Here is a 63,239-nt window from a genome sequence, read left to right as displayed (position 1 = left end):
TGGATGATCCTGTAGTTGACTTTGCTGGGAGTTAGTCAACGACTTAGCTGGAACTCAGGCTCTACTACTCTAGTTTATCACTTCAGCCTTTTTTTTTTCAAAACAACCTCCATACTAGACATTGCAAAGTTTCGTATCTATACAGTAGGAAAAAATATAACGGTCCCATCGTTTCGCTTATACGGCATATTCGCAAACGAAAAGTAGTTTGTGAATAAAACTTTTATATATGTGTTCTTAGCGATCTGAAAGCAAAGGCTGAAAAATAAACTTCGATGAAAAAAACCTCAAAAATCAACTTCAAATTTAAGGTTAAAAATTAAAATTGTGGCTGATAAGTATAAGCATAAGCGAAAAGATGAGATCCTAAGATTATATCCTGTGAGGCTATAATCTAAGAAAATAAAAAAGAAAAACACACCACCCCCCATGCTGGCAACTTATACACACAAATTATTAATACCAGCTAGCCACCGTTGTGCACGATCTGTTGTTGTCAACCCTTCAAAGGGGGGACAAACGCATCGCCCTACTCTTCTCTAAACAAAATATCATCTTCAAGCTTCTGAACATCCCCAAGAAAAAGGTAGTTATGGGAGAGAGTCAGAAAGAAGAGAATCAACTCATCCCTCGCATAACCTGAAGACATCCTAGAGTACCATCGTAGACCAAATCGATTGGAGACTAGAAAGATAGAAAATGTGATCTCCTAGACAATATATGCTTCCATGAAGGTCGTGACGTCGCCACGTCGCCCGCCCGCCCGCCCACCCGCCCACCCAAGACCTAGACAAGATTTTTACCTGGAGGATCCCACCATGAAGGGAGAGATGGATGTTTCTCAGCAATGCCCCATGGGGGAAATGAGGCACCCAAATTAAGGCATTGCGACCACCCTAACATCGTAACCCCATGTTCTCCCGCTATCCAACCTGCACCAACAATGTGCCCTGTCGCATGTAACGCCCCGATTTTCGTTCGGGTTTAAAAATCATTAAATAATGCATTTTCTAGAAATTAAATAAAAGTTAAATCAATTTAATCAAGTAAAATAATGGGAGAATTAAAATTTTCCCTTAAAAATCATTGGCCGGGAATATTTTGTAATATTCTTTGTGCCCTAATGTACTCTCCGGAATTTTCCGTGAATTTTCGGAGCTCGAGAAATAGTTTTAAAGTCACGAAGATCATTTAATCAATTAAAATAAAAAGAGAACAAATAAAATCCTCCTTCATCTCTTTGGGCCATTTTCGGCCCAAATTCCTCCCCCTCCTTCCTCTCCCGCGGCCCGCGCGCCTCCTCCCTCTCTCGGGCCGGCTCCCTTCTTCCTTGGCCCGCTCGCAAAAGTCTGTTTTGCGTCCCTCCTTCTCTCCCTTCGCCGACAGGTGGGACCGGCGGTCCCACCCGTCAGCTCCTCCTCCTACCTCTCGCCGGCCGACGCCAACCGCCATAGCCGTCCACGTCGCCGCAAAATCCGGCGCCCTCCCGCACCCGAGCTCGCATCCAACGACGTGGGCACGATCCCCTCCACGTCCTCCACCATTTCCCCCACTCTCCCCGCGAAAATCGGCGCCGGTTAACCCCTCCACCACCCCACGTCGGCGCCCCACTTCGCCGGCCGATTCCGCCACGTCCGGCCTCGATCCCGCCTCCCCTCCCCTATAAAAACAATCCCCGGCCTCCCCTCATCCATTTCCCCCATTTTCCCCAAGCCGCCGCGCCCTCTACCGAGCTCTCCACGCCGATCCCCTTCGCCGCCGCTCGCCAGCGATCTCCAGCCGCCCGCCACCGCCGCTCCCGTCGCTGCCGCGCTGTGCCGCCGCCACCTATAGCATCACAGCACCCCACCGCACCCCGGCATCCACTCCATCTCCCTCCTCCACCGCCGGAACCACCTTCCCATCGCGAGGCCGAGCCACTACCGCCACACACCGCCTTCAGCCGGCCGCTGCCGCCACGTTAGTCGTCGCCGCACCTCGCCGCTTGCGCCGTCGGCAACGCCGTGCCAAGCTCTACCCCGGCCCCTACTCCATCTCCCCTCTCCGCCTCCGGAAAATCGCCGCCTCGCGCACCACCTCTCTCGCGCTGCCGCCATCTCGCCTCCCTCCGTCGGCCGCCTCTTGCCGCCATCCCCATCTACCTCACGCCGCGCCACCGCCTCCACCGCATTCGCTGCATCCCACCGTCCCTCGGCCGTGGCTCCGCCGTGGTCGGGCGTCATCGGAACGCCGTTCTCGTCGCCTCCCGTGCCGACCGCCGCCATCCTTTCCGCCGCCGGTCGCCTCTCCGTGGTCGTCTCGCCGTCGCCGCCCTCGGTGAGCACTCCTCTCCCCTCCCTCTTTCTCCCCTTGGCCGGCCGCCTCCCGTGCTTGCGCGCGCCGTGTGCCGCCGCCGGTGGCCGCCCAGCCCGTGTGCCGCCGTCGCTTCGGTCCCGGCCGCCGCCGCCGCCCGCTTTGTGTGAGCGCTGGCCGGGCCGCGCCACCCGGCTGTCCCCAAGCCGTCCGATCGGCCTTGGCCGATCTGGGCCGTCCACGTGGTGGACGCGCGCCCGAGGTCGCGGTGGACGCGGTCCACCGTGTGCCCTCCCCCTTTGACTCGCTGACGTGTGGGGCCCGCGTGTCGGCGCCGGCCGCCCCTTGCTGACGTCAGCAAGGACCATTTCCTTTGTAAAAATAAATAATAATTGCGCAATAAATCGAGTTTAATTCTAGAAATTCATTTAAATGGCTCAAAACTTCTAAAATTCATATCTAATTCATTCGAACTCCGAATTGAGCCATTCAAATTGCAAAATTCATCTAAAATTGAGCTCTACATGTTTGTTTACTTTTTATGTACTGTTTCTTTGGTTTTTATTAGAGTTTTTCCTCGTTTTGCGTGCCAGCGTGTAGTTTCCGTCGTTTCGGAAGTCCGCGGTCGCGAGGAAAAGAGTTCGGGAGATCAAAGTGGAGAAGCAAGGCAAGTCACACATTCCCCTTGAGCATTTTGATCCTAATTTACAAATGTTTTACTGTTTGCAAACAAATATGCATGTTTTGCTAATTACATGGGGTCAGGGTTTTACCTATCTGCTCGCTTGTGCCATGTTTACTTGATATCTGTTCTTTGTCAACCTTGGGTAATGAATCGACTAGCTCATGTTACTTATGTGACCTAGCTAGAACTATATGCTTAGCCATGCTTAATTACCACTAGCTCAGTTGATGGGATAATTGCAGTATTAGACATTCTAGTATCTTGATGAGCTGCGTGCTCGAGACATCTGGCCATGCTTCATGGTCGTAATTATCCAACTAAAATGCAACTGAATGGTGGGCTGTGGGTGCATGGTTTTGCTAGTCGCACCCATGGCAATTAAGGACCGGTTCGCGGGATGCCCTGGAAGAACTTATCGTACTTACCACAAGCCAGCGTGGGCAACGGCTGGGCTTGTAGTGTAGCTTTCCTCTAGCCGACGCATCCAGGCAAGGGTGGGCGTGATGGAGTTTGGATGGGCCCTGCGACGGCCTATGCGGCTTCCGGATTCACCTAGGCACGAGAGGGGACTGCCCGCTGCCTTGCGAGGAGTGGGGGTGAAACCTGAGGTGTGGTGTGCTTGGTTAGAGGGGGTTATGCGAAGGGTCCTGTCACGGCCTCTTTCCGGTATGTCGTGGTGGCATGTCGGCGCACGGAAACGTGTCGTGGGGCTGTGTCTTGTGGGTACAGTTGTACACCTCTGATCAGAGTAAAACTATTCGAATAGCCGTGCCCGCGGTTATGGGCGGTCGACCAGATTCACCGTGATTAGTCCCACCTTAATAAATCGACCCAATGCACTGTAGTTCAGGTGGGTTGGTTGGGCCTGTTCAACGTGGTGTAGCGTTGATCAGTGGAGATTCAATATTACTTTAATTACTCAACTGTTTTACTGTTTCGCTCAATAAAATGTTTTACAACCGCCTTTATGCAAATAGCCACAAACCGTCCTTGTGTTCCCCTTGCACGTCTGCATCGTTGGTGTGGCTTGCTGAGTACGGTGGTTGTACTCAGCCTTGCTATTATTCCCCCTTTTCAGAAGTGTAGTGCTTCTGAGCTGAAGATGGAGTTAGAGGACCAAGGCTCAGACCCCAGTTGAGTTTTGCCTGTGGAGTGGAGCTGAAGCCCCGCTAGGATCGCCTTTTTCCGCTGCTGCTGCTTTTGTTTCGGTGTGAGGACTAAGTGCCTCTTCTGTAAGTATTTTACGCGTTATTTACGTTTGGAACTGTTTATTACTTGTCGTTTTGTGTACCCTGGCTGGTCCTGGACAGGGATTTAATACACAAAATAGTCTGGAAATTTGGGCTAAATTTCTGGGCGTGACATCGCACCACCATACGCCTCTTTGTCAGCCACCCCCTCCCCCCCCCCCGGGCCACCTTCAACACTTCACCTCTGCACAACGACATCTCACGACCTAGCATAGCTCGACCATCACACTAGTCAGAACTCAAAAGGGCTAGATCCCCCTCCGACCCCTCTCGCACATGGGACCACTACTCCACTCGTCATGGAGTTCCCCACGACTGGATCTGGAAGCATACCAACCCTAGTAAGGGATGGGCTCCTTAAAGAAGTCAAAGGCTGGCTAGAAAGTTCTTGTTCAATAATTGAGCATTCATCCTTTTATAACTCTATTGAAGGAAAATATTAGCATTTTCACTTCAAGTACATGCACATAGAGTTCTGTCAAATGGATCTTACTTTTGTGTTCTCCCTTAGGCCTTATTCGGTTAATCCCACCAACAAGGGGATTGAGGGGGGGCACACCTCAATACATGTGGAATTATTCCTCATCAATCTCTTTTAATCCATATCTCATGGGGATTACCGAACAAGGTCTTAGGAAGGTATACAATGTGTGACTCCATCCACCTGAAATCCACCCAAAGGAATTTTTTTTAATAACAGCTAAATGTACCGCAAATAGACAGGTGGTAGACTACCAATAGAAGATGAGTAAAGTCACTAGATTATAGTCCATCTTGGCGAATAAAGTTAGCTTCAGTTCCATCGAAACTAAACCCTTCAGGAAAAAAAATGCATGCAAATTGTGGTATGCTAGCCTACTAAGCTATGCAGATTCCATAAATTTTGGCATCCCAACACTAGGCTTATGAGTTTATTTCCAACATCAAAGCAAAGAGCATTTAGAAAAAATAGAAAATGTGGATTCTGGTTACTACAAAACATCATGAATGAACAGATAAATTGGTGTTTCTCTTCCTAAAGAATAGTACAGGACAATAATGCCACTCAAAGAAGAGACAAGTATATGAATTCTGAGTTCATAACCGAAAGGGTTTATACTGAGGATCTTGAGTTTTTGAAATTAATTTGTACATTTGCATTTACTTTGGTAAAACAACATTGTTAAAACTTCCATGAAGATCTTTCCCAGAAAATGACAGCATTCAGATCAGATGGGCAAAATGATTTATCGTGCAGCTGGACCGGTGGCCGTTGATGGCATCCTTCCAAAATTACGCTCCGTCTCAAATGCAGCGCTGTTCTGACTTACATCAATAGAGTGGTCAGTGGCATACATGTCATAACTTGAGTTAGAGTTGCTGTTATTGTCGGTATAGAAATTGTTGTTCGCATTGCTGATGGCACAACGCCCCTCCTCGAGCTCGAGGCACTCTTGCAGTTGTGCCACCACATCGGTCATAGTGGGCCGTTGTGCCGATACTTGTGTGGTACACTTGAGTGCGATGTCCGTAGCCTTCCATACACCATTTACATCATGGTCACCATGCATACGTGCATCCACCACTCCCTCAATATTACCCTGTGCTAGGCGCTGTTGCGCCCAATGAATGATACTTATGGGCTCTGGATCACGTAGGACAGCCGGCTTCCCTGTGACCAGCTCCAATAGGACAACACCAAAGCTATAGACGTCACTCTTGGTCGTTGGTTGCATTGTTGCCTGGTACCTGCACATTCAATTAGTTCCACAAGCCTTAAACTTTGTGTTTCTCACATAAAACACTAAATAACAACATCAAGAAATACATATGGATTAACATACTCTGGATCCACGTATCCAGGTGTGCCAACAAGCGTGTTCGTAGATACATGTGTGCCATTCTCAAGATTGAACGTCTTGGATAAGCCAAAATCAGCAATCTTAGCCTCTAGCTTCGCATTCAATAGAATGTTGGTAGCCTTCACATCTCTGTGAATAAGAGGCGGATTGCACCACTTGTGTAGGTACTCTAGCCCTGACCATTAACCAGGAAATTTAATTACTGATCAACCTTCTAGAGAAAATGTAAAATCAAACCTCACGAAACAGTATTACAATTTTAAAGTAGTTACCTTGAGCGGATTCCAGCGCGATTCGAAGCCTCTCTCTCCAGGTTAAGTATCTCCCGTTGTTTCTTTTACCTGCAAATAGGAAGAGAACACAGAAGGGGGAGATATCATGAGGACTATCAAATGAGCCACTAGATGAAGTTTTACAATGTACCCTGCGAATTGATCGGGAACAACAACTTAAGTACATACCTGAAATATGTTCTCGAAGGGTTCCTTCTGACATGTACTCATAGACAAGTGCCATGTATTTCCCATCCTTGCAATAACCGATCATAGATACAAGGCTCTTGTGGTGAATCCGAGTTAAAATCTGAGCCTAGACAAGCAAAACTTGACTAATTAATCATACTTTTCTTAGTAGAATCTTTATGTAGCAAGATCAAATTCAACCGAAGAAATTCTACCTCTGCGAGAAATTCCTTATCCCCTTGGTTGGAAGATTCAGACCTTAATTTGACTGCCACTTGAGTGCCATCTTCCAAGAAGCCATCGTAGACCTTCCCAAACCCTCCTTCGCCGAGCACTCGCTGAAAGTTGTTTGTTATCTTCTCTAAATCATTGTAAGTAAACCGTCGGTTCTCAAGCTGCATTGATGAGCCATGCCCATGGCTGCCATTTGTCGGCACATAGCTCGCTGTCTCATTCTGCGGCTTTACGGAAGTGTTCATTGATCCTTCATAAGCGAAGAATGGAACTACTAGCATCAGAAATGTTCAAGGACAGAGAAATAGAGTTGATAATTGCTATGTTTGTAACAAGCCTCACCTTGCTTCTTTTTTCGTCCCAGAAGGCAAAAGAGCAGTATTGTGACTGATACTATCACCAAAACCAGAACTACAGGAACAGCTACATAGATGGCAAGCTTGCTCTTGTGTTTTGCTGGCTGACATGAATTGTCGTTGGTGCAGAGGTTTGGGTTATTTCCGTATCTGTTGATGGAATGAAGATGTTTAGCCAAATCAGTCTATTTTGTCAAATTGACTGAATTTGGACATTCAAAGATTACTAAGAGAAGAGTGGGGGTGTACTTAATTACTTTATATTTAGGGTACCATCTTGAATTCTTTTGAGAAGTCCAGATGGAATTGAACCATTGAGTTGATTTCCTGTCAAATCTCTAAAGAAGCCATATGCCCATAAATTATATACATATGTCAGTTACAAATGATGCTAGGCAATAAAGTAAAATTTGACAGGAGTTGCCAAACTTACAATACTGCCAACGAAGGCAACTGTGAAAGTGCATCTGGAATCGAACCTGTCAAATTGTTGTTTGACAGATCCCTGCAAGATATGAAGCAAGTCTTTTAACGCAAAATTCCACAAACGGTCAACAAATTAACATTCTGAACCTCATAACATACAAGTTTTGAAGAGCCTTGAGATTCGCAAAAGCGGACGATATCTCACCACTTAAACCACCGGATGACAGATTTCTGCAAAAGGAATATGATCAGATGACCGCGAGTTCCATACTTCCATAATTCCATTATGCAAGTCCAATATTCAGTACTCCCTCCGTCCTAAAAAAAAACCCACTTAAACACGGATGTGACACAACATAGTACAACGAATCTGGACATGCTCATGTCCAGATTCGTTGTACTATGTAGTGTCATATCCGTGTCTAGTTGGTTTTTTTTGGACGGAGGGAGTACATGTGGACTGAATTACTTACATGTCTGTGATTCTTGCAGGTTTGGAGCTGTCATAGCTGCATGTCAACTTATCCCACGCAAGCGTCTTTGGAACGCACGGATCACCCATCCAGTTCTTCTTCACCTGATACTTTTCCTTGATCACCATCATGGCGGAAGCTGTCAAGTGCACCCATGTTTTCGATCAGTAACACGCACAAACCATCACACCGTACGTTTTACTCTTATGTATTCTACCGTCTGTCTATCTACATACCATCCTGACCATCTGTGCCAACGGTGGCGGTGGAGAAGACGGAGAACACCTCGATGGCGTTGATGATCGGTGGCAGCGTCGAGTTGGCGGTGGCGTTGATGGAGATGTTGTACTGCGGGTATCGTAGGAACGGGTTGCTGTTGAAGATGGCGTCGGCGTAGAGGTACGCCGGCGTGTAGCCCTGGCTAAACACCATGTTGCCGTTGAGGTTGATGTAGAACTGGCGCGTGGCGTTGCTGGAGCGGAGCTGCAGCTCGGAGAAGTGCATGACGGTGATGTACCCCGGCGCCGGGTCCTTGGGCTGCGTGTAGGGTACCCAGGCGAACTCGATGTTGCTCGAGGCGTTGAGCGGCGCAATCGCCGTCTGCATCACCTTCGTCGGCGCGTCGAATACGTCCTCGTCCGTGTGCTGCACCGGCCTCGTCGTCGATACCTCGACCCAATATGATGGCGAGACCCAAGGCATCCATATTCTGTCGTGTGGATCGTCGGGGTACCTGGCCATTAATCGGTTGTGTTCCGTTTGATCAATTCATTGTACCCTCTTGGATTGACTATTTATCATCTTTCTTTTTCAACTGTGTGTGCCCAATGGTAAAGATCAAAGATGTAAACCATTTCTATTATCTAGAAAAAAACTTGGATGAATCTTTTAATTACTCACCTGATGAACTCGGTAGTACTAATTGGGCCAAAGTTCCATCTGCCGAACAAGGACAGGCCCCGCTTGTCGTTCGCCTGCGGGTAGAGCTTCTTCTCGAGAGGCCTGAGGTCCAGCCCGGAGATGAACGGTGTCCCGGTGCCGGTGTTCACGAGGCAAACCTGCACGAAGTCGTCCGGCACGACGACGATGGCCTCCAGGAGCGTCGCGCCGGAGGGGTCCGAGATGTTGACCATCATCCAGAAGTTGACGCCGATGTAGACGTCGAAGATTGGCAGCTTGCTGAGGCCGTCGTAGTTGCCGTACATGAAGGTGGCGCGGATGAGGTACTTGAGGCCGGCCACGAGCGACCGGAGCGTGTAGCAGTTGCGCGCGCCGTCGGGGAAGCTGCGCACGTTGTGGTAGCGCGCCGAGAGCGCCGGCGTGATGTACTCCGCCGAGATGTTGTGGAACGAGCCGCCGTCGGTGAAGCCGTCGTCCGCCGCGTAGGATATCTTGGTCTTGTCGTCCACGTAGCTCGTCTTCCCCGGGAGGCCGCAGTCTACGCTAATGAAACCTGGAGTTCACTTTACATTTAATTAGCAACTGCGAAAGTATGATAGCTTGTGCATATTGATTTCACTGTGAAGCGCTACTTAATGCCCGATGAAAATTTGTGTTTGTACCTTTGCTATCAGGCTGGGCACGAGCTTGGAGCACGCCGGCGGTGGCGGCGGCGACGAGGCATAGTAGAATTAACCACGACCATGCCGCCATTGTTCCCGGCGTTGAACGCCCCATTGCACATGCAGGCGGTGAGCTACTAGAACTGTAATCTCTATGTGACCGTGCTCTAGCTATTTATAGCTAGCCTTTTTTTTTTCGGGCTATGTTCGTTGGTGGGTATTGGGAACCCATCTCCCACGTACTAAAAACGAAACGGTCTAACGTAGGATTAATTAAGTATTGTTTTTTTAAAAAAAATGGATCAATATGATTTTTTAAATAACTTTCGTACATAATTTTTTTTTTGAAAAAACATACCGTTTAGCAGTTTGAAAAGCGTATGTGTGTGCAGAAAATGAGATGGAGGGAGTTGGGAACCTAATTGAAACGAACGCAACCTTAGGCTGTGTTTGAGGGAGAGGTGATTGAGAAGATTGGGAAGATACGTAAAGCGATGTGAGCCATTAACGCATGATTAATTGAGTATTAACTATTTTAAATTTCAAAAATAGACTAATATAATTTTTTAAAGCAACTTTCATATAGAATTTTTTTGCAAAACATATACCGTTTAGTAGTTTGGGAAGCGTGCGCGCGGAAAACGAGTTACAATCTCTCCAATCTCATTTGAAATAACGCAGCCTTATTCCAGTGAATAACCAAGTAATCAAGCTAATAATCTTATTACTATCACTTACTCCAGCTAGTACTACTATTATAGCCTAATGATCATCACAAAGACTCCATCGTGATTAGTTTAACCACGTCAGCACATCTGTCTAGTAACATAGCTTGCCAAGCGCCGTCTTCACACATATATGTGGACTGTCACTGACGAGTGGGCCTTTTCTGACATTTTACTGGCCACCTCTTTGTAGGACCGGCATGTCAATGACCCTGCAAGTCAGCAAGGCTGCAAGCCCGGGAAGAGAGCAAAGACGAGCAGATCACATGGGCACGTAGTTGACTTGGATGGCAGCTGGTCAACTGCTTGGCTGGGGCACGACTCGAGGCCCGAGATCGGTGGCCACTGGCCACGGCCCATAGGCGCTTGACTTGTTCTCTGAACTGGGTACCCCTGATGGGCTATGGATCGCCGTGGAGATAGGGTAGCGATCAGATTCGCTCTCCACCTCCCCCCTCCCTCCCTCAACCTGGTTTTCTTTTTTGGCACCGCGTTACTTTCCTATTTTAGTAAATTTATACACCTAAAGTTTACACATCTAACGTTTAGAGACCAAAAGTTTATAAGTCAAAAGTTTATATATCCGATTCAAATTTGAATTTGAATTCAAATATTTTTTTATATATAGTATTTCTATACATCTAAAGTTTATACACCTAAAGTTTATATAGATCTAAAGTTTATAGACCTAAAGTTTATAAGTCAAAAGTTTATATACCCATTTTAAATTTGAATTTGAATTCAAATATCCGATTCAAATTTGAATTTGAATTGAAATATTTTTCATATATAGTATTTCTATGCATCTAAAGTTTATACACCTAAAAGTTTATAGATCTAAAGTTTATATACCCGATTCAAATTTGAATTTGAATTATATCTTATTCAAATTTGAATTTGAATTCAAATATTTTCTATATATAGTATTTCTATACATCTAAAATTTATAGACCCAAAGTTTATAAGTCAAAAGTTTACATACCCGATTCAAATTTGAATTTGAATTCAAATTTTTTATATATAATATTTCTATACATAAATTTTTCTAACTTTTCGCTGGGCGGGTGGGGGAGCGATCACCCGCCCATTAGCCTTTCCGCTCTGAACTGGAAAACATGCAGATAGAATCATTTGCCATGAAAGATTTAGTTCCTCTTGCTTGTCTGCCTTTTAAAACTTATTTACGTTGTACCTATAATAACATGATAGTCTTATGTACATTCTCATGAGGTTAGAGGTCAGGTTTAATATAATCATTATCTAAAAGAAAGAAAGATTATTATGCAATTGCGAGAATGCGAGGTAGGTAGAAGAGTTTGTTCTCCACTGATTCAACAAAAGCAGTACTACGAAATTGAAAGTCCCCTAGCTAGCAAGATTTCGGTGCAGAAAAGTATAAACTAGTACTCTCTTCGTAGACATACATATAGTTTTATTTAGCAATTTTACAGTTCTTGAGAAGTTTTATATCATGAGATAAAAAAATTAGTGTAAAGTTTGGTACCTCTTGATACCTACCTAGGTACCAAATTTATAATTGAAAAAGTGGTAACTCATGGTACTTTCTAAAGAACTATAAAATTACTCTATTTTTTAAAAAAATGAAAAGAAGTGTTAGAGTACTAAGAAGGAATTTAGCATCCATCATTGATAGAGAATATGTAGTCTAGTACTTGCAGTTATCTGAGTAGCACCCCAAGATCCTGAGTTCAAATCTTCGTAGGAGCGAATTCCGTTCCCAATTTAAAAAAGCTGCATACATCGGTTGGATGTAGATGCCAGCTAAAAAATACTCTTTACAAAACTAGCATGGTGGCCCACGCAGATTGTGCGACTAGTATCATTATATTTTCTCTCATGTAATAACATATATATTTTCTCAATGTATTATTAAAATATATTAAAAGGACAACATAATTTTAAATTCTGTACTAGCTTTACGAAACTACTAATGCGTGTAATATTTATATTGTATTTTATATACGTGTTAGTTATTAATTATTTTTAATATCAAATTTTAGATATCTGTAAATTATATTCCTATATGGACTCTAGACTCGTCTTTCAATTTTTTTTTAATTCCAAATTTTTGTTATCCGTAAATTGTATTTTTATATAGACTATAGGCTCTTCTTCTAATATTATTTATTTTTAATTCTGATTTTTTATTTTTTTTCTAATTGTATTTCTATGTGTACTCTAAACTCATCTTTCATATTCTTTAATTTTTAATTTCGAATCTCAGTTACTTCTAAATTGTATTCCTATATTGACTTTAGATTCTTCTTCCCATATTTTTTTAATTTTGAATTTTAGTTATTTGTAAATTGTATTTTTATACAGTCTCTAAACTCTACTTTTAATTTTATTATGTTTATTCTGAATTTTAGTTAGTTTTAAATTCCTATACGGACTCTGTGCTCTACTTCTAATATTCCTTATTTTTAATTCCGAATTTTTATTATTTCTTAGTTATATTTCTATATCGACTCTATACTCTACTTCTAATATTCCTTATTTTTAATTCTGAATTTCTATTATTTTTTTAATTGTATTTCTGTATGGACTCTATACTCTTCTTCTAATATTCTTTATTTTTTAATTCCGAATTTCAGTTATTTATAAATTGTATTTCTATATGGACTCTAGTCTCCTCTTCCAATATTCCTTTTTGTTAATTCCGAATTTCAACTATTTCTAAATTATATTTCTATATGGACTCTGTTTTTTCTTTTCTCCGATTAATATGAGAATTTCTAGGCTGTGAGAGTGAACGTGGAGGCTCTTTTTTCTATTCCTTTAATAAGTTAATAGATAAAAAAAATATTGATAGAGAAGAAAATGGTGAGAAAACCTAGTTACCTTCAGTTGCATCAAAGCTAAACCGAAAAAAGGCATGCACACAAATTGTGGTAAGCTATGCAGATTCCAAAAGTTTTGGATCCCAGCTCTAAGCAAAGCAGCATTTAGAAATATGGATTCTGGTTACCATAAAAACATGAATGAACAGGTACATTGGTGTTTCTCTTCCTGAAGAATAGTAGGCGACAATAATTCCACTCAAAGAGGAGACAAGTACATGAATTCTGAGTTCCAAACCAAAATCTTGAGTTTTTGAAATTAATTTGTACATTTGTATTTTAATTTGGTAAAACAACATTGTTTAAACCTTCCATAGAGATATCTCCCTGGAAATGGCAGCATTCAGATCAGATGGGCAAAAGAATTTATCGTGTGGCGGGACCGGGGGCTGTTGATGGCATCCTTCCAAAATTTTTCTCCATCTCAAATGCAACACTGTTCTGACTCACATCGATAGAGTGGTCAGCGGCGTATGTGTCATAACTTGAGTTAGGTTTGCTGTTATTGCTGGTGTAGAAGTTGTTGTTTGCATCATTGACGGCACAATGCTCCTCCTCAAGCTCAAGGCACTCTTGTAACTGCGCAACCACGTCAGTCATAGTGGGCCGTCGCGCTGATACCTGCGCGGTACACTTGAATGCGATGTCCGCAACCTTCCATACACCAATTACATCATGGTCGCCACACATACATGCATCCACCACTTCTTCGATATTACCCTGTGCTAGGCGTTGTTGCGCCCAATGGATAATGCTTATGGGCTCTGGATCACGTAGGACAGCCGACTTTCCTGTTACCAGTTCTAGCAGGACGACACCAAAGCTATAGACATCACTCTTGGTCGATGGTTGCATTGTTGCTTGGTACCTGCACATTCAATCAGTACCACAAACCTTAAACTTTGTGTTCCTCATAGAAAATACTAAAGAACAACATCAAGAAATACATATAAATTAGCATACTCTGGATCCACGTATCCGGGAGTACCAACAAGCGTGTTCGTAGATACATGGGTGCCATTCTCAAGATTGAATGACTTGGACAAGCCAAAATCAGCAATCTTAGCCTCTAGCCTCGCATTCAATAGAATGTTGGTAGCCTTCACATCTCTATGAATAAGAGGCGGATTGCACCACTTGTGTAGGTACTCTAGCCCTGACCATTAACCAAAGAATTTAACTACTAGCCAACCTTTTAGAGAAAATGTAAAATCAAACCTCAAGTAGCACTACTACAAATTTAAAGTAGTTACCTTGAGCGGATTCTAACGCTATTCGAAGCCTCTCCCTCCAGGTTAAATGTCTCCCGTTGTTTCTTTTACCTACAAATAGGTAGAGAACAAAGAGGGGTGAGACCATGAGGACTATAAAATGATCCACTACATGATGTTTTACAGTGTACTCCCTCTGTTTCATATTATAAGTCGTTTGACTTTTACTTTTTGATCAAGTTTATAGAAAAATTTAGCAATCTAAAATATCAAATTAGATTCTTTAAATCTAACATTGAATATATTTTGATAATAAGTTTGTATTGTATTGAAAATACTACTATATTTTTCTATAAACTTGATCAAATTTAAAGAAGTTTGTCTAAGAAAAAAAAGTCAAACAACTTAAAATATAAAATGGAAGGAGTACTCTGCAACTTGATCGGGAACAAAAACATAAATACGTACCCGCAATGTGTTCTTGAAGGGTTCCTTCTGACATATACTCATAGACAAGTGCCATGTATTTCCCATTCTTGCAATAACCGATCATGGAGACAAGGTTCTTATGGTGAATCCGAGTTAAAATTTGAGCCTAAACAAGCAAATGTTAACTAATTACTTGGACTTTTCTTAGTAGAAATCTCTATGTAGCAAGATCAAATTCAACTGACGAAATTCTACCTCTACGAGAAATTCCTTATCACCTTGATTGGAAGATTCAGACCTCAATTTGACTGCCACTTGAGTACCTTCTTCCAAGAAGCCATCGTAGACCTTCCCAAACCCTCCTCGGCCGAGCACTCGTTGAAAGTTGTTCGTTATCTTTTCCAGATCTTTATATGTAAATCGTCGGTTCTCAAGCTGCATTGATGAACCATGCCCATCGCTGTCATTTGTCGGCACATAGTTCGCCTCATTTTGCGGCTTTATAGAAGTGTTCATTGATCCTTCATAAGCGAAGAATGGAGCAACTAGCATCAGTAATGTTCAAGAACAGAGAAATAGAGCAGATAGTTGCTATGGTTGTAACCCTCACCTTGCTTCTTTTTTTGTCCTAGAAGGCAAAAGAGTAGTATTGTGACTGATACTATCACCAGAACCAGAACTACAGGAGCGACTATGTAGATGGCAAGCTTGCTCTTGTGTTTTGCTGCCTGACATGAATTGTCGTTGGTGCAGAGGTTTGGATTATTTCCATATCTGTTGATGGAATGAAGACGCCTAGTCAAATCAATCTATTTTCTCAAAATGGTTGAGTTTAGACATTCAAAGATTGCTGTGAGAAGAACGTGGTGTACTTAATTACTTTATATTTAGGGTACCATCTTGAATTCTTTTGAGAAGTCCAGATGGAATTGAACCATTGAGTTGATTTCCTGTCAGATCTCTAAAGAAGCCATATGCCCATAAGGTATATGTAGATGTTTGTTAATACAAATGATGCTAGGCAATAAAGTAAAATTTGACAGAAGTTGCGAAACTTACAATACTGTCAATGAAGGTAACTGTGAAAGTGCATCCGGAATCGAACCTGTCAAATTGTTGTTTGACAAATCCCTAGAAGATATGAAGCAAGACTTTGCAAATTTTAATGCAAAATTCTTACAAACAAGGTTAACAAATTAACATTATTCAACTCAGAACGTACAAGTATTGAAGAGCCTTGAGATCCCCAAAAGAAGATGATATCTCACCACTCAAACCACTGGAGGACAGGTTTCTGCAAAGAGAATGTGATCAGATGACCCTGTTTCATACTTCCGTTATGCAACTCCAATATTCAGTACGTGTGGACTCAATTACTTACATTTTTATTACGTGTTTGGAGTTTTCATAGCTGCATGTCAAACTTTCCCATGTAAATTCTGTCGGAATGCACGGATCACCCATCCAATTCTTCTTCACCTGATACTTTTCCTTGATCACCATCATGGCAGAAGCTGTCAAGTGCAAAGATGATTTCGATCAGTAACACGCGCCAAAACAATTAGGCCATTTCACTTGTGTGTGTGTGTGTGTGTGTGTTCTCTATCGTCTATGTACATACCGTCCTGACCATATGTGCCAATGGTGGTGGTGGAGAAAACGGAGTACACCTCCATGGCGTTGATGAACGGTCGCATCGTCGAGTTATAGGTGGCGTTGATGGAGATATTGTACTGCGGGTATCGTAGGAAGGGGTTGGTGTTGTAGATGGCGTGGGCGTAGAGATACACTGGCTTGTAGCCCTTGCTGTACATCATGTTGCCGTTGAGGTTGATGTAGAATTCTCGCACATCACGGCTGGGGGGGCTGAGCTCCAGCTCGGAGAAGTGCATGATGGCGATGTACCCCGGCGACGGGTCCTTGGGCTGTGTGTAGGCTACCCATGCGAGCTCGATGTTGTCTGTGGCAAACATTGGGACAATAGCCGTCTGCATCACCGCCGTTGGCACCTCGAACAGGTCGTCGTATGTCTGCTGCACCGGCCTCGTCGTTGATATCTCGGTCCAATTTGATGGCGAGTCCCAAGGTGTCCATACTCTGTCGCGTGGATCGTCGGGGTACCTGGACATGAATCTCTTGAAAATATAGCACCTTGAATTGACTATTCATCGATTATTTTCACCAGTGTATACCGGCCAACAGGCAAAAGCTGAAAATGTAAACCATTTTCTGTCATCCGAAACTCAAACTGAGGTCATTTATACTATACCATACTACCGTATATTAGGGTGGTCATACTAATTACTACCTCCGTCCTAGTAATCGCTTTGACTTTTTTTCTTTTAACGTTTGACCATTCGTCTTATTTAAAAAATTAGTGCAAATATAAAAACGGAGAAGTCATACTTAAAAAGTACTTTTGATAATAAAGCAAATCATAAAAAAAATTCCATAATTTTTTAATAAAACGAAAGATCAAAAGTTATAAATAAAAACTCAAAGCGACAAGTATTCTGGGACAGAGGTAGTATCCAATGATTCCATTCTATTCTATTAAAATTGACACTTGTTTTATCGGTATTATAGTACACCATCGGTATAAATATTATATGGATATTATGGGGAAAATATGCATATTTATAATTTGTTGCGCGCGCGTGTGTTTGGAGGGACGACAACCTCCACCACCACTATCGTTGCTATTTGATAATTTAACATTTATTAAAATGGGCTTCCATTATTTGACATCTTGACCTAATTTCATTTACTCAGATAGTCTTACATGTCATCCTCACAAGTATCAATTAGAGCAATTGGACAACGAAAAAAAGTATTAAATTATCAAATTTCTCACCGACGGTGCCATGCCCATGGGAGGGCTTGGCATTCGTCATGAATGTAATCGACAAGCGAACGAGGCTGGCTGCTTGATTACTCCGCTCGCCACTGGCCGATCCAGTGAATACCCCTCGCCGTCGGCCTCAACATCCAGGCACCGCTGAGGACGTAGAGAGGCGACGCGATCAGATTGAGGAGACCAGGCGCAAGAGGGCTTCCATCTCCCTCCGCCGTCACCGCCTCTCGCCTCCCCCTTATACGGCTCATGTTTAGGCGAAGCAGCCCGCGTATATCAACCCGCTATCACCCCCTCCTCATCGTCGCTTGAAGCAGGTACAGTGGCGTGGATTCTTTTTTAGTTGGATTCCTTTTCATTTCTCGGGTACTTTTTCCTCTGCTCACGACTGTCGAAAGTCCTAACGGGCGATCGATCGCTGGGCACGATCGGTCCCCCTCCCCACATCGATCACCCTCTCCTCCACGTGGTTTCTTTTTTTTACTACATTACTTTCCTATTTTAGTAAATTTATGGACCTAAAGTTTGTACACCTCAAGTTTACACATCTAAAGTTTATACACCTAAAGTTTAGAGACCCAAAGTTCATAAGTCAAAAGTTTATATATCCGATTCAAATTTGAATTTCAATTCAAATATTTTTATATATAGTATTTCTATACATCTAAAGTTCATACACCTAAAGTTTATAGATCCAAAGTTTATAAGTTAAAAATTTATATACCCGATTTAAATTTGAATTCAAATATTTTTTATATATAGTATTTCTATACATAACCTTTTCTAACTTTTATTTTTTTATTTTTTTAAAATTTATGGTGTAGTAGGAAGAGAAGAAGGGGAGGAGGAAGGGGGAGCATATAAGGGGGGATGGGGGCGATCACCCGCCCATTATCACCCTCCCACGACTGTTCTAGATGAGATTACGTATTTTGTAAAAAAAAAAAACCTCTCAAAACTATCGATTTACATTTAGGTCTGTTATCGTTTTTTCACCGTTAATATATCATCGGACGGCTGCGGATAGGTGCGAACACGTGGCATGCTTCTCCAGCCGAGAATCCGGCCGGGACTCTATCTGTGGTGCAACATGGCCCAATGAATAGACGGGTTTCGAACCCTGAAATCGATCTATAAGATACCTAAAGACACTAGCATGTCCAGCGCTTCACTCTTGTCATAGTGATGAGCAAATTCAGAACATGGAGGAATAATAACTAAAGAAAACAGGAATTAGTTGCAATTTGTGTCGTTCCATTCTTCTTCAATTCCATCTCAGGATGCATTACCGGTCCAACACCAATATACTATTCGTACTAATAGTCTTGATAAACTGATGCCTTAATTGTATTAGCGTGTAGAGAGGCTTTGATTTGTCTTGTGAAACGGGTACACCCAGGATTAAAATGCTGGGTCTGCCACTGTTGGGTTACTTGATCTGGAAAGATGTGATCGGCTGTTCTTTTGACGGCAGAAGAGAGAGAAGTAACGGAAGTAAAAACGGCATACTTTAGGTGCTACAGAATCAAAAACGTAAACTTTTGATAATCTAAAATCAATTTTCACTCGTGCGCACCAGGGAATCAAAAACGTAAACTTTCGATGATCTAAAATCAATTTTCACTCGTGCGCACCTGGGAAAAATTTTCCAGTCGGTCACCCATCCTGAAATTACTCCAGATTAACCTCAGAGTTCTTTTGAGATCGGCTTCCGAAAAAAACTATAACTTGTTGGTATGAGTATTCTATTAATTCTATTAAGCCCTGGGTCGGGATGTCACATTAAATTTCACCTAAATGGTTAAATCAACATGCACGTAAAGGACTCAAACTCGGATGGATCGTTACTCACCTGATGATTTCGGTATTACTGGTCGGCCCGAATTTCCATCTACCGAACAAGGACAGGCCTTGCGTCTCGGTTGCCTGCGGGTAGAGCTTCTTCTTGAGAGGCCTGAGGTCCAACCCGGAGATGAACGGTGTCCCGGTGCCGGTGTTCACGAGGCAAACCTGCACGAAGTCGTCCGGCACGACGACGATGGCCTCCAGGAGCGTCGAGCCGGCGGGGTCCGTGATGTTGACCATCATCCAGAAGTTGACGCCGATGTAGACGTCGAAGATTGGCAGCTTGCTGAGGCCGTCGTAGTTGCCGTACATGAAGGTGGCGCGGATGAGGTACTTGTGCCCGGCCACGAGCGACCGGAGCGTGTAGCAGTTGCGCGCGCCGTCGGGGAAGCTGCGCACGTTGTAGTAGCGCGCCGAGAGCGCCGGTGCGAAGTACTCCGCCGAGATGTTGTGGAACGAGCCGCCGTCGGTGAAGCCGTCGTCCGCCGCGTAGGAAATCTTGGTCTTGTCGTCCACGTAGCTCGTCTTCCCCGGGAGGCCACAGTCTACGCTGATGAAACCTACGGCGAGTCGGCGACAGCGACACACATTAGCTAGCGATAACTGCGAAATTATGGACAATCTATGCTAGATCTTAGTTCATTGATTGGCATGGGTTGTACTTGTAGCTTTGCTGTCAAGCTGGGCACGAGCTTGGAGTATGCCGGCGGTGGCGGCGAGGGCGAGGCACTAGAACATAATAAAGGCTGAACTCTCTTTGTGATCGTGCTCTACCTATTTATAGCCAGTCTTAATCCAGTGAGCGTAACCATGCAGGTAATCAAGTTGGAAGAAAATTGCGTAGGACTGAAGTCCTACCCTTATCTGAAGGACTTGATTCCTCTGCACGACACCTGTCCCACATGAATCTCAGAATAGCCTTTCTCCCTCATCTCTCCAGTTCCCATTTATCTATCTTCCTATCGTCGGCGAGGCGTCAAGGTCAAGCACTCAAGCCCGAGCACCAAGCGCAACGCGCTCGTGCCCTGTGGCATCAAGCTCATGAGGACAGCCGAAAATTAGAGTCAAATTTGCCTGCCGACCTGCCGCGAGAAAAATCTTTGGTTTGGAATAAGCTGGGTTATCGATTAGATCGAATCCATCTCCATGAACCGCAAAAAGTTTGCCTCAGTGAAATTGTTCAGTCAGTAGATTTTTCTTTCCTTTGCTTTTAGTCTGTATGGTGCACTGCACTGCTCTGGTGGTTGAAGTTGATTGAGCTTTCAAGGATTTCTGTTTGCCGGTGAATCTTCTAGCTTCCATGATTACAAAATTGACTATTCACAATTCTTGGTGAGTGCCTCATGTGCAAGCTTGGATGCTACTTAGTTCCTCTGACACATTGTGGATGCCACTCGATTCCGGTGACAACGGCAGCCAGCCGCGAGCTCCAAGGCTGCTGGTCGGACGTGAGCGAGAAGAGGAAATATGGGGAATTGAAGAGAAAAGAGAGTTAGCCTATTCAAAGATTTGCGCAAGAGGTGCCGGCGGCGAGGTGACCGGCAGGCGGCGGGGCGTAGGAGGCGGCGGCGAGCCGTAGAGATCCCGACGGCGAGGCGGGGCTCGCCTGCACACGGGCCGCCGGATCTGGCTCCTTTCTCGCCGGATCCGGCGCCCCCCTCCCTCCCTCCCACTAGATCTGGCCTCTCCGGCGAGGAAGGCCAGCTCCCGACGACGAGACAGGTACAGCAGAGGAGGCAGTGGCGGCGGGGTTGAGGGCGCGGTGGCACGTGGTGAAGGGGCAGGCGGCAGATGTGGCCCTCGGTGACGGCATCAGGCATGGGGAGTCCAGCCTGTGAGGCCCGCGTCTACGTCAGTGAGTGGCGCCGGAGGCAGTGAAAAGGAGAATGTGTGGAGGTACGGCGGTGCTTGAGGTGTAGGGGGAGGCTGGACGATGAGGGGTGACGGAGGGAGGCTGGCGCGGCACAGGTGGCGCCGACGGCAGCGGGAGGTCGGCGTGGCATGCGATGCGGCGGGCGGAGGCATGAGCAAGTGCATCCATGGCCGGCGGGGCACGCCCAGCGCGACGAGTGGCTGTGACCAGCGGCGGGATGTGTAGGCGTGGTGGTGACCGGCGATGGTCGTGGATTGGGCTTAGGTGCTAAAGGGATGGTGTGGTGGTCGGGCAATGGTCGTTGTACAGGATGGTTGTGTGGAGTTTTGATTGGAATCGCTGGCGAAAGCCTTGCCAGGCCATGGGCCGGCATGACGACAACGACACCATTAGGCGTCGTTCCCCTTCTTGAAGGCGTCGTTCTGGCGTTGACCTCTCCTGGCACCAAGAACCTTCCCCCGTGCAACGGTAGTCATTGGTGGACTCCTGCATTGCCTCTGAAGCTCTACAAGCCTAAGGTGTTTGACAAGGTCTTCTCTGTCTTGGTTCTGTTTCTTGCTCTACGGCAAGTGTTCATCATTCTTATTTGGTTACTGCTGGGTAGAGTCAGAGCTGCTTCGCTGTAGGGGTGCGACGAAGTTCGGCAACGATGACACACTGCAATCTCTTTATAAGATTGTTGATGCCAGCTGTATGTAGGAAGTGGTTCCTTGGTTGTTTGGGCTAATGTCCTTCATGGGTATCGTTTATGCTTGTTCTTTTGGCGTTAGGGTAGCATTGCAGTGAAGTCGAAGCTGTTGTGTCGTTTGGGCGGCAAGCTCAGTAACGAAAACATGTGTGGGCTGTTGTGTCGCCACTATGACAAGCTTGGTCGATGCCTTGTGTCGGGCTCCGTCGTTGTAATTTAGGTTATGTTAGCTGTTAGTGTGGTGTTGTAGTTGTGGTTTTCGTTCAATTTTCCCTAATTAACTGGACACTGTAAAGTTTGGTCCTGTTTACTCCTTAAATTGGGGCACCTTATTCTTAATATAAAACGTCGGCAATGGCCTGATCGTTGAAAATAAAATTGTGTAAGACATGTGTCAAGTAGAGAGACAAGTCCTTTGAACGAGGTGTAGGACTTCGGTCCTGCTCTGTAATTTTCTTCCGATCAAGGAGAGATGGATTCTAATATGTGATGTGAATGTACACTCTTTTTTTTTTCATGTAAACTAAATGGTTATAAAATAATTTTTTAAAAAAATAACAAGATAGATTATGTAATATATTACTTCACAAATTAACATACAAGTTTAAATTTGACTTCTCTAAGTAGGAAAAAAATAACTAGTCGATTTTGAAGTTGCATATTCGTAGAGTGATACATTACATATTATTAATACCTATCCTGTCAACTTTTTTTAAAAAAATTCATAACCATTTAGTTGACATGTAAAAAAGGGTGAACGTCCAACCAAGTGCTTAAAATAGTTTTCTATAATCAAGATAATTATATCACTATCACTAGCAAATAGTTACCGTCTCCATGTTTTAATATCGGGAATGCTAGGGGACGGGATACCGTCCCCCAACGGGATAGCTCCTCTCCACAACACGATTCGCGTCCCTCGCCGCTGCCGCGCCCGTCCCCCGTCGCCTCCGCGCCCGTCCGCCGCCGCCGCGCCCGTCCCCTGTCGACGCCACCGCCGCCGCCGCTCCCATCCCCCACCGCCGTCGTCGCTATTCTCCGCCGCCGCCATCGCCGCCGCGGCGTCCGTCCCCTGTCGTCGACGCCGCCGCCGCCGCCGCGCCCGTCCCCCGCTACCACCACCGTCGCCGCGCCCGTCCTCTACCGCCACCATCGCCGTCCTCGTCTACAAGGGACGGCTGCAGGGGGCGACCGCGTGTGTCGGGGTGCTCCTCCCCAACGGTATGCCCAGCTATATCTAGTAGGAATCACCTGATACCTGGTAAGTATCATCCGATACCTCGCAAGTATCACGTGAGACATGGTAGAAATCGTCTGATACCTCATGAGTATGACGTGATACGTGGTAGAAATCGTATGATAGATGACATGTATCGTATGATACCTCGTGAGTATCACGTGATATGCGGTTGAAATCATCTGATACCTGACAGGTTTCACATGATACCTCGCGAGTATCACGCGATACGTGGTAGAAAATCGCATGATACCTGATAAGTATCATATGATACTTTGCAGGTATCACCTGAAACGTGTGTAGAATCGTCTGATACCTGATAGGTATCACACCTGATACCTACTCAGGATCATCATGTTATGTAGAATCGTCTGATACCTAATAGGTATCACACCTGATACCTACTCGGGATCATCCTGTTCGAAAACGGGATTCCGTTATATAGCAGCCCCCTTTAATATATAACGTTGTTGGCTTTTAGCTTAGCGTTTAACCATTTATCTTGTTAAAAATTTACATATGTATTATTAGTTTTGTTGCGACTTAAAACCATAATCTTCACTTATTTTTATATATTTATACTAAATTTCCAATAAAAAGAATATTTTAAATGTTATGTGAAAAGTTAAACTATATTAGACTATCGATGATCACTAACGAGTAACGACTCCATTGTGATTAGTTTAGCGCCGTCAACACATCCATCCTCTGTAAGGCTGTAACACAGATTGCCACTGACGAGTGAGACTTTTCTGAACTTCCACTGGTCACTTCTTTGTAGGCCCGTCATGTCAGTGACCTTGTAACTATAGCTTGGAAGAGACAAAAAGAGATCACATGGGCAGGGAGTTGACTTTCATGGCAGCTGGTCAACTCATCTGCTGGGTGCACGACATGGAGGCCCGTAGAGTACTCTTGACTTGTTCTTGAGAACAGCATAAAAAAAGATACGTTCGTGCAGATAGAATCATTTGCCCTCTCAAATAAAAAAAGATAGGTCCGTTAGACCATGAAAGATTATTACGCACTTGCGTTACAATGTAGAAGAATCTGTTCCCCAGTGAGGCAGTGATTCAACAAAATACTTCCAAATTTACAAATTCCCCTAGTTAGCAAGATTCCGGCGCAGACTGTAGCACAAGAAGTATATAGCCTCATATTTTTTATGTATATACTTATGCTTATAAGCTATTTGGAGTTGATTTTGGGTTTTTTTTATCGTAGTTTATTTTTCAGCATTTGCTTTTACATCATTAAGAGTACGCACATAAAAATTTTATTCACAAATTATTTTTTATTGTAAATATGCCGCATTATTTGCTTTGTACTAGTAGTTTTTGGTATATACATGACTGGAGGGAGTCCATTTTAACAAGAAAGTTCTCGTTGTATTATTGATCATCATTTATCTATTTTTTTTAACTTTAGTTATTGGCAGGAAATGTTTACATTTTTCTTCAAGCGCGTGCGCTGCAGTTGCGAAATTGACACGATTCCATCTACTTGATGGATGATTTTTTTTTTTCAAATGGATCTTTCTCGCGCGATTCCTCTTAGTAGAGCATGTAACGTGCAGAGTCGTCCCTCAAAATCTAAGGACCCAACACTAAATATAAAACGATGCCTTATATTTATAAAATATACTCATAGAAAATTACATAACAGATCAGGGTTATATGCATTTTGACTTGATGCGGATAGTTTACAATGCAATGGGATGGGTTTCTACTACCACTACTTTTTACTCAATTGCACCACAGCCAATGACTCTAACCACGCCAGAAAAGTCAGTATCAATCTAATGCTTATATGTTTATAAAGGTATAGTCAGACGAGTAGGAATCATTCACGATCAACGGCAACTAGAGCTATGCCGAAGAAACTCTTTTTTTCTACTTAGCCAGATCGCCACTACATATGTGGTGAGTAAGACGATCTGGCTAATTAAGTAGAAAAAAAACCATTGCACTAATTTAGTTTTTCTTATTAAGTGAAAAATGGAATTATTATTGCTTGGAACATACGTTCACCTCGTCGTCATGAACTACACATTTTTGAGATAGCCATGATTATTACCAAACACTTACTGGATTCAAGAATAAAAATCTCATTCTAGCCAGATCAGTGAAGCAGAAAGAGAGAAAATCAAAAGGAAAAAAAGGAGTGAAGAGATCTTACACATATTAGAACGTCTCGACATAGATTGAACTCACAAATTTTGGGGGCCCAAATTTCTGGTGCCCTGTGTAGTCGCTCATCTCGCACATGGCCAAAGAAAGCCTGGTAATGTGTAAGACACTTTTCCATCTCTGAATTTCCATTGCATGCTAGCCTACTAAGCTTAATTTGCAGATTCCATATCTTTTTGTACTGAACTTATGGGTTTATTTCCAACATTGAAGCAAAGTAGCATTTAGAAAAAAAAATAGAGAAAACATGCATGGGTTCTGATTAAACCCCGTTGTAAAAACATTATGAATGAAGTTCATTGATTCTGAGTTCCAAACTGAAAAAAGTTCTACTAAAAAATCTTGAATATTTGAAATTTCTACATTTGCATTTGCTTTGGTGTAACATCATGTGAAAGTTCCATAGAGATCTCTACCATGAAATGGCATTCAATCGAAATGAGCAAAATAATTTATCGTGCAGCAGGACCGCCAGTGATTGATGGTATCCTTCCAAAATTTTGCTCCATCTCTAATGTAGAGTTGTTCTGACGCAAACCAGTGGATTGTTAAGTGGTGTAGAAGTTAGAGTTTAGATCGCCACTATTGCCATTATAAAAGCCATTGTTTATATCACTGACCTGGTGCTTATCCTCTAGCTCGAGGCACTCTTGCAACTGTGCCACCACGTCGGTCATAGTGGGGCGGTGTGCTGACGAAAGCGCCGTACACTTGAGTGCAATGTCTGCAACCTTCCATAGGCCATTCACATCGTAGTCACCATGCATGCTTGCATTCACCACACCCTCAATGTTACCCCGTGCTAAGCGTTGTTGTGCCCAATGGATGATGCTGATGGGCTCTGGATCACGCAAGATAGCTGGCTTCCCTGTTACCAACTCCAACAGGACAACACCAAAGCTATAGACATCACTCTTAGTCGTTGGTTGCATTGTTGATTGGTACCTACGCATTTGGTCAGTCCCAATAAGTCTTACAATTAGTATTTCTCTAACAAAAGAACTTTAAAAAAAGGGCTTCAAGAAAGACAACATACTCTGGATCCACATATCCAGGTGTGCCAACAAGTTTGTTCGTAGATACATGGGTGCCGTTCTCAGGATTGAAAACCTTGGACAAACCAAAATCAGCAATCTTGGCCTCTAGCCTCGTGTTCAACAAAATGTTGGTTCCCTTCACATCACGGTGAATAAGAGGAGGGTTGCACCCTTTGTGTAGGTACTCTAGCCCTGATCATTAATTCACCATGTAATTGAAATACTGATCAAGCTTCTAGAGAGAGAAAAAATGTAAAATCAAACTAAAAATAGCATTAGAAATTCTAAGTAGTTACCTTGAGCAGATTCCAGCGCAATTCGAAGCCTCTCTTTCCAGGTTAAGTATCTCCCATCATTTCCTTTTCCTGCAAATATAAGAATTGGAGATCATGAAAGGACTAAAAAAATAAGCTGGTAGATGAAGTTAGTTCGGACCTGCAATGTGTTCTTGAAGGGTTCCTTCTGACATGTACTCATACACAAGTGCCATATATTTCTCATCCTTACAATAGCCGATCATAGAGACAAGGTTCTTGTGATGAATCCGGGTTAAAATTTGAGCCTAAAGTGGTGAAACTTGTCTATTTAATGATGCCCCCATGGAGACTTTTCTTGATAGAAATTTTTACATAGCAAGAAAAAGTGCAGCTTAAAAAATTCTACCTCTACAAGAAACTCCTTATCACCTTGGTTGGAAGATTCAGTCCTCACTTTGACTGCCACTTCAGTGCCATCCTCCAAGAAGCCATCATAGACTTTTCCAAAGCCTCCTTGTCCAAGAACTCGCTGGAATTTGTTCGTTATCTTCTCCAGTTCATTATATGTAAACCAGCGGTTCTCAAGCCGCAGTGATGAATTATGCCCGGAGCCATTATTTGTTGGCCCATATCTCATTGTCTCGTTTTGTCGCTTTACAGAATTGTTCATTGATCCTTTGTACGTGAAGAATGGAACTAGCATCAGTAGTATTCAAGAAGATGAAGTAGAGCAGACAAATGATAGCAAGACCCACCTTGTTTTTTTCTTCTCAGTAGGCAATAGAGTAGTGTCGTCACTGATACTATCGCGAGGACCAGAACTATAGGAACAACAATGTAGATAGCTAGCTTGCTCTTGTTTTTTGGTGGTTGACATGAGTTGCCATTGGTGCAAAGATTTGGGTTATTTCCATATCTATATATTAATGACATAAATATGTTTATGTCCATTTTCTGAAAAATTGATCTGCACCTTTTGCTGAAGAAGACTGCTATAAGAAGAATGTGGTGTCATTACCTTAGATTTAAAAAGCCATCCTGAATTCTCTTGAGAAGTCCAGGCGGAATTGTTCCATTTAGTTGGTTTCCTGTCAAATCTCTAAAAGAAGACATACAGTAGGATATTAGTTCAAAAGGATTCTAAAGAGTACGTAGGTAAAAGAGTAAAGTACATGGTCGGTCCTTAAAGTTGGAGCGAGGTGTTACTTAGGTCCATGATCTTGAAAAATAGACATTAGGGTCCGCGATCTTGTTTAAGTGACTCATTGAGGTCCAAAGGACCTCTGACCAGGTTGACTGGCTTACGTGACCGTCCAGAGTGGCAGTATATTTGCATTTCGCCCCCCTCCCCCGCATCCGATCCAACCCTTCTTCCCCATATCTTCTTTCAGTATGATTTCTATGGTTTGCGGTTGCAGGGGCTGGCGGCGGCAGTGACGACGAGGAGGGAGACGGGTACGGCGACGAGTTGGCGAGCATGCGCAAAGAGGGAGAAGGGCGAGTAGGGCGGTGGCGGCGGCTGGCCAGTGGAGCGAGACGGCGGGCAGCTTTTAGGGTTTTGGAGGGTTCGACTTGGGGCGGTGAGGGCGAGGTGGTGTCGGAGAGGGTGAGGGGACGATGAAGGGGTTCGACGCCACCAATGGGTTCGGCTTCATCACTCCCGACAACGGCGGTGAGGACCTCTTCGTCCACCGGTCCTCCCTCAAGTTCGACAGCTATCGGAGCCTCAATGACGGTGATGTCATCGAGTTATCCATCGGATCCGGCGACGACGGCCGCACTAAGGCCGTGGACATCACCGCGCTAGGCGGCGGCGCGCACACCGGTGGATCCCGTCCCAGCTGCGGCCAGATCCCTACGGCTGCAAGCCGCCGTCTCTCGACGTCCCCTCGTTGTCTCCTGGCCCTTGATGTGTTGCTGCTTCCTGCTCCGCGTCGATCGCCACCACTCGTCATCCCCTCGTCGTCTCCCGGCTAGATGTGCGTGGACGACACGAAGTAGCAGCACGAGGGTGACCTCCGGCGAGCTCGCTCGTGTCGTCCCTGAGCTCAGCCGCTGCCGCCACCATACCCCGAGTCGTCGCCGGTCCAACCTCCGCCACCGTGGCCTCAAGCTTGTATAGAGCTCAGCTGCCGGAGCTTGACGCCCTCTGCCCTTACCGCTGCTCCCTTCTCCTTCGGCCCTCAACCGCGCGCGCCGCGCCTTCAACCGTCCGCCATCGCTGTCGTTGTCTACCACCAGCTGCGCCATCGTTGTTGTCCACCATCAGCCACCCGTCGTCGTCCTCACCACCAGTGCTGAAAGAAGATTTGGGGAAGAAGGGTTGGATCGGATGTGGAGGAGCTCACATGCAAATATGTTGCCACTCTGGATGGCCACATAAGCTAGTCAACCCGGTCAGAGATCCTTTAGACCTCAATGAGTCACTTAAACAAGACCGTGGATCCTAATGTCGATTTTTCAAGATCATGGACCTAAGTGACACCTCGCTCCAACTTTAAGGACCGACCGTGTACTTTACTCTAGGTAAAAGTTGATAAAAGAATTGCCAAACTTACAAGATTGTCAATGAAGACAACTGTGAAAGGGCATTTGGAATCGAGCCTGTCAAGTTGTTGTTTGATAGATCCCTGCAAGATATGGAGCAAGATTTTCCAAATTTTAACTCAGATTACGCAAACAAGTTAATACATCCGACATCATGAACTCATAACATACAAATATTGGAGGGCCTTGAGATTCCCAAAAGAGGACGATATCTCACCACTCAAACCAATTTTTGACAGGTTTCTGCAAAGAGAATATGATCAGCCCAATTTCATTGCACAGTTAATTAGCTCCCATTAGATTTAATTTCCTCTTGCTATTTATGCATGTGCTGATTTGGCATTCTGAGGGTGCTAATAATAATAATAAAAAAGATCAGGCTGGTGATTGATGGTGGTATCGACCACCATAGATTGTATTAAAATTTCATATCAAATAAAAAATTCTATTGGAAATAACATGGGGTCTTAATTAATTTTTACTGCCATGCATGGCCTCTTTAGTTTCATTAGTATCCTAAAACTTAATAATTTCTAAATTCACAAGCAACAAGTATATCATCTCTTTTATTAATTTAATTTTGAACTTTAAATTAATAATTAGCAAGTTATAATTGATGGGTTCTCTTTAATTATTTTAATCTAAGCCATTAACTATGCATTGTGTATACAATTAAAATTTTCATATTTACAATAGTTTAACAATAGCCATACACGTTTGCACTCTTTTTATTTGGGATGGAGGTAATAGTTTTGTTTTTTCATCACAATAGTCATGTTGTTTTTGGCTAATGGAATGAATTATTACTTACAAGCTCGTGATTCTTGCAGGGTTAGAAATGGCATAGCTGCAGGTCAAATTATCCCACGCAAGATTTCTAGGGAGGCACGGGTCACCCATCCAATTCTTTTTCACCTGGTACTTCGCCTTGATCGTCATGATTGCTGATACTGTCAATCACCAAAAAATTTCATCAATGCACATGACATGCTTGACCATCAGCTAGCTCATGTATGTGCATATTTCAGTTTTTCTCAAATTTTTTATGAATTTAGTCAAATTCTGTTAAATTGTGTCAAAATTTCAGAAAATTTCGGTCCAAAAATTTCTGAAATTTTCAAAATTTTAAAAATTTTAATTCTACCGAAATGGCTGAAATTTTAGATGAAATCGAAATTGAAAACCCTGAGCACATACCATCTTGTGAGTCGGTGCCAATGTTAGCGGTGGAGATGACAGAGTACACCTCGACGGCGTTGATGAGCGGCGGCATCGTCGAGTTGGCGGTGGCGTTAATGGTGATGTTGTACTGCGGGTGTCGCACAAAGGGTTTGGAGCTGTAGGAGGCCTCGGCGTAGAGAAACGATGGTGTGAAACCATCGTCGAACAATATGCCGTTGATGTTGATATAGAATTGCCGTGTGGCGTTGTTGGGGAGGTTCTCAAGCTCGGAGAAGTGAAAGATGGCGATGTACCCTGGCGCTGGGTCGTTGGGCTGCGGCTGTGAGTTCCAGAAGAAGTCGATGTTGTTGGAGGCGTTGATTGGCGTGACCGCTGTCTGCATCACCGCCGTCGGCGCCTCGAACAGGTCGTTGTCTATGTTCTGAACCCTGTTTGTCGTTGATATCTCGTTCCACTTGGCCGCATCAAACCAAGGAAACCATACTCTGTCGTGCGGATCATCCGGATACCTGGCCATTGAATCGATCAGTTGCATTTCCTACAGATAAGGGTAATTTTACCATCCTTAAAAAAAATATTAGAAGATATCATATTTTCTAATTTAAAAATTGGTACTTTCTCAAAAACCGTAAAATTTATCTACAGAGAATTAGAGCAAGTTTAATAGTATAGCCAACTATTAGCTCCAATTTATCTATAGCCAATCTAATAGCTCATTCATACAATAGTTACATACTACACTATTAGTACCTGGACCCACATGTCATACACACTGTGTATTGGAGTCCATGCTACAGCTGGCTATAAATCTGTAGCCCGCTTCCCTTCTCTCTCCTCATCTATTTCCTTAAAATATGTTTGCAGCTGGCTTATAGCCTGCTATTGTACCTGCTCTTAGCTAAATATCTGGCTCTTATCGGGAAAAGTGATTTCATCCTTTAAGAGATATCCCCTCATTTTGCATGTTGGTAATCAGAAAAAATATATGAAAGTATCTGTAAATACGAATCTAATATTACGCTATTTATATCACTAAACCTATATATTGTGGAAAATTTTATGATATTTGATAAAGTGCCTAAAGATACCAAGATTTTACACCAATAATTTTGATACCTCAAAATATTTAGTACCGGGAGGTACCAAATTTTACACTAAAAAATATGATACCTTTCGATAACTTCTTAAGAATAGTAAAATTACCCTATATTGTGAGACTAACTTTTAGTTAAAATTTATCGAGTTTGAATTATCACCAGTAATACTGATGATAGTATAAATAAATGATATGATAATAAATATAAACAGTCTATACGCGTAGGAAACTTTAACTTAGCTCACCTGATGGAGGTTTCGTCAGATGGGCCGAAGTTGAGCCTGGCGAGTTGGAGTAGGCCCTGAGTGGCGTTCACCTGCGGGTAGAGCTTGTTCATAAGAGGCCTGAGGTCCAACCCGGAGATGAACGGTGTCCCGGCGCCGGTGTTCACCAGGCAGACTTGCACGGAGTCGTCGGGCACGACGACGATGGCCTCCCGGTTCACCGGCTGGATCGGGTCCGTGATGTTCACCACCGTCCAGAAGTTGACGCCGATGTGGAGGTCAAACGACACGGGCAGCTTGTTGAGGCCGTCGTAGTTGCCGTACATGAAGGTGGCGCGGATGAGATACTTGAGGCCGGCCACGAGCGACCGGAGCGTGTAGCAGTTGCGCGCGCCGTCGGGGAAGCTGCGCACGTTGTAGTAGCGCGCCGTGACCGCCGGCTTGATGTACTCCGGCGAGACGTTGTAGTGCTTGCCGCCGTCGGTGAATCCGTCGTCCGAGGCGTAGGATATCTTGGTCTTGTCGTCAATGTAGCTCGTCTTCCCCGGGAGCCCGCAGTCTACGCTGATGAAACCTGCAAAAGCATGAAAAACATATGCTCTTTTAGTTCATTGAACATTGATGTCTTTTTGATTTGTGAAGCATTGCGCGCATTACTATGAGGTAGGATACTAGGATTGTACTACGTACCTTTGCTGTCAGGCTGGGCACGAGCTTGGAGTACGCCGGCGGTGGCGGTGGCGAGGCAGAGAAGAAACAACGACGACCGTGCCGCCATTGTTGCCGGTGATGAACGACGCTCCATTGCACATGCAGCCATGCATGCAGGTAGCAAAGCTGCTACTCTCTAGGGACGTGCTCCATCTATTTGTAATCCAGCATTCCAGCTAGTAAACAAGTGACCAAGCTAATAATCTCACTGTCACAAGCTAATAATAACTAGCCAATTGATCATCACAAAACTCAATCTTGATTAATTTAACCACGTCACTACGTCAGCGCATCTATCCAGATTCCAGTAACAAAGAGCGCCTCGCTTTGTGGGTCATATAGATATTCTTCCACTGACGAGTGGGGCTATTCAGAATTTACACTGGCCACCTCTTTGTGGGCCCGGCATGTCAATGACCCTGAGGGAAGAGGCGAGTGTATCACATGGGCCGGGAGTTGACTTGTAGCCCGCTGGTCAACTGCTTTGCTGGGCGAAGGACTTGGAGGCCCGAGATCGGTGGCCACGGCCCGTCGACTTGACCTTATTTTCCGCGCCGGAAACTATGAGCAACAAGATTATTATGCACTTGCCCACTACGTAAAAGAATTTGTTCTCTCTGTCAGAGAATGCATCTGAATCTGATCTGGCAGTTTTGCACAAGAGACAGGCAGCGCAAGAAGATATATTTTGCCTCTGACGGACTGCGGCTAATTAGTACTAAACATAATTAGGTACCTAAAAGTTTTAGTAGGAGTATCTACACGACTCTTTGGATTAAATGATTTGGTGTTTTCTAAATCTCCAATTAAAACTTGCATGCAGGTACTCTAGAACAACACAATTCAGTTTTAGGCTCAGCTGTAACGGCGTTAAAAGAACCAGGACAATATTCATCTCGCATACCGGAAACTGGAAACACCGGTTATGCAAGTATTCGTCAATCATGCATGAGATTTAGTAATAGGATTGCTATGTAAGTAATATCTTTTCAACCAATAGGGCTCCAAAGAAACATTTCAAGATCTTCATCCTGCTGTGCCTTTGGTGTCTCTGGCTTCACAGACACGACGTGGTGTTCCGCAATGCTCAACCATCACTGCTTTCAGCCCTGTCAAAATGCCAATAGGAAGTTAACCTCTGGGCGGTTCGCTTTGGTCCGAAAGACCGTGATATTATTCTGGCTTGGAAAAATGTAATTTCATCCTCTGTTCATGCTCTAAATTAGTTGTAATCTGGACTGTAATCCATCTTGTACTCAAGTGCTATTGCTTATTGACAGTTTGAATGAAATTCAGGTGGGGAATCTCTCCCCTCCAGTGACTTGGTAAAAAAAAATATTTTCAACCAATGGCAATTGTTTCTTGATTTGTTCTTATCTAATGTGCAGCCAAGTCTTGGCGGAGCTGGCGGCACAAGAAAGGAGCACATCCAAGGCTACGGAAGTCATTAAGGGTGTGTTTGGTTTCTCGTATGTCCCCAGCCTGGCCGTATCCCTCATCCAGGATGCCCTCAGCCTGGCTAGGGTAATGCAATTGGTTGTGTTTGGTTACTTGCATGGGTTTATCCTGGATGATATGAGATGTTGTTTGGGAGGAGCTGCGGGAGGGAAGGTGAGGCAAACGAGCACACCCGCTCAGCAACGAGCACTCCCGCCGGCTACGAGAGTTCGCAGCAGAGGGAGCACCCACGACGGTGCACAGGAGCCCCAAACCCTAGCTTCTTCTCCTGGGGAGTGAAATGAGGAGGGGATGTGGCCGTGCGGGGAGGTAACCCTCGCCTGCAACGAGGGGTTGTGTGGGTGCAGTTGCGCTGCACCGGATCAGCCTGGATGCGCAGCGATGCTCCCCCCTCGCGTTTCTGCTCAACTTGGCCCAGACGGCGATTTTGAATCCGCCTAGCCTGACTCGCGGGCCGGTCCAGCCAACCAAACAAGTTGGATTTTGCTGGCTTGATGCGATGCAGGTGCGGTGCACCCATTCAAATACGCCCTAATTGATGAAGGTGGAGGCGCGGGGAAGGAGCAACTACAAGTGGTCACTAGCGGAGGCGGCCATGTGGTCGCCGGCAGAGATGGCTGAGTAGGGATGGAGCAACCCCTCACGGGGAGGAAGCAACGGCAAGCAGCTGGAGTCTGTGGACAGCAGAAAAAGTAAATAGTAGAAAATCCTTTTATCAGGAATTTTTGTCTAACAAAACGACCTTAGAAACTCTAACTAGGAATGAGGCTACTGAGTAGCAGTAATGAGCAAAATATTAACCTCTTCCGTGTTATGCTTGCTCCTGAATTCTTGAAGTCATTTATGGCTTCTTGGAGTGCGTGATGAGTCGGCAGCAAATTATTCGCGGGCTTGATCTCTCTCCTCTCACCCCCATCGTCATCGGCTCACATCATTTTATTACACTTACTCTTATGAGTGAATACAATGGATGTGACCCTTGTTCATGTTACATGATTTCCATTGCTTGCTAGTCCACTAAGTGACATGGATTCCATTTGATATCTCATCTTACATTATCAAGCAAAGTACATTTATTGTGGGAAATCATAAAATTTGGATTCTAAATTCTTGATAACTATATTCCAAGATAAAAAAAATTATTAGGTGTATATTGACTTTTCTCTTCTTGAAGAATAGTATGGAAGAGTTATAAATATCAAAGAATAGATAAGTGTATTGATTACAAATTCCACACGGTAAAAGCTCTAGATCTTGATTGTTTGAAACTTTATGCGCTTGCATTTACTTTGGTAAATTAAAGCAACAATATTGTTTCAGTTCTGCATGTATCTATTTTAGGACTAGCAGTCTCGGATCAGATTGGCAAAGGCCTTTATCGTGCAACTGGCCCTGTAGCCATGGTTGGCACTCTTTCAAAATTATGCTCCATCGTGTTGTTTTGACTCACATCAGTGGACTGGTCCGTGTTGTACATGTTATAACTTGAGTTGGGATCATTGTTGTTGCCGGCATAGAAGTTGTTATATGTATCTTCCATGCCACATCGCCTATCCTCGAGCTCTAGGCACTCCTGCAGCTGAGCTACCACATCGGTCATAGTGGGTCGTTGTGTCGATGTCTGTGCGGTGCATTTAAGGGCAATGTCTGCGGCCTTCCACACACCATTCACATCATGGTCACCATGCATGTGTGCATCCACCACACCTTCGATGTTACCTCGTGCCAAACGTTGCCGTGCCCACTGGATGATGCTAATGGGCCCTGGTTCACGTAGAATAGACGGCTTCCCTGTGATCAACTCCAATAAGACAACACCAAAGCTATAGACGTCGCTCTTGGTGGTTGGTTGCATTGTTGCTTGGTACCTACATGTTCATCCAGTTCCACAAGCTTCACTTAACATTTGTAATAGAAAACACTGAACAACGGTTTCGAGAAATATAGATGAGATTTACATACTCTGGATCCACATATCCAGGTGTGCCAACAAGCGTGTTCGTAGATACATGGGTGTCATTAACGTGATTGAATGTCTTGGATAGGCCAAAGTCAGCAATCTTCGCCTCAAGCCTTGTGTTCAATAGGATGTTGGTCGCCTTCACATCCCTATGAATAAGTGGTGGGTTGCACGCCTTGTGTAGGTATTCTAGCCCTAACCATTATCAGTTATCCAAATAATTAAACTAGTGATGATCAACTTCTAGGGAAAAGTGTAAAAAAGCATACCTCCAAACACTTTACTAGAATTCAAGTAGTTACCTTGTGCAGATTCTAGTGCTATTCGAAGCCTCTCTCTCCAGGTTAAATATATCCTGTTGTTGTTTTTACCTATAAATAGGTATAGAATGAGAATTGAAGATCATGAGAGTCATGTGAAATGATACGTTAGATGAAGTATTACAATGTATCCTACAAGTTGATCATAAACATCCTATGCATACCTGCAATGTGTTCTTGTAGTGTTCCTTCTGACATGTACTCATATACAAGTGCCATGTATTCCCCATCCTTACAGTAACCAATCATAGAGACAAGATTCTTGTGATGAATCCGGGTTAAAATTTGAGCCTAACAAGTGAAATTAACCAATTATATCCCACTAGCAACAACTTGGTGTAAGTATAGGCAAAGCAAAATATCAACTGCAGCTGAAGAAATTTTACCTCCGCGAGGAACTCCTTAGCACCTTGATTGGAAGATTCAGACCGCAATTTCACTGCCACTTGAGTGCCATCCTCCAAGAAGCCGTCGTAAACGTACCCAAACCCTCCACGGCCAAGCACCCGCTGGAAGTTGTTCGTTATCTTCTCAAGTTCATTGTACGTAAATCGACGATTCTTAAGTTGTAGTGATGAACTATGCCCGTATCCGCCATTTGACGACACATTGCTCACTGTCTCATTTTGTGGCTTCACAGAATTGCTCATTGCTGCTAAAATATGTGAATAAGCATCACTAGTGTTAAAAGGATGAACAAGTAGATGGACAATTACTGTGTTTATAACAAACCTCACCTTGCTTTTTCCGTCTCAACAGGCAACAAAGTAGTACTGCCACTGATATTATCACCACAACCAGAACTATAACTATTGGAATAACTATGTAGATAGCTAGCTTGCTCTTCTTTTTTGCTGGCTGGCATGAATCGCCATTAGTGCAGAGGTTTGGATTATTTCCATATCTATCAATGAAATAAATATGCTGAGTCAAATATAATTTATTTTCTAAAATTGACCTGGGGTTTTGGCAACTTGAAAATAGAGGTGTTATGGTCCTTAAGAGGTACTCCCTCCGTCCCATACAAAATAAACCTAGTATATGATGTGGCACATCTCTGTCTAGAACTCCAGATTCGTTGTGCTATGATGCGTCATATTTCGTACTAAGTTTGTCTTTTATGAGACAGGGGCAGTACCAAATTTTGTTATCAACTTGGTACCTTCTCAAGTGTTGTAAAAGTTCTCTTTAATTAGAAGATATTGATGTGTATACTTACCTTAGATTTAGAGAGCCATCTTGAATTCTCTTGAGAAGACCAGACGGGATCGATCCACTGAGTTGATTTCCTGTCAAATCTCTAAAGGATGCCATATCGGTTAGAAATGATGCTAAGTAAACAATACATGCAGAATTTGGTAAACTTGTCAAGTTACTACAAACTTACAGAAATGTCAATGAAGGTAACTGTGAAAGGGCGTCTGGAATTGGACCTGTCAATTTATTATTTGACAAATCCCTACAAGATATTGGACAAGAGATTTTTCAAATTTAACACGAAATTCCACAAATAATTTTAACAAGTGAACATCGTGAACTCGGAACTTACAAGTTTTGAATAGCCTTAAGATTCCCGAAATAGGACGATACCTCACCGCTCAAACCACTGGAGGACAGGTTTCTGCAAAAGACAGTATGATCAGATGACCCAGTTGCAATTTGCAATTAATAATCTCCAACTTAAATTTTTTCCCCCTTTTATTTTTTTTCATGACCACAAATCCTTACTAGCTCGATACACATGGACTGAATTACTTACAGGCCAATGATTCTTGCAGGGTTAGAAATGGCATAGCTGCAGGTCAACTTGTCCCACGCAAGCATCTTCGGAACACATGGGTCACCCATCCAGTTCTTCACCACCTGATACTTCTCCTTGATCGCCGTGATTGCAGCCACTGCCAAGTGCACACATATTAATTTTCACAAACACGCATGACATGCTTGATAATTAATCTTACATGTGTCTGCAACCAATGTGCACGCACGCACGTACCGTCCTCTGGGTCAGTGCCAATGGTGGCAGTGGGGATGACGGAGAACACCTCGACGGCGTTGATGAGCGGCGGCAGCGTCGAGTTGGCGGTGGCGTTGATGGAGATGTTGTACTGCGGGTACCGTAGGAATGGGTTCCGGTTGAAGGTGGCGTCGTTGTAGAGGTACTCCGGCTTGAAGGCGGTCAGGGACCACGGCTTGCCGTTGAGGTTGATGTAGAACTCGCGCACGGCGTTGCCGGGGAGGAGCTGCAGCTCGGAGAAGTGGAAGATGGCGATGTACCCGGGCGTCGGGTCGTTGGGCAGCGGCACGGGGTCCCAGGAGAACTCGATGTTCCTGGAGGCGTTCCGCGGCGTGATCGCCGTCTGCATCACCGCCGTCGGCGTCTCGTACATGTCGTTGTCTAGATCCTGCACTTTCTTCGTCGATGATATCTGGCTCCATTTGGTCGAGTCCACCCACGGGAACCATATCCTGTCGTGCGGATCATCCGGGTACCTGCAGCAATGCAGCTCGATCAATCGATCAGCTAAGATCTTAATTTTTTTTTAGATAATGGAAATGGTTAACGTAAGATATGAATTTAAATTGAGGCTTGGATTTACCTTATGACGTCGGTGTAATCGGTCGGGCCGAAGTTGAGCCGGCCGAGGAGGACAAGGCCCTGCGTGGCGTTCGACTGCGGGTAGAGCGTGTTCTTGAGAGGCCTCAGGTCCAACCCGGAGATGAACGGCGTCCCGGCGCCGGTGTTCACCAGGCAGACCTGCACGAAGTCATCCGGCACGACGACGATGGCCTCCACGATCACCGCGTCGCCGGGGCCCGTGATGTTCACCATCGTCCAGTAGTTGACGCCGACGTAGAGATCAAACACGGGTAGCTTGTTGAGGCCGTCGTAGTTGCCGTAAAAGAAGGTGGTGCGGAAAAGGTACTTGAGCCCGGCGACGAGTGACCGGAGCGTGTAGCAGTTGCGCTTGCCGTCCGGGAAGCTGCGCAGGGTGTGGTAGCGCTTGGCGAGCCCCGGCGTGATGTACTCCGCCGAGATGTTGTGGCACGCGCCGCCGTCGGTGAAGCCGTCGTCCGCCGCGTAGGATATCTTGGTCTTGTCGTCCACGAAGCCCGTCTTCCCCGGGAGGCCACAGTCTACGCTGATGAAACCTGCAGCCAAGCATATTACACACGCTAGCACATTGATTTCATTGTGAAGCAGCACTACCTAGTTGCGGATCAAAACTTGAAAGACAGGACATGGTGGAATGTACCGTTGCTGTCAGGTTGGGCACGAGCTTGGAGCACTCCGGCGGTGGCGACGGCGACGAAGCAGAGGAGAAGCAACCACGACCGTGCCGCCATTGTTCCCGGCGTTGAACGCTCCATTGCACATGCAGGCAGCAGCGAGCTAACTGAACTACTGAAGCATAATAATAGGGACGTACGTGCTCTTTTTATATCCAGCGTTAATCTGCCCAGTAAATAAGTATCAAATTTAACATTCTTAATATCACTTACTACAACTAGCCTTTTATCACACCATCGAGGTTAGTTTAACCACGTCAGCACTCAGCACATCTGTCCAGTCGTCGCTTGCCAATTGTCGAGCGCCGTAGTCGACGCGTCGCATATGTATGGACTGTTTCCTCTGACGGGTGGGCCTATTCTGAATTTACCAAGGCCAGTAGGGCAGTAGGCCACCTCTTTGTCAATGCCTCGACCCTCTATGGCCCTGGAATTTTTTTTACCCAAATAAAATGACCCTGCAACTAACTGGGGAATTGACGAGCAAATCACATATTCACATGGGTTGGAGTTGACTTCAGTGCAGCTGGGCGCATGATTGGCCAGTGGACTCTTGACTTTTTCGCCGCGCCGGAAACTGCGACCAGCATTCTGTGTGGGCAGTTCGTGCAGATCAAATCATTGGCCATGATTTCATGAGAGCTCGTTCTGCATTTTGCGTACTGCGTACTGGTAATTGTTTTCTTATTATCATCAACGATTTTGCCAGCTTGGTTGTTGATCTTGTGGCTCGTCCCAGAATTCGTCTGAATCTTATCCGGGACATCTGGCAGTTCGGCACGGGACTGACGGGAGACACGCAGCATATGATGATATTCTCTGACAAACTCCTGATCTGCTGTTTGTGCGCAGAATACTTAGTAGTAAGTGGTATAGTATTCCAGTAACCAAGCAGGCCTAATTTGGGTACCACAACATAAACGCATTGCACTGCAGTGACAGAGACAGAAAAGGTCAATATACGATCAGCTGACGAAACATATCTTCAGATCAGCAGCATATACAAGACACAACACGAGTGTTGCTTATGAGAAATAGCTTCATCAATAGCGCTTTTCTTATTACGCTTGTAGTTACCAGCAATCCAGGAGAGTATCCGTGGATTCATACAGGTGATATTATGCATATTAAATCAAAACTGCGTAGCGTGGCCCAGGTTTCTCAACGGGAATAGCAACAGCTTCTATATAGAACTACAGATTGGATTCATCTCGCTGTTCGAGGACGATGACGCAGACTGGTCGAAAGGGTTTGCCACATGATGGAGTTCATATCTGGCTGTTCGACGAAGATGATGCAGACTGGTCGAAAGAGTTTGCCACATGATGGCTGAGGCCGGTGGGAAGTGGTGGCTTGTTGGCCGTCCTATCGTTCTCTTTGGCTTCGTCGATGTCCTTCTGGCTTAGGAAGCTTGGCTGGTTGGTTGATGATAGCAGCCTCGCCCACATCCTATCAGTGATCTTGACCTTGTTCCGTGTGGATGTCACCCTCTGCCATCAAGGGAAGATTTCACGTTAAGTTGGAACTGATGCTTAGTATGAGAATGCAGTAAGAACAGCTCTTGGATAATCAGGAAAAAAATGGGATGCCCGGGTGTAACGAGCACTACATTTCTGCATTTTCCATGTGAACAAATAAGATCACTTGAAGTTACTCACATAGAAAGGTATGTAGGCATGTCTGCCGTTGACATTTCCAACAGTGAAGCTATAGCCGGCCATTGCACCATGAATAGCACTGTGGGCCAGCAGCGTGCAGTAGACATTGTCTGATGCATTGCTTGGAATAGCTCGGATCATGTAGGTAGGATCTGCAAATAATAATAGGGAACTTCACAACTTAGTACAATAGAGACCAGTAATAAGATGTGTAACAACCTTATCCTGTGTGAAGCAAACATAGTTACCTATATATTTAATAGTCATCTCCATCTTTTTGCTCTTGAAGTGGTCCTACAATAGAAGTTATGAATAGTGAGTAGAAGAAAAAGATGCATGCAAGAAGTGAGTAAAAGGAGTGATACTTGAAAGTCAAAGTGAACTGTATGGCAAAAGTCATCACAGTTTTCAGTGGGAATTGCTTAGTGTTTTAGTTACCTATATTAACAAGAGCAGCAGACCTGAATTCAGAAGCAAAATTAAGTGTTTTGTGTACCTTTATCTTGTGAGTCAGCCAAAGACCAATATCAAGCAGTAGCTTATTTCCTGATGCATCTTGCTGCTCAGAAGTAGATAAACTTTTGGCTATAAGATCCTGCCCTGCTCCCTCAGCAACAACAATAACCATGTGCTTGTTCTCTTTCAGCCTTCTCTCTACATATTGAAGCAACCCACCTTCACCATCCATATAAAATGGGGACTCTGGAATTAAGCAGCAGTCCTGTGGAGATTTGAGATCCAAAAAATAAATAAGTACAACTCTTAGGTAGACCTCGGAAAAAAAAAACTACTCTTAGGTAGAAGTAGATTTGTGGGGTAAACCAGAAAAGTAGGAATCTCACTACTGTATGAAGAGGGGGGATAAAATATACAGGAATTAGACAGAATGGTTGCATCTGCTTACCACATCTCGACTTGCAAGAGTAGCATACATTGCAATGAACCCTGCAAGATGAATATAACAGTTTAAGGGCAATAGACTGAAATACATACTAGAGAACAGATAGCAGAGTAATCAAGCATTCAAGCTTGAAATACAGAAAAATCAAGAGATCTTCTGCATGAGTACAATCACAGGCAAAAGGCCAAAATGCTGGCTTGTTTTTTCTTGTAATTTTTAAACTGATAGGTGCTTTCAGCAAGGTCAACAATGGAAGAAACATAACAGCATTACACTCAGAGAGATGGCAAGGAATACTAAAATACGTACCACTATAACGGCCCATCAGTTTTACTAAGCCTATTCCATTCTCAGCACTGCAAGCTTCCACATGAGCTGAATCAATGGCACGCTGGGCCTCTTCTACGGCCGTATCAAAACCAAATGACTTGTCAATGATCTAAGAATCAAGAAAAAGGTAACATAAGCAATAAGTCATAATCTCGTATGAACCGTCAACTGAACAGCATGCGTACAACAAATTTCTACACAAAAATAGACACATCGCACAAAAAAAATACCGCTATGTCATTATCTATTGTCTTGGGAATCCCAGCAACAGAAACCTTTAGCCCACGTTTTCGGATTTCCTGCCACCAATATGAAAACAATGAGGTAACGATAAAATAATATTTAAATAGATATACCGTATGCTACTGCAATGCATTGATGAATAGGATCTATTATCACATTCTTTCAGCAAACAGCATACATAGCACTTGTACGGTTGTACCACAGTGGTAAATTACCTTGAAGATCTCATATGCACCCTTCTGTGTTCCATCTCCTCCAATGATATAGACCTGGGTAATGTACATAAGCACATGAGACAATGACCAATCAGAAGAGCTATATCACATAGGTGCAAACAACCGCATTTACCTGATTAATTCCACGATCCTGAATGTTGTCAACAATCTTTTTTGTATCATGGCCACCTCGTGATGTGCCAAGAACTGTCCCACCCCTCTTGTGGATGTCATCGACACTCTTTGGCGTCAGAGTAAGGTAATTGCTAGAATAGAAGCCCTTGTATCCATTCTATGATAGGTAATATAAGGTATTAAGAGGTAGAAGATCTGGAAATATAATGAGAACTGAACGCAGTAATGATTCATGTTTATAGTTGCCATGGCAAGCCCTTGTCAGAACACATATCCATTGTTCTAAACTTATAATACAAGTATACAAATTTATAATTGCATTTTACTAAAACAATCCAAAGCAGCTTATTCAATTTGCCACTATTTTAGTAGAATAATACTATAAGGTTTGAATATTTATGGAAATGGACATTATGCAATACAAAATGATTGATAAGCAGTGATAAGAATCTGAAGATCTTATGGTAAGCTGGCATATCCTTTCTGGACCAAAGAAAAATTAGAAAGATGGATCAAGCATGTCTGGAAAATGCAAGAGTAGTATTTAACTAGAGTATTTAGGGCCTATTCACTTTGATGCCATTTTCAACCTTACCAAATTTTAGCAACTGGCGGGATTTCTTATATAGTTACCAAAATTTGGCAGTAAACTAAATGTAGCCACTTTTTTGGCAACTTTACCAAAATTTGGTAAGGTTGAAAATAGCATCAAAGTGAACAGGTCCTTAACATGCGCAAGCTGTCTTTCTCAGTGAAAAAATATGATACTGTAAGGGCCTGATCACTTTGATGCTATTTTTAACCATACTATTTTTTGGCAAAGTTACCAAAATTTTGGCTACGTTTAGTTTGTTGCCAAATTTTAGTAAGTGCATATGAAATGTTGCCAAAATTTTGGCTACCAAAATTTAACAATGCCAAAACTTGGTAAGGTTGAAAATGGTAGCAAAGTGAACAAGCCCTTAACTATCTATTGAAGTATTATGTAACCATTTAGAGAAGGGCCCACACCTGTATACCATAGATTTTGCTGACATTATACATGTGCGCCAAACCACAGACGAGCTCTCTGATGACAGTGTTAAGACCAGGGCAAAGGCCTCCACAAGTTACAATGCATGCTTTCACTTCATCTGACTCAAAATAAACCTAAAGGTTCAAGTCCAAATGTTTCTGTTAGCCCACGCGCAAGTGATGAGTTTCAATAGTTAAAAGAGGGGGCAGCATATCATACCTTCTGACGAGGTCCAGCACGACGGAAGTGAACCCCCCGCCGGCTGTTCTTCTGAACGACCACCTGTAAGCACAGAAATAGCTACCTGTAAATTCACCATCGACTACAACATCACAGTGTAAACCATAATTAACACTGCTTTACCTTTTGGGGTACAGTGTCATCTTCATTAACAAAATATTGCCTGATAACGATAAGAACAAAAGTTTCAGGATTACACATGGCACAAATTACAAGCTCAGATATTAGAAGAAGAAAAAAAGTGGAAGATCAAAGCCTTACTTGACAGTTGAATAGGCTGGATGATCTTGTAGTGGATTGGGATAAGTCTGCACATATGAACAAAATAGCAAATCATCAGCTCAATTCACATGGACCATGGTTTCACCTTTCCAGAAACAATTCAATCCAGCACAGTGAATTGGCTATAACTAACTCATGCTTTGGCAGTGATAAGCAACCAGCCAATAGTGACAGTTCTTCCAGTGGAGATATCCTCCAATCTACTCAATCAAATTTCCTATCCCAAAAGCAGAGACCAAAAAGCCCAAAGCAACAACTTATTCTGTTACTACATAACATAAAGCGTCAATAGCATTGCAGCGAAATTTTGACAACTTAATTGCTCTGTTCTATCATGCCCCCTTTCGCTCCTAACAGACTAATTGGCTCACTGCATGTCCAAGCTCAAATTCGACAGTCTAAAATCAGCACAGTATCCAAAATGGATTTCCAAACCAGAAAATCTGATAGAAAAAAATCCCGCAAACATCGCAAATGACAGCCCCCAATCAGGGATCCCCACCCAGATCACTTCGCTATTCGAGTATACTTAGCTAGAGCTGCACTTCACACAGTGGCACAGTTCAACAACGCAAAGGCCATCACAAACCGGAACGATCGGAGCATCACCGCAGCAGCAGCTTGCGAATCGAAGCAACGGGAAGGGAGTGTCGGGAGGGGGCCACTCACGGGGGCATCGGGGAGGTGGTCGACGAGGTGCGGCACGTCGTCGAGGACGTAGCCGAAGTCCCCCTCGGAGATCTTCACGTAGGCGGCGTCGGCGAGGCTGACGGAGGAGGCGTTGCGGAGGGCGCGGAGGTTGGGGTAGGAGTCGCGGGAGATCCGCACGCACGTCGCGGAGAACGGCAGCGCCGCCTTCATCGCGTGCTCCGGCGCCGCGGGGGGAGGCCCGCTCCGCGCCCACGGATCCTCGTCCTCCTCCTCCTCCAGCCGGCGCTGCTCCTCGTCGTCGTCGTCCGGCGGAAGGATGATGTGGGAGGACGCCATGAGAAGAGCAAGTGGTCGGGATCGGAGGAACTCGCTTTCGCTTCGTTTCGCGGCGGGTTTGGGGAGGCGTAATCGAGGTTTAGCCTTTTGCGGGCGAGAAGCGAACGAGGTCGTCTGTTTTTCCTGGGGTTTAATAATGGCGCTCGATGTGTGAGTGAGCGGCGGTGGTGGTGGTGGGGTCGGAGCGTCAGCGAGGGGTCCGGTGCGGGCCGTGCGGCGGCGCTGGTTTTGTGAGCCGCGCGTGGCGGTTTTTCGGAGGTTGGGCTAAGTTTGACGCCGTGGAAACGTGTCGCCGCTGATGGGATTACGGGCATTGGTTTGGTTTACGCTGCGGTTTGGCAAACGGCGGTGGGCACGGCGAGTAGCCGTCGAGCAGCATCCGATTCGCATGGATGCACATCATGCGCTGCCAGTGCCATCCCGTGCGAGATGGCCTTTAGGTCTATCTATTTACCTGTTTCTTTAGGCCTTCATTTAATCCCTCTACAAGAGAATTGAGTTAAATTTAAAGAGAGTATCTTAGGAAAAGAAAAAAAATACGGTATCGGTATGTCATACGTGAAAATGATATTTTAGCTGTGATTGTGAATCACGTTCTGGTGTGCTTCGAATTTGCACCCGGTGTATGCATATCTTAGGAAAAGAAAAATTAGCTCTACGGATCAACCACCTGGAATCAGGCAGGATAAATTCAGTAAAATCAAATCCCAGTGCCGTCGCCCACAGGCTGACAGGCATACGTATGCTGGTTTTAGGAAGAGGGCACGGTCGGCCGGCCCCATACCGCATCGCCGCCCGCCATGTCGTCCACGTCCAGAAGCAAAGCCGAGTCAATTCCCGGCGTCGCGTAACTGGCTTGCGCCGCAGGAAACGAAAGCTGCAGATCCCATGTAGACAGATCATTTATTGACCTTTGCTTACGAAACAGCACAATAGGCGGCGGATGAGGGGATTATAAACTCAGAGTTTGTTTTCATCTTGTTTGCATTCTCAAATTCCAAAACGTTACTACCAAATATACATACAGTTTTTCATTTCCGAGGGGAAATCAAATTTGTGTTCCGCTATTAATCCGGGAAGTTGGCTGACTAAGCTCCATACGCAAGTACGCAACACACAGACTGACAAATAGAAATACTCTTTTTACTCGTATATGTTTACAGCTTGTTGGTACAAATGGGCAAACACGCTAATAAAAAAAACACCTGACACCGATGAATAGGCAAATGGCTTAACCATGAGGCCATAACATCTGATTCTATATTAAAATGTAAAACAGGAAGGACGATATTGGCGTGCGTCTGAACAAAAACGCAGCATGCCACTGAACAAAACGCAGCATGCCGCCGAATGATTTAGGGGCCGCGGAATTGTGGCAGCATGATCACATGCTTAGTTGAGAACATGAATAGGGAGGGTAGTTGATCATGCACCCCTCATCTGTCCAGCAAAAATTGTGTATGGGCTCTATTTATTCCAGTCGATGGCCATTTGGCCACTGCAAAGCTGCGGCTTGAAATTCCAGAACAACCCACGCAGGTCCAGGTGCTGAATGCTCACTTGGAATGGAACTTGCGCCTGACAGATTCGTAGCTAGGCACATGAATAACTGCAACACGAGCGTTTCAATTAGTCAGTGCTCAGACTCTCAGAGCTTGCATAGGGCCATGCTTTAACTTCCAAGTTTCGACATACCATCACCCCATGATGCCAATGTAAGCGGCGAAGAAATAATCTTCTTTGCAGTTGAAGAAATGTCATTTAAAGTGATCTCCTCAACAGTTTTCAGGAAGTACTCAATAGGTTTCCTGCACAACACAAAGCACTCCAAGATAAACAAGGTTCTCTGGCAAATGGAAGTGACTATCTAAATTAATACCCTATGCAATTGCTGGATTACTTAGAAAAAATGCTAGCTTAACAGATTTAGCACTGCTGCATGCGTCAAATGTATGAACCTCTGCCTCATGGTACTAAAACTTCTGGCTCACTTCTACCATGTATGTGCACCTTTTCTAGATGCAACGGCATGGTGATGACAATAAGTTTATAGCACCAATGGGCACGCAGAAGAAACTATAGAAATAAATCCTGAATATATGCTTGGACGTGCTGGCAGTCTGACACCCAAAATACTTTGGGTGATACCATAAAAAAGCATCTACCACACCATAACCACAGCATCACTTTGGAAAAGGAACACCACAACCACAGTAAGTGTGTCCAGAACACAGTATTATAGGTGACTTGTCAAACTTTGGGACATGATTGCAGGAAAAAACCACAAGACAACTTTAGTTGCCTATGTAATATGGTCAACATATATTGCCCAACCAGCTTGGAAACATAATAATTTACGCAAGCGTACATAGATTGTGATAGTTCATGGTGATGACTCATTATTTTACGCACATTAGTAAAAAGATTTGCATTCCATGCATATAAACATGACATGGAAATATGCTATTTAATTAGGAACATAGGGATTAATAGGAAATTGACTCCATTAATGTACTAGCGATTACTTATAAGCATACCTTTCACCATAAGTCAGTACCTGTCTTCCAATATCTTCAGAGGCCACGATCTGCGATAAGGAGGAAGTACAATTAAAAAAACATTTCAGGGAAGAAGCATGAAATTCATGCGATTGGAACTTGATCAGGAGTAAGAACAACATACTCTTGATTCCAAGTCCATCAGAACTGAAGACTTGGTAGCCTCTTTAGCACGATCAAGTTGTTCTTGTGTAACTGAACAAAGTAAAAGACAGGGAAAGGACAACACATAATGACCAGTCTAATCTGAAAATAGATTGTAACTTTGAGGTAAAAAATTAAAGAAACCTTTTCCAGGAGTTGCAACTTCATGGAGTTCCCTTGCTGCCAAATCCACAGCACTTGATACAAAATCTGGGTTCTGTTAAATTAACATGACAGTCAAAAGCAAAGTGGAATGTATGAAAATCCATGATAAATGCAGAAACTTCTATAGAAGCTTGAGTAAATCATTGAGCCTTTGACTTGTATTTCAATCTGACTGTTCGGATGGTTATAATTAAAGACCAGGGCATAATTACTGGCCTGAAATGTGCATTTATTAGTTACTACCCTCTTGAAACATTTGAAACCACAAAATTGTACACGAGATGAAATGAGCATTGATGTACATAGGAAGAAACTAAATACTCAGTTTCAGTGAGTGCTTTCTGCATTTCTTACTGAGGTACAATATAACTTCGGTTTTAGTTACTACTACTTACTAGCATAAGCCACCAACTCCTTATTTTAAACAGTAAGATAAAATTACAGTTGTTTGTATAAGGCATTAATCCAGAATTCAGGTAGGACAAATGTAATGGTGTGGTAAGAGGGACAGACATTACTTAGAATAGAAAGGGTATTATATTTACAGTAGTTTGAGAATGATATTCAAAAAAAAAAGGGAAAGAATTCACAAGCAGATTTGATTCTGTTCATTGCTTGAATATAGAAGGGAAAACATATCATTGGTTATGCTCCAAAAGAGACTTACAGTGGTTGCATGTATTCCAAAAAGGCCAGAATTGTTGTAAATACTGCTGAAAGCAGAGAATGATTCGATCTGTCCATAATTGTTCAAGACACGGAGATCTGTCGGTACAGAATCACAGCTGATGTTAAGACACTTTACCAAGGTATATGCTTATTGATGCTCTGATATGCATAATGGTTAAAAGAGAAGCATTAAGCTTACACAACCAAGAATGCATTCCTTTCCCAGGGCCACCGGTCGAGAAGGACCCTCCTCCACCCATGAGCACCTACAATTTATATTAATCTTATGTTTCAGTACAATAGATTTGAATAATAGAGCTTGCAACGCAATAAAATATGAAATAATCCATCAATTCCTATATAGTACAGAATCAACAGACCATATAGGTTAGCCATAAATAATTGGATCACTTCAACATATTGTTAGGCATACCTGAAGCACAGTCACAATCATTGCAGTTTTCTCTTGACGCCAGCCACCTGGAACCTCAAAGGCAAGTGCAATGTGTGTACTCTAACAAAAAATACATTAGGAACAAGAAAAGTAACTGTGAAGACAGACTTGAGCCCTTGAGAATGATAATAGAAGAGGCCAACTCACTGTAGAATCTGCTTGGCAATGATAATCCCCTCCTACATACACTGATTTTGGCTCTTCAGGACGTTTCACACTGGGAAGGTCTGATAGAAGTGGTTCTGCGACTGAAACCAACTCATCGTGCTCAATTCCTGATGCTGCAAGTACCATCCTGGGGGCAGTGTAGTTTTCCTACATTTCTCAGCACAAGCAAGAATGTCAAAGGGTGAAACAGAGGCATCTGTGACTGACTATTAACATGATAAATAACTTAGTCTTACAGAAACGAATTCCTCCAAGGTAGCAACATCCAATCTGTTCACCGCGGATTCTGAAGCCATCAAAGGTTTTGCCAGAGCCCCAGAATATCCAGCCGAATGGAGCGCTTCCATAAGTAGACCATGTGGATCACCAGACACTTCAGATATTTCAGATTTTATCTTCTGGAGCTGTAGAAGCAATTAGCAAATAATAATCAGTAAAAAAGAAGCAAAATTAGCGAAATATAATGCTCAAAATGATCATGCACCTGCTCTTTGACCTCCCATTCTAAAAATGCTGGGTTCCTCACACTGTCGATGAGAACTTCAACCATTTCTGGTGCATAACACTTCAGTGCATCATAAGTATAGCTCATTTGTTCGCGAGAAGCAGATGCAAAGACATTTCCTCCAATGGCTTCTACCTCCCTAACTAACCGCAAGTGACTCCGGTTTGTCGTGCTCTTGAAGGCCATTCTCTCCAATAGATGTGATGTTCCAGATGAAGAAGATGTCTCATAAACAGAACCACAATCAATGTACAGTCCCACTGATACAGCCGGAATCTGAAATTGAGTCACTGGAAAAAGTTAATCATGTGAAAAAAACAAAAATCTTGTAACATAAGGAAGCATGAAGCAATACCGGTGATGTCTCCGATGCGATCTTGATGCCATTTGGAAGAGTGGTGATCTTTGTCTTAGATGGCTCTACAAAATCTGGCAGAGGTGGAGAAATTATAACGCCTGGGAGTGGAACATCAAGCGGAGGAAGCTGGCTTGAGTTACCACCAAGAAACCAGCCAAGCAGACCACCTGAAGACTGCTTCACAACACTTGTACTAGCAAACCTACTAGCACCATGATGCTGAAAGTCGATAACAAAAGGTACTTATCTTCATAATATAGAATGTGTCAATTGATACAGAGAAACAACACAGCACAAAGAAGATACTAATATACTACATCAAGTAGATGTAGAATGGGATGTTACTATTACAATGATGTGACAACAACCAAGGCTGTAATATATCCCAACTAGATTAACAAATATTAAAGCCGAAACGATACAATTAAGTAAGAGGTTCAAAAGGATAAGATCCAAACGATAGACAACTTGTGAATCCAGCTCTTTGCTTCTCTATCCAAATAAACAGTAGGTATCACAGAATTTACAATTAGTTTCACCAATTTGGATAGATCAGCTGCTGACCATGAAAAGCAAAATGTCACGTCATAACTTCGCTCATATAGCGACTATAACAACTTAGACCACAGAAGTCTACACTTTGCGAGAATGAAATGTAACAGCTTGTCTTCTCTGCATCAGAGATACCTCTTTGGTAACGACCTATCAACACCTCTGTGCCTAAATTCACCTCAAACATGATTGAACTCCTCAATTTCCGCACCAGCCACCACCCTCGGTAAGTTTGATAATTGATACCGAAGTATCGAACGCTACTAGAACAGCAGAATGATCACCGTTCTACGCAAAATCCTAAGTCCATTTAGCCCAGAATCGGATATGGATCAAATAAAAAGCCACAAGCTCCCATAAATCAAGCCGCGCCACATGTTTGGATCTAACACTCCAGCGCATTCATCCCAAATGGATCGAGACACGCAACGCCACACGTCGTAGAAGGTTGGGGGGGTGCAGACGGGGAAACCTTGAGAGAGCGGAGGGCGCGGTACATGGTCGCCGGCGAGAGGCGACGTGTCCAAGTTCCTGGGACGGCGATGCAGCGGCGGAGGAAGAGGAGGGGAGAAGCCGCCGGCGAAGGGGTGGCGCAGGATCGGTGCGGGTTGAAGCGTCGGACGAGATGAAGACGACTCGCATCCGCCTCTTCGTGGGCCGTAATTGACTGCAATCTCGGGCTCGGCCCACATGGTGCGAGCCGTGGGGATCAAATGGGCCAGAATAATATTTCGTTCAGCCCATGTTCCGAACGCGGGGGCGGGGCCCAGGCCAGAGCGTGAAGCGGTTTCCGAGTCGGCACGGAGCGCCCCGTCCCGTCCGATCTTTGATCTGACGGCTGTGAGCGCACAGGCGTTGCACGATGGGAATATGCTGCGTGGGTTTTGGCATCTGGCCGATCTGTGGAAGCTACGGGGCGAAAGCGATGGGTTGGGTAATTAGGCTGGCCCGGTCGCCGTCAACGTGACGTGTTCCGAACCAAAAAGAAAGCAGAGGCGGTGACCGGCGATGGGGGAAAGTGATTAGGCAGTTTTGCAATTCTGCCCTCCTGAACATGCTCGTTTTACTGCTCTTCCTTTGGCAGATTTCTTCCATGACACCATGTCATTGGTCTCATGGACGATTTTTCTAAGGGAGTGGTTGTCGATTCCGTATACACGATGACAATAGAAAGAATTTGGCCAACCAGGCTTATGAGCGATCTATCTACTAAGTCCGGGTGAGGAAGTCTAACAAGCTACATGGTTTTTTTAGAGTAATCAAAGCTTGATTTCATCGTTCGTATTGAAAAGGATGTTTTGAAATATTTGAATGTGACATATTTTCAATTAGTTTATGTGATACGCTATGACGGCTACGCTCTTATTACTTTTAAACCTTCGTGTCAAAGTATATGGCTATATCTTAGTACTGGATTGTGAAGTTCTTGGTTCAAATTTGGTTGCTCTTCATGTATATTCTTACATTTTTATACATGTTGGTTTGGCACACCACAAAATCTAGGGAACTATAGTAAAACATTTTGATGCACCCACGATAAAAAAGATAGCCAATGGATTGATGAAGTGTGGGTATAAACAATATAATAGCTTATTGTGTCAAAAGAACAATATAAGAGCTTAATGGTAAATCTATGGCTCGAAATAACTCTCCCCATAATTATTTATATTTGATATGGCAAATAAATAGTACGAATCTAAACATGTCTAAATTATAATGTAATATTCATAGACCTGGTGAGGGCTAATTAAGGCACAACTTGGACTCCACAAACTTGTCTTGGTGTGGTTCATAACAAAATGTGTATAACAAAATCGGACAATAAACAAGACGCGTAAATAATACCATATGGTAAATCGAAACGGAAAAGGTACCGTAGTATACCATTTATTCATTTATGTTATGAAATTTGTTTTTTTTCCACGAATTATGGTAGTTGGATGAATCTTCCGTGAATAACAAACTGAAATTAATTAATTACATTGTTGTAGCTCCACAAATACCCTTAACTAAATGTTCCATCCAATAAAACAGTGTTTTAAAATCTAGTGCAGTGAACTTTCTTTAACAGTAGAGAGCAACAATTAAGAATAGTATATAATAGCAATTCCGCATGGAATTATGGGCTTATTCAATTTATTACTAAAATCAACCATACCAAAGTTTGGTATTATCAAAGTTTGGTAAGACAACAAAATAAACAAGACTTTACCATGTAACCTTTTCAATCCCTACCAACATTTGGTAATTCTAGGAACTTCTACTCATAAAAACTATACTAAATTTTGGTAAGGCATCAAATTAAACATCACTTTCATATCTTTATGTTGCCAAAATTTTACAAACTTTTAGCATTGCCAATTTTTGACTTTACCAAAAATGATCAGTTGCTTTTTTTTTTCTTTTTTGGCAATGAAGCCCAATGTAACAGTCAAAAGGACCAATATGCTCCCCCACAGAAAAAAGAAGGTGTAGTATGCAAATAGAGTTGCATAATAAGCATAATCAAGAGCCAAATCAATGGCGAAAGCAGATTTATCGCAGCGTAATTCGCCACCTGTTGCTGTCGCCGTCCTCCTCCTTGGGCTTAGTTCGGAGCGGCCCTACCCGTTTGTGGCGTCTCGAAGGCACTAGGAGATTAATCACCTCCCGAGTCCCGATCCGCGAATTCTTCTCCCCAATTCCAACCCAAAATCCCCAAAATCCAGCGGTGCAGGAGGAGAATTCCACGAGGCGAGTCGGCTTCTAGGGTTTGGTGCGCTCCCGATTGTTGCGGCCATGAGGATACGGGAGCTGCGGGATGGCGCCGGGGGATCGGAGGAGGCGGAGGAGGACGAGCGGGAGGAGGCGAGGGGCGGGGGCGGGGGCGGAGGCGGGGGCGAGGTGGTCGCCGTCGTGCGGCTGAGGGCGAAGCGCGCGCTCGTCGGCGCCGGCGCGAGGGTGCTGTTCTACCCGACGCTGCTCTACAACGTCCTCCGCAACCGGTTCGAGTCTGAGTTCCGGTGGTGGGATCGCATCGACCAGGTGTGTTAATCTTACCCTCATCTCTCTCCCAATATACTGCACCTTGTCGTTCTGGAGCGATTTGGTGCTTTAATTTCACTCATGGATATTGGGGACGATCAGTGTAGGCATAGTTCCAGGTCCTTGAGCAGAGTTGATTCATTGTGCTTGCTTTGTTACCCTCCAATGCTTGATAAGCAGGTTGTAAATTCACAGTATGTGGCCTGCGGCTGATTTTTTGGGTCCAATACTACACTTTCGAGCAAATCAACATTCTGAATTGTACCAATATCATGTAGATTCGCATGTGTTATGTTTGTATCACTTACGCTTGTGATTACTCTTGAAGGATGGTTATAGGGATTTTGATTAGTGATCCTATTGAGGTCTAGAGCTATGGTATGACCAATATGAGTAATTTGACCAGCTACTGATAACCTATAGGAATCCTTTCCAATTTTTATTTCCTACTTTCATTGTTAGCTCTGTCTACCATCCATGCACGATGCATGCAGTTTTAAACTAGTATCTGATAATTTGAACAGTTCATCAAACAATATGGTGATCTTCTGTTCATTGGATGGTGTGTACTGATTTTCTTCCCACCTCCCATCTCCAGTATGTTTTGCTAGGTGCTGTCCCTTTCTCTAGTGATGTACCGCATCTCAAGCAACTTGGAGTAAGGGGCGTTGTCACACTGAATGAATCGTATGAAACTCTGGTTCCAACATCCTTATACCAGGTAAATAAATACCTTCACCTGATTTTGTAGCTGCAGATTTTCTTGGCATGTATCAAGATCTTTGTGCGTGCATATTTTTATCTACTGTTCTTGTTTTCATCTGTGAACAGTTAAGCCCCATACTTGAAGTTCAATATATATAGTTCATACACCAGGATCCACTTGTCTCGTGCATCTTTACCATTCATATTCTATATGTACATTCAAAATATCAGGGCAAACAAGCTGTGGCCATTTTCTATATCCTTTCTTTAACTCAATATACATGGTGTAATCGGCATCACGGCATGACACTTGGCATAAGCAGGCTTGTATCAAATTTTGTTCTGAACAATAAGAAGTTTTTTCCTCTCTTTATCAGGCTCACGGGATCAATCATCTCGAGATTCCCACGAGGGACTATCTATTTGCCCCTTCTCTAGAGGATATCTGTCAAGCTGTCGATTTTATTCACCGTAAGTACCATCCACCATGCGTTCTAAACCATATTATCAGCACCAGTTTGCTTTGATGATGATTAAGTGAATTAAGGTGGGCACTGCAGTTGAACTTTGGTAGTATTCAAATCATTTTTATGAGCAGGAAAGATATCTTATTAAATCATGTCAATGTGTCGCAATCATTCTCAAGTATTTGATTTTATTTGAGCAATACTTTTCCTTTTGACTTTCGCAACCATTCTTTATTCGAGTAATAAAATCCTTTGACATTTCTGTTGTCTTGCATATTGATGTCTGATGATAAGCCCCCAAAGTAAATTCGTTTGATTGGACAGAATTGTAACCATCATTTGAACAACAACTCTGAGTTACACTAGAAATTGGATTTATGCATATGTTTTTTTTTTCTTCTCCAGGAAATGCATCACAAGGTGGTAGCACTTATGTACATTGTAAGGCTGGAAGGGGACGAAGCACCACTATAGTTTTATGCTATTTGGTATGAGAAACTGCATTAATCATGTGATGTTTATTGTATGCATTATTTTTATTTGTTTCATATATGGCATCTTATCTTTGGTGTAACTTGCAGATTAAGTACAGGAACATGACTCCTGAAGCTGCTTTAGATCATGCACGGTCTGTAAGGCCCAGAGTACTTTTAGCACCATCTCAATGGCAGGCATGCAACCCACTTAATCTCTTATGCTTTCGTGTGCTAGTTGAATGACGAATTGATAAACACTGCTCTGGTCCATATAATTAGATCCCTGAAGTTTCTGATAAATTTTCTTGTTCGTTTCTTCTTTGCTACAGGCTGTTAAATTATTTAGCAATCTCAACACCAGATGCCTTTCAATCGAGAACTCAAACCAAACTCACTCGGCAAAATCTTGTGAAGAATCGAGTGAACCATTTAGTCGCCTCGCTTCCAGCTGCCATCAAATTCAGAGTTCAAACCGCACCCACCCAGTAAGATTCAGTGAACAATCAAGTGAAGCTATTGTGGAGGCTGAAGTTGATGGGTTCACCACCGAATTCGACAACGAGCATTTTGTTTTGCCGTTATGGGAAGGTATGCTAGCCAAGCCTTCAAGCCCCAGCAGGTCCATCGATGCAGTCGTAGTAACAGAGGAAGATCTCGAGGGATACGAAACTTATGCCGATGCTAGCAGTGACACTGTATCAGTGGAAGTGGTAATCCGTCAGAAGCCCATGATTAGGAGGCTATCCTGCTTCCTTGGGTCGTTGAAGCTTACCAGCAATTGCGAACCATCTCCTCCAAGACGTCTTGCGGAGGTTCGTGCCTGCTAGGTAAATGTCCAAATTTTACTGCTTTTTCCACGTTGTTAGTCAGCAGAGTGTAAGTATCGGCATGCATGATGCTCCACAGCTTGAGGGAATGCCCTCCGGAGAAATTTATACTCCTTCATATGTTGTTGTACTAGTGTCTGCGATGTACACGAGAGAGAGAGAGAGAGAGAGAGAGAGAGGAGAGGCGAGTTTTGAGAGCTTGTGATTTCATTTTTCCAGTAATAAAAAGGGGTGATGATTTTCTTGGGTGAATTCGTGTTGTTTGTCGGCTGCTCGTTGTCGGCGCTTGAGTTCTTTTTCCTACCCAGCTTTATCATATGTATGTTTTGGCTTGCTGCTTGTGTCAAACTGTCAACGTTCTTTCATAGCGTTGCCCATAATTCTTTTGGGGGCCTTAAGTCTGAAAACCGTTCGTTCACTGGATATAATTTGACTTTAAATGCCCTCGTCTGTTCACATCGACCATCGAAAGGGAAAAAAACCTGACGAAGGAAAGCACATCCGAATGTACTTTTAACCTCTGCTCCGTATTTACAGTACACAAAACGATCGTTTTTCAAACATCAACAAGAACAACCCTCCTTACTATGACTGCTGCAGATCACGAAACGCCTCGTAATTAAGCTCATTCATTCACAGGCTAATGCGCCTGCGAACAAAATCCCCAAAAATAGAGGTAGGGGAGAAAAGACCTCAAGAACAAAATCTACCGCGCGGCTACGCTACAGAGTCGCTACTACTGATGGTAGCCGTTCTTGTTTACAGGGATCGGGGGAGCCCTGAATCCGCCCGCCCCCATCATGCTCAGATTCGCGCAAGAACTCGACGACTGCGTCTTGGCGATCCCTCCCAGCGCGGCGTAGCTGTTGCACGACTTGATCTTCGACTTGTATGGCTTCTCCTTCTTGCGCAGATCCTCCAGGCACCTCACCTCCGACATGCACGCGAACGACTGGGACTTCCCCTCGTAGTACCTGGACAACCCTTTCCTGCAGATTAACACGGTGTTCTTGGACGGTGAGCACACAGGACAGAAGAGTTGAGATTTCTGGATGGAATCGAGGGTTTCTCGACGGGTACTCACTTGGCTGGGAGCTGCTCCGTCATGGACGACATGTCGTAGATGCTGTCCGAGTTCAACCGCCGCAGCGGCTGCGGCGCGAACCGGCGGTGCTCCATCTGGTCCAACGCCGCCGCCGCCGCCGCGCCGCCCTCCGAGAACTGGTCCTCCCCTTCCCCATCGTCGTCCGACTCGCCGCCGGACACCGACGACGACTCCCCGAACAGCTCGTCGTCCTCCCCCTCCTCGTACATCCCCGCCCGATCTCCCCCGCCGAGCCTGCTGCTGCTCATCTCGTCGGCGAACGCGATCCCCCCAACAGAAAACGGCACGGAAAAGTAGCTGAAAACGCAGCTGCTCCGGTGGCGGTGGCTGTCTCTCGCTGGGCGCTGGCCTTTGCAGCGGCGGTGGTGCGGGGGTGGCGCGTGTTATATACGGGAGGAACGGAATAACGCGCCGCGCACCCAACAACCCGCTCGCTTTCGAACGCGGCACCGGCACGGCGCGCGTCCGTTTGACCAACAAAAAACGCAACGTAGCATGCGGAATTTGCCGCAAAAAAAAAAAGAAAGAAAGAGCGGAGGCAACGGTGCGCGCGTGCGCGATTGCGCGAACGGACGATCCGCCTCGCGTCACGTTTGCCGGCGAGCGTGGCGCGCGGTTACCTAACATGGCACACGGACCGGGAGGTTGCGCATGTGACACTGACAAAGGTGGTCCCACTTACGTGGCCCCCGCACGCCTTAAAGGCGGTGCTGGCCAGGCCAGTGGCCACTCCCACATGGCTTTCCCGGATTCTGTTCCAAGGATGCCCCGTTATGTCTGATCTTATCCTCATCTCGGCTGGTTCGTGGCCGCTGACATGTGGGGCCGACGGTAACAGCTGTCAATAAACTTCTGACTGTTGGTTTATCCAATCGAAGTGGCAGAGACAGCGGCAGAGGACAGGTGGCTATCTGCGGTTCTTCTTGATCTGAAAGGCTCCTTTTCAACTTGCATTGAAAAGGTTTTTCTCCAGCAGTTCATCAGATGCCAACAACGGATCACAGGAAAAGATAAAAACGGCTCCAAAAACTAGCGGCTAATAACGGGGTTAAAGTATTAAACATCCATTTCCCACGGAACTCATCCTCCGGACAAAAGCAAAAGCGGGGGAACAATTTCCGTTGCCATTTCTGAACAAAGCAAAGACATTCTCGCATAAAAAAGGTCGAGGCCGTAGAAAAACTGGGCTGCTAGACCGGGAAAACCTATAGTAGTACGTGACAACGTGCCTGCAAGTTCCCGAAACGAGGACACGCGTCGGGCTTGAATCGGCTACGCGCCAAGTGCGTGTCCCGTGCGGGAACCGGCCAGCGTGACACGTCGCGCGCTAAACCCAACACGTAGACGCAGCGGTGAGACAGATAAAACGAAAATAACTCGGGCGCGCATCGCTGCAGCGGCGCGTCCGGGAACAGGAGCCACGCCGTTCGTCGGCGTGTGTGCGCGACTGCCTGCCTGACTGACCACCACGACGGACGGGCCAGACGACCGCCGGCTTTTCTCGTGCTCGCATGTCGCTCTCCACGACGTCGCCGCGCTGCTGCACAGATGCGGCTGTCTTTGCTCTCATTTTCTTCTGCTATTTTATTTTCTTTCTCTCCCTTGGCTTCTCGAGCCATTCAAGTGTCGTGATCCTTAACGTTAATCTCCGTGCTTTTGGTATCAAATCGAGATTATGCCTTGATCTTTAGCGTAAATCTCCAGCGCTTTTGGTATCAAAATCGAGATTATGTCAGGCGATAATGGTCCTTGTCCGGATCGTGGGTGTTCCTAGCCAAGCGTTGTGGATGAGGACAGAGCCATGTGTGTCCTTTCGGTCCTCGCGACGTGACGTGGTTTTAGATCAAGTCGCCAAACCAAGCTAATTTAGGGGTGGAAATTCCAACCACACATGGCAAAGAAAGCGTTTTAGACCAAAGCCATACTCGACTCGACCATAGCATCGTGTGCAAATGAACTACTAGTACCAGCTCGTGGGAATTGAAGCTGCTCAACCATAAGAAAAGACCATAATGAAGATCATCGGCACCGTCTCGACCGCCCTACTGACTAGCTTGATCTGCTTCCATACCAGAAACAGGCGAAGAGCGTGGAGTTGACGAGTCATGGGCGTCAAGCTTTTGGCCGACGAGTCCTACTCCCCTAGGACCCCTACCAAGGCAGGACGCAACGCATCTGGCCTGGGCGGCAAAACACGTTCGCTGAACCCGTACGTCGCTGGGAAACGACCAGCCACCACGGCACCACCGGGCAGGCGCGCGATCACGACGACGACGACGAGGACACCGACCGCCATCTGCTGGTCGTGCGGGCTGCCAGAAACGCGGCCGGAATTCTTCGTTTTTTCTGGCCCGCCCACCCGCTTCGCCCGGCTAATTCTCGGCTCCGAATTTAGCCGGACGAAGTGGCGAGCAACGCGGCCCCCGCCTCGTGCCCTCGCGGGAAAAACGCTATCGTCGCGGCTCGGTTGACTGGGAGCGAGAGTGACGGCAACGTGCAGCATCGCCATGGCGTGTGGCTCCCGTGCTGATAGCGATTCGTTTTCTGTCTTCGGTTGCGAAATCAGATGCCTTTGTTTATCCACGGAACGGTGTAAATTCTACTGGCGTCGCTTTTGGCCAAAATTTACCTTTTCTTCACCGGTTACAGCTGGTGCAACGTAACAGGTGGTCAGGTGGCGTGGCTGGTTGAGTGAGCGGCCAATCCATTCCGTGGTGTAACCATCGGAGGATTCACTTCACCAATAATAGCTCCAGGGCTTTTGATCATTTGGAATAATAGCAAAAGATGAGAGGATAAAGATGTGCCTGGACGAAATGCATGCATATCTGTAGGCAGAGTTTTCCATCGTAGAAACGAGAAGTGACAGAAGAAAAGAGGCAGTTAGCCAGTTAACTTCAAACCAGATGTCAGTATACGAATACGTGCTTGGAGTTAAGCCTTAAAATATAAAAACTACAAATAACTTGAGCTATCCGTGTATTAGAGCAAGTTTAATAGTATAGTTCACTACTAGCTCCAATTTATTTATAGCCAATCTAATAGCTAATTTATACAATAATTACTTACTATACTATTAATATATGGTCACACCTGTCATACACACATAGCGTCTTGGAGTCCGCGCTGCAGCTGGCTACAGATCTGTAGCCCGCTGCTCTTCTCTCTCATATTTTATCTCATTAAAATAGGTTTATAGCTGGCTAATAACCTGCTATTGTACTGCTCTTAGTAGCTCAGCAAATGGTTGCAATTAAGATCGTGTTCCCTGCGGGGGAAGCATATGAGTGGACACTTGACTTCACTCACTGGATTTTGAAAGCCGATGTTCACCACTGTTTACACATACATGTATGCTTTCAATATAAAGCTAGTCATATCAGCGCTTTATCCTTGATTTTTATCTTTTTAGCGTACTCTCTCCGTAAAAAAAAAAAAGACAAACCCTGAGTATGTTACACTGGTGAAGAAACCATCTTTGATCGGTCCGGCAAAATTCACAATAGTCCCGGATCAAAAAGAACCGGGACTAAAGATTGTTTTTAGTCCAGGTTATAAAAATTTTGATCTTTAGTCCCGGTTTGACGGAGCTCGGGGCTCCTCACCGGGAGACCGCGCAGGCCCCCCTTTGCCAGTTCGGCCGGGGGCTTAGGGTGAGATCTCAAGCTCTCTCTGTGTGTGGAAAGATCGCGTGCCAGGAAGAAACGCGAGACACGGACGATGTATACAGGTTCGGGCCGCTGGGAAGCGTAATACCCTACTCCTGTGTTTTTGGTGGATCTGTGTAAGAGCAAGTTACAAAAAATCAACCAGCCCTCTCCTCTCCCGGGAAAATCCAGCCCCCTCTCTTTGTGGGCATGGTCCTCCTTTTATATCTTAAGGGGATACCACATGTACCCTTTCCTTTCCAAACTGGACTTTTCTTCTCTTTATGGACGGAGATTGGTATGGTTGCCGTCCGAATGACATTTCGATGGGACAGCCCACACCTACCTCCACTCCCGGCGGAGACAGGCGCAACGTGGGATCGTGGCTGTCTGTTGCTGACGCGACCAGTGTCAGACCGGTCACAGATCGGTCATTCTTGTCCTCTATGCGTCAGTTCAGCGATCTGCATGATCACCCTTCTTTTTGTAGCATCTTGCCTGTAATGGTTGGGATGAAGCCTGGTATTCATCTAACCAGGGCTAACGTGCCATCTCTAAGAGGTAACACGCTAGCTCCGGCTGGAGACGTGTGCCTAAAGGCTCTCGTCTTGACGGGACGGGGCGAGGCGTGCGTCAGACCACCAGTCGCCACCTAACCGTTGATCCGACCGGTCTGTGACTGGTCACAGACCGGATAAAAGAGCGCGCTGCATTGCGCTGCATGCAACGTGACACGCTTGACCAGACCGCAATAAATGCGGTTAGGTGAGCCCTACCGTGTTCACCCAACCTATGTACATAGTGCAAACCCCACAGGGGGTCGGGGCACCTCGGCCCTCAGGGTCGGGGCAGGAGCCACCCGACCCCCCCTCGGGGAAATCAGGAGGAGGGCGGACACCTCACCCTCGGGCCCGACGTCCCCGAAGGTGCCAGGCCACGTGGGCGATTCCATCTGCCTCAAGCCTCCGGGCGCAATACTCCCGGTCCCATATCACCGACAGTAGCCCCCGGCGTTATGTCAGGGCAATCATCCTTCTCAAGGGAAGCGGTCGGGCATGACGCCACTCATAAAGCCTGGTGACAGGTGGGACCGGTCTCCGTGATTGGGCAGAAACCCAACGGTCTCAAACCACGCATATCGGTAACGGTGTCTTGGCCGTCAGTCATGGGCGGTCTCTTCAAGACTGCCACATCACTTGAGCAGCGCTCGAATCTGGGCGTGTAGATTCGTTTCGTCTGGAGATATGGTAACGTCACTTCGGTCAGCGAGCGTAATTAACGCACACACGATACGATCTATCTCGACTGCCACAACCGCATATCTACCTTATGCGCCGCAAGCGGGCGAATGGAATTAGTGGAAGCGTGGGCGCGAGAAACGAGGGAGCGAGATAGCGAGTAACGAGGGAGCGAGATAGTGGGCACGAGAAACGAGGAGCCGGGCTCAGCGATGGCAAGGGTATAAAGCTATCGAGGAAAGGACTTGCTCCCTTCCTTTCGCCACTATTCCCCTTTCCTTCGCCGTTTGCGCCCCTAACTCTCTCTTTGCTGCGCCTCACCTTCGCCACACACACTCGTTCTCAACCCTCTCTTTCTCCGACGACATGGCACGGGGCTCCGCTCTGCTCGACGGTAGCGTACTACCGCCTTCCCGCATTGTGAGCGAGAGGCAGGCTGGGCTGCCGCGCCGCTTCATGCCGGAATCCGCCACCGGCCGTGAGATAGTAATGCTGGGTGAGGGACGCCCGGCGCCAGACTACCCGGGGCGGTCCGTCTTCTTTCTCCCCTTCGCAATGGCCGGGTTGGTTCCTCCTTTTTCTTCTTTCTTTATGGA

At 44.8% G+C, this 63,239-nt stretch overlaps 7 protein-coding genes across 8 annotated transcripts; 1 reads left to right on the top strand and 6 right to left on the bottom strand.

Annotated features, from left to right (window-relative positions):
- Positions 1–5,299: 5,299 nt before the first annotated feature.
- On the bottom strand, positions 5,300–9,721 carry LOC9272354 (putative leucine-rich repeat receptor-like protein kinase At2g19210). The gene is made up of 13 exons (XM_015782937.3): positions 9,581–9,721; positions 8,919–9,471; positions 8,255–8,751; positions 8,019–8,157; positions 7,705–7,776; positions 7,553–7,624; positions 7,377–7,457; positions 7,106–7,269; positions 6,745–7,013; positions 6,530–6,656; positions 6,341–6,409; positions 6,051–6,243; positions 5,300–5,955 (listed from the first exon to the last, which is right to left on the bottom strand). The coding sequence occupies exons 1-13, from the start codon at positions 9,693–9,695 to the stop codon at positions 5,454–5,456; spliced, it is 2,853 nt and encodes a 950-aa protein (XP_015638423.1). The 5' UTR covers positions 9,696–9,721; the 3' UTR covers positions 5,300–5,453.
- Positions 9,722–13,276: 3,555 nt separating this feature from the next.
- Positions 13,277–21,546, bottom strand: LOC4339374 (putative leucine-rich repeat receptor-like protein kinase At2g19210). The gene is made up of 13 exons (XM_066310942.1): positions 21,406–21,546; positions 19,513–20,132; positions 16,428–16,927; positions 16,188–16,320; positions 16,029–16,100; positions 15,866–15,937; positions 15,687–15,767; positions 15,417–15,580; positions 15,062–15,327; positions 14,846–14,972; positions 14,420–14,488; positions 14,130–14,322; positions 13,277–14,034 (listed from the first exon to the last, which is right to left on the bottom strand). The coding sequence occupies exons 1-13, from the start codon at positions 21,544–21,546 to the stop codon at positions 13,533–13,535; spliced, it is 2,940 nt and encodes a 979-aa protein (XP_066167039.1). The 3' UTR covers positions 13,277–13,532.
- Positions 21,547–26,038: 4,492 nt separating this feature from the next.
- Positions 26,039–39,699, bottom strand: LOC4339370 (putative leucine-rich repeat receptor-like protein kinase At2g19210). 2 transcript variants are annotated; one of them, XM_066310313.1, is made up of 25 exons: positions 39,542–39,699; positions 38,885–39,437; positions 38,281–38,777; positions 38,044–38,182; positions 37,834–37,905; positions 37,672–37,743; positions 37,504–37,584; positions 37,022–37,188; positions 36,671–36,936; positions 36,449–36,575; positions 36,267–36,335; positions 35,996–36,159; positions 32,526–32,682; positions 31,857–32,409; positions 30,531–31,024; positions 30,145–30,283; positions 29,505–29,576; positions 29,345–29,416; positions 27,805–27,885; positions 27,542–27,702; positions 27,193–27,461; positions 26,965–27,091; positions 26,826–26,894; positions 26,529–26,721; positions 26,039–26,437 (listed from the first exon to the last, which is right to left on the bottom strand). In XM_066310313.1, the coding sequence occupies exons 1-25, from the start codon at positions 39,654–39,656 to the stop codon at positions 26,041–26,043; spliced, it is 5,106 nt and encodes a 1,701-aa protein (XP_066166410.1). In that variant the 5' UTR covers positions 39,657–39,699; the 3' UTR covers positions 26,039–26,040. The 2 variants fall into 2 exon arrangements, with proteins under 2 accessions (XP_066166410.1, XP_015638105.1); XM_015782619.3 differs by lacking the exons at positions 26,039–26,437; positions 26,529–26,721; positions 26,826–26,894; ... (8 more) ...; positions 31,857–32,409; positions 32,526–32,682 and adding an exon at positions 35,007–35,872 and having other exon boundaries at positions 35,967–36,159.
- Positions 39,700–40,535: 836 nt separating this feature from the next.
- Positions 40,536–45,687, bottom strand: LOC4339369 (ATP-dependent 6-phosphofructokinase 6). Its single transcript, XM_015784222.3, has 14 exons — positions 45,264–45,687; positions 44,574–44,620; positions 44,436–44,475; positions 44,292–44,354; positions 44,069–44,206; positions 43,056–43,214; positions 42,923–42,976; positions 42,695–42,763; positions 42,444–42,573; positions 42,138–42,178; positions 41,730–41,954; positions 41,482–41,527; positions 41,234–41,385; positions 40,536–41,065 (listed from the first exon to the last, which is right to left on the bottom strand). Exons 1-14 carry the CDS (start codon positions 45,579–45,581, stop codon positions 40,844–40,846), a joined length of 1,704 nt encoding a protein of 567 aa, XP_015639708.1. The 5' UTR covers positions 45,582–45,687; the 3' UTR covers positions 40,536–40,843.
- Positions 45,688–46,703: 1,016 nt separating this feature from the next.
- LOC4339368 (mitochondrial-processing peptidase subunit alpha) lies at positions 46,704–51,787 on the bottom strand. Its single transcript, XM_015784223.3, has 13 exons — positions 51,627–51,787; positions 50,600–50,821; positions 50,224–50,520; positions 49,976–50,143; positions 49,719–49,886; positions 49,551–49,631; positions 49,317–49,383; positions 49,116–49,213; positions 48,428–48,500; positions 48,264–48,334; positions 48,119–48,168; positions 47,277–47,389; positions 46,704–47,190 (listed from the first exon to the last, which is right to left on the bottom strand). The coding sequence occupies exons 1-13, from the start codon at positions 51,651–51,653 to the stop codon at positions 47,138–47,140; spliced, it is 1,488 nt and encodes a 495-aa protein (XP_015639709.1). The 5' UTR covers positions 51,654–51,787; the 3' UTR covers positions 46,704–47,137.
- A 1,892-nt stretch (positions 51,788–53,679) lies between these two features.
- Positions 53,680–56,905, top strand: LOC4339367 (phosphatidylglycerophosphate phosphatase PTPMT2). The gene is made up of 6 exons (XM_015785069.3): positions 53,680–54,178; positions 54,777–54,899; positions 55,261–55,354; positions 55,756–55,838; positions 55,932–56,021; positions 56,156–56,905. The coding sequence occupies exons 1-6, from the start codon at positions 53,933–53,935 to the stop codon at positions 56,651–56,653; spliced, it is 1,134 nt and encodes a 377-aa protein (XP_015640555.1). The 5' UTR covers positions 53,680–53,932; the 3' UTR covers positions 56,654–56,905.
- Positions 56,906–57,136: 231 nt separating this feature from the next.
- Positions 57,137–58,116, bottom strand: LOC4339366 (protein OXIDATIVE STRESS 3 LIKE 4). The gene is made up of 2 exons (XM_015785070.3): positions 57,738–58,116; positions 57,137–57,642 (listed from the first exon to the last, which is right to left on the bottom strand). The coding sequence occupies exons 1-2, from the start codon at positions 58,004–58,006 to the stop codon at positions 57,390–57,392; spliced, it is 522 nt and encodes a 173-aa protein (XP_015640556.1). The 5' UTR covers positions 58,007–58,116; the 3' UTR covers positions 57,137–57,389.
- Positions 58,117–63,239: the final 5,123 nt, after the last annotated feature.

This window comes from Oryza sativa, chromosome 5 (genome assembly GCF_034140825.1).
Source record: "Oryza sativa Japonica Group chromosome 5, ASM3414082v1".
Taxonomy (NCBI): domain Eukaryota; kingdom Viridiplantae; phylum Streptophyta; class Magnoliopsida; order Poales; family Poaceae; genus Oryza; species Oryza sativa.
Note: the sequence above shows the minus strand (reverse complement) of the source record. Positions and strands in the feature narration are given on the sequence as shown.

What these genes read in the sequence shown, in the direction of transcription:
- LOC9272354 (XM_015782937.3), bottom strand. Translation starts at nt 9,695, where the DNA reads ATGGGGCGTTCAACGCCGGGAACAATGGCGGCATGGTCGTGGTTAATT. An exon ending in CCTTCGAGAACATATTTCAG is followed by an intron (nt 6,410 to 6,529) that starts GTATGTACTTAA and finishes TCCTATTTGCAG; the next exon opens with GTAAAAGAAACAACGGGAGA. An exon ending in CCTGGATACGTGGATCCAGA is followed by an intron (nt 5,956 to 6,050) that starts GTATGTTAATCC and finishes TTGAATGTGCAG; the next exon opens with GTACCAGGCAACAATGCAAC.
- LOC4339374 (XM_066310942.1), bottom strand. Translation starts at nt 21,546, where the DNA reads ATGGATGCACTTGCTCATGCCTCCGCCCGCCGCATCGCATGCCACGCC. An exon ending in TGGCACATATGGTCAGGACG is followed by an intron (nt 16,321 to 16,427) that starts GTATGTACATAG and finishes TGCACTTGACAG; the next exon opens with CTTCTGCCATGATGGTGATC. An exon ending in GATGGTACCCTAAATATAAA is followed by an intron (nt 15,581 to 15,686) that starts GTAATTAAGTAC and finishes TTCCATCAACAG; the next exon opens with ATATGGAAATAATCCAAACC.
- LOC4339370 (XM_066310313.1), bottom strand. Translation starts at nt 39,656, where the DNA reads ATGGAGCGTTCAACGCCGGGAACAATGGCGGCACGGTCGTGGTTGCTT. An exon ending in AGCACTAGAATCTGCACAAG is followed by an intron (nt 36,160 to 36,266) that starts GTAACTACTTGA and finishes GATAATGGTTAG; the next exon opens with GGCTAGAATACCTACACAAG. An exon ending in CCTGGATATGTGGATCCAGA is followed by an intron (nt 26,438 to 26,528) that starts GTATGTTGTCTT and finishes CCAAATGCGTAG; the next exon opens with GTACCAATCAACAATGCAAC.
- LOC4339369 (XM_015784222.3), bottom strand. Translation starts at nt 45,581, where the DNA reads ATGGCGTCCTCCCACATCATCCTTCCGCCGGACGACGACGACGAGGAG. An exon ending in CCAGCCTATTCAACTGTCAA is followed by an intron (nt 44,476 to 44,573) that starts GTAAGGCTTTGA and finishes TATCGTTATCAG; the next exon opens with GCAATATTTTGTTAATGAAG. An exon ending in GTGCATATGAGATCTTCAAG is followed by an intron (nt 42,764 to 42,922) that starts GTAATTTACCAC and finishes TATTGGTGGCAG; the next exon opens with GAAATCCGAAAACGTGGGCT.
- LOC4339368 (XM_015784223.3), bottom strand. Translation starts at nt 51,653, where the DNA reads ATGTACCGCGCCCTCCGCTCTCTCAAG. An exon ending in TGATTGTGACTGTGCTTCAG is followed by an intron (nt 49,384 to 49,550) that starts GTATGCCTAACA and finishes TATAAATTGTAG; the next exon opens with GTGCTCATGGGTGGAGGAGG. An exon ending in GTACTGACTTATGGTGAAAG is followed by an intron (nt 47,390 to 48,118) that starts GTATGCTTATAA and finishes TGTGTTGTGCAG; the next exon opens with GAAACCTATTGAGTACTTCC.
- LOC4339367 (XM_015785069.3), top strand. Translation starts at nt 53,933, where the DNA reads ATGAGGATACGGGAGCTGCGGGATGGCGCCGGGGGATCGGAGGAGGCG. An exon ending in TTCCAACATCCTTATACCAG is followed by an intron (nt 54,900 to 55,260) that starts GTAAATAAATAC and finishes TCTCTTTATCAG; the next exon opens with GCTCACGGGATCAATCATCT. An exon ending in AGCTGTCGATTTTATTCACC is followed by an intron (nt 55,355 to 55,755) that starts GTAAGTACCATC and finishes TTTCTTCTCCAG; the next exon opens with GAAATGCATCACAAGGTGGT.
- LOC4339366 (XM_015785070.3), bottom strand. Translation starts at nt 58,006, where the DNA reads ATGAGCAGCAGCAGGCTCGGCGGGGGAGATCGGGCGGGGATGTACGAG. An exon ending in ACGGAGCAGCTCCCAGCCAA is followed by an intron (nt 57,643 to 57,737) that starts GTGAGTACCCGT and finishes GTTAATCTGCAG; the next exon opens with GAAAGGGTTGTCCAGGTACT.